This window comes from Saimiri boliviensis, chromosome 11 (genome assembly GCF_048565385.1).
Source record: "Saimiri boliviensis isolate mSaiBol1 chromosome 11, mSaiBol1.pri, whole genome shotgun sequence".
NCBI classification, from domain to species: Eukaryota; Metazoa; Chordata; class Mammalia; order Primates; family Cebidae; genus Saimiri; species Saimiri boliviensis.
This window is the reverse complement of record NC_133459.1, coordinates 120,701,044-120,773,132: the sequence shown is the minus strand read 5'-3', so window position 1 is coordinate 120,773,132 and position 72,089 is coordinate 120,701,044.

Genomic DNA, 72,089 nt, shown 5'->3' with positions numbered 1-72,089 from the left:
CCCCCAAGCTGTGTTATTTTCAAAAATACAAATAAAACCCATAGCTGCATCTTGGAAAATAATACAAACAGAACCCCAAGCTGTGTTATTTTCAAAAATACAAATACAACCCAGAGCTCTATCTCGGATAACAGTAGAAATACACCCCCAAGCTGTGTTATTTTCAAAAATACAAATACAACCAATAGCTGTATCTCGGAAAATAATACAAATACACCCCCAAGCTGGGTTATTTTCCAAAATACAAATAAAACTCTGAACTGTATCTCGAATAATAATAGAAATACACCCCCAAGCTGTGGTATTTTCAAAAATAAAAATACAACCCATAGCTGTATCTCGGAAAATAATACAAATACACCCCCAAGCTGTGTTATTTTCAAAAATACAATTACAATCCTTGGCTGTATCTCGGACAAAAATACAAATACACCCCCAAGCTGTGTTATTTTCCAAAATACAAATACATCCCTGAGTTGTAACTTGGAAAATAATACAAATACACCCCCAAGCTGTGTTATTTTCAAAAATACAAATAAAACCAAAAGCTGTATCTCGGAAAATAATACAAATACACCCCCAAGCTGTGTTATTTTCAAAAATACAAATAAAACCAAAAGCTGTATCTCGGAAAATAATACAAATATACCACCAAGCTGTGTTATTTTCAAAAATACATATACAACCGTGAGCTGTAACTCGGAAAATAATACAAATACACTCCAAAGCTGTGTTATTTTCAAAAATACAAATACCACCCTGAGCTGTATCTCGGAAAATAATACAAAAACACCCTTAAGCTGTGTTATTTTCAAAAATACAAGTACAACCCATAGCTGTATCTCGGAAAATAATACAAATACACCCCAAAGCTCTGTTATTTTCAATAATACAAACACAAACCTTAGCTGTATATCGGAAAATAATACAAATACACCCCGAAGCTGTGTTGTTTTCAAAAGTACAAATACAACCCTGAGCTGTATCTTGGAAAATAATACAAATACACACCGAAGCTGTCTTATTTTCAAAAATACAAATACAACTCATAGCAGTATATCAGAAAATAATACAAATACACCCCCAAGCTCTGTTATTTTCAAAAATACAAATACAACCCTGAGCTGTATCTCGGATAATAATACAAATACACCCCCAAGCTGTGTTATTTTCAAAAACACAAATACAACGCTTAGCTGTATATCGGTAAATAGTACAAATACACCCCCAAGCTGTGTTATTTTCCAAAATACTAATAAAACTCTGAGCTTTATCTCGGAAAATAATACAAATACACCCCAAAACTCTGTTATTTTCAGTAATACAAATACATCCCTCAGCTGTATCACAGAGAATAATACAAATACACCCCCAAGCTGTTTTATTTTCAAAAATACAAATACAACCCTTAGCTGTATCTCGGAAAAAAATAGAAATACACCACCAAGCTGTGTAATTTTCAAAAATACAAATACAACTCTTAGCTGTACCTCGGAAAATAATAAAAATACACCCCCAAGCTGTGTTATTTTCCATAATACAAATAAAACTCTGAGCTGTATCTCGGATAATAATAGAAATACACCCCCAAGCTGTGGTATTTTCAAAAATACAAATAAAACCCATAGCTGTATCTCGGAAAATAATACAAATACACACCCAAGCTGTATTATTTTCAAAAATACAAATACAACCCTTAGCTGTATATCAAAAAATAATACAAATACACCCACAAGCTGTGTTATTATCAAATATACAAATACAATCCTTAGCTGTATCTCGGAGAATAATACAAATACACCCCCAAACTGTGTTATTTTCAAAAATACAAATTTAACCCTGAGCTGTATCTCGGATAATAATAGAAATACACCCCAAAGGTGTGTTATTTTCAAAAATACAAATACAGTCCTCAGCTTTATCTCGGAAAATAATACAAATACACACCAAAGCTGTGTTATTTTCAAAAATACAAATACAACCCTGAGCTGTAACTCGAAAAATAATACAAAAACACCCCCAAGCTGTGTTATTTTCAAAAATACAAATACAACCCTTAGCTGTATCTCGGAATATAATACAAATTCACCTTCAAGCTGTGTTATTTTCAAAAATACAAATACAACCCTGAGCTGTATCTCGGAAAATAATACAAAAACACCCTTAAGCTGTGTTATTTTCAAAAGTACAAATACAACCCTGAGCTGTATCTCGGAAAATAATACAAATACACACCCAAGCTGTCTTATTTTCAAAAATACAAATACAACTCATAGCAGTATATCGGAAAATAATACAAATACACCCCCAAGCTCTGTTATTTTCAAAAATACAAATACAACCCTGAGCTGTATCTCAGAAAATAATACAAATACATGCCAAAGCTGTGTTATTTTCAAAAATACAAATACAACGCTTAGCTGTATCTCGGAAAATAATACAAATACACCCCCAAGCTGTGTTATTTTCCAAAATACTAATAAAACTCTGAGCTGTATCTTGGAAAATAATACAAATACACCCCAAAGCTCTGTTATTTTCAGTAATACAAATACAACCCTTAGCTGTATCACGGAAAATAATACAAATAAACACCCAAGCTGTGTTATTTTCAAAAATACCTATACAACCCTGTGCTGTATCGCGGAAAATAATACAAATACACCGGCAAGCTGTGTTATTTTCAAAAATACAAATAAAACCCAGAGCTGTATCTTGGAAAATCATACAAACACAACCCCAAGCTGGGTTATTTTCAAAAACACAAATACAACCCTGAGCTGTATCTCGGATAATAATAGAAATACACCCCCAAGCTGTGTTATTTTCAAAAATACAAATACAACCAATAGATGTATCTCGGAAAATAATACAAATACACCCCCAAGGTGGGTTATTTTCAAAAATACAAATACAACCCTTAGCTGTATCACGGAAAATAATACAAATACACCCCCAAGCTGTGTTATTTTCAAAAATACCTATACAACTCTTAGCTGTACCTCGGAAAATAATAAAAATACACCCCCAAGCTGTGTTATTTTCCAAAATACAAATAAAACTCTGAGCTATATCTCGGATAATAATAGAAATACACCCCCAAGCTGTGGTATTTTCAAAAATACAAATAAAACCCATAGCTGTATCTCGGAAAATAATACAAATACACCCCCAAGCTGTGTTATTTTCAAAAATACAAATACAACCCTTAGCTGTATGTCGAAAAATAATACAAATACACCCCCAAGCTGTGTTATTATCAAAAATACAAATACAATCCTTAGATGTATCTCGGAAAATAATACAAAGACACCCCCACACTGTGTTATTTTCAAAAATACAAATATAACCCTGAGCTGTATCTCGGATAATAATAGAAATACACCCCCATGGTGTGTTATTTTCAAAAATACAAATACAATCCTCAGCTGTATCTCGGAAAATAATACAAATACACACCCAAGCTGGGTTATTTTCAAAAATACAAATACAACCCTGTGCTGTAACTCGGAAAATAATACAAAAACACCCCCAAGCTGTGTTATTTTCAAAAATACAAATACAACCCTTAGCTGTATCTCGGAAAATAATACAAATTCACCCCCAAGCTGTGTTATTTTCAAAAATACAAATACAACCCTTAGCTGTATCTCGAAAAATAATACAAATACACCCCCAAGCTCTGTTATTTTCAATAATACAAATAAAACCCTTAGCTGTATCTCGAAAAATAATACAAATACACCCCCAAGCTCTGTTATTTTCAATAATACAAATAAAACCCTTAGCTGTATCTCTGAAAATAATACAAATACACCCCAAAGCTCTGTTATTTTCAATAATACAAATACAACCCTTAGCTGTATCTCGGAAAATAATACAAATACACCCCAAAGCTGTGTTATTTTCAAAAATAGAAATACAGACCTTAGCTCTATCTCGGAAAATAATACAAATACACCCCCAAGACGTGTTATTTTCAAAAATACAAATATAACCCTTGACTGTATCTTGGAAAATAATACGGATACACCCACAAGCTCTATTATTTTGAAAAATACAAATAAAACACACAGCTGTATCTCTGAAAATAATACACATACACCACAAAGCTGTGTTATTTTCAAAAATACAAATACAGCCCTTAGCTGTATCTTGGAAAATAATACGAATACACCCCCAAACTCGTTTATTTTCAAAAATTCAAATACAACCCTTAACTGTATCTCGGAAAATAATAAAAATACACCCCCAAGCTGTGTTATTTTCCAAAATACAAATACAACCCTGAGCTGTATCTCGAAAATAATACAAATACACCACCAAGGTGTGTTATTTTCAAAAATACAAATAAACCATGAGCTGTATCTCGGAAAATAATACAAATACACCCCCAAGCAGTGTTATTTTCAAAAATACAAATACAACCCATAGCAGAATCTCAGAAAATATTACAAATACACGCCCAAGCTGTGTTATTTTCAAAAATACAAATACAAACCATAGCTGTATCTCGGAAAATAATAGAAATACAACCCCAAGCTGTGTTATTTTCAAAAATACAAATACAACCCTTAGCTGTATCTCGGAAAATAATACAAATACACCCCAAAGCTCTGTTATTTTCAATAATACAAATACAACCCTTAGCTGTATCTCGGAAAATAATACAAATACACCCCAAAGCTGTGTTATTTTCAAAAATACAAATACAACCCGGAGCTGTATCTCGGAAAATAATACAAATACACCCCCAAGCTGTGTTATTTTCAAAAATACAAATACAACCCATAGCAGTATCTCGGGAAATAATACAAATACACCCCAAAGCTGTGTTATTTTCAAAAATACAAATACAACCCTTAGCTGTATCTCGGAAAATAATACAAATACACCCCCAATCTGTGTTATTTTCAAAAATAGAAATACACACCTTAGCTGTATCTCAGAAAATAATACAAAAACACCCCCAAGCTGTGTTATTTTCAAAAATACAAATACAACCCTTAACTGTATCTCGGAAAATAATACAAATACACCCCCAAGATATGTTATTTTCAAAAATACAAATACAACCCTTAACTGTATTTTGGAAAATAATACGGATACACCCACAAGCTCTGTTATTTTCAAAAATACATATAAAACCCACAGCTGTATCTCGGAAAATAATACAAATACACCACCAAGCTGTTTTATTTTCAAAAATACAAATACAGTAGTTAGCTGTATCTTGCAAAATAATACAAATACACCCCCAAACTCGTTTATTTTCAAAAATTCAAATACAACCCTTAGCTGTATCTCGGAAAATAATAAAAATAAACCCCCAAGCTGTGTTATTTTCCCAAATACAAATACAACCCTGAGCTGTATCTCGAAAATAATACAAATACACCCCCAAGGTGTGTTATTTTCAAAAACAAAAATACAACCATGAGCTGTATCTCGGAAAATAATACAAATACACCTCAAAGCTGTGTTATTTTCAATAATACAAATACAACCCTGAGCTGTATCTCGGAAAATAATACAAATTCACCCCCAAGCTGTGTTATTTTCAAAAATACAAATACAAACCTGAGCTGTATCTCGGAAAATAATACAAATACACCCCCTAGCTGTGTTATTTTCAAAAATACAAATACAACCCATAGCAGTATCTCGGAAAATAATACAAATACACCCCAAAGCTGTGTTATTTTCAAAAATACAAATACAACCCTTAGCTGTATCTCGGAAAATAATACAAATACACCCCCAATCTGTGTTATTTTCAAAAATAGAAATACACACCTTAGCTGTATCTCGGAAAATAATAGAAAAACTCCCCCAAGCTGTGTTATTTTCAAAAATACAAATACAACCCTTAGCTAAATCTCGGAAAATAATACAAATACACCCACAAGATGTGTTATTTTCAAAAATACAAATACAACCCTTAACTGTATCTTGGAAAATAATACGGATACACCCACAAGCTCTGTTAATTTCAAAAATACAATAAAAACCCACAGCAGTATCTCGGAAAATAATACAAATACACCACCAAGCTGTGTTATTTTCAAAAATACAAATACAGCCCTTAGCTGTATCTCGGAAAATAATAAAAATACACACACAAGCTGTGTTATTTTCCAAACTACAAATACAACCCTGAGCTGTATCTCGAAAATAATACAAATAAACCCCCAAGGTGTGTTATTTTCAAAAATACTAATACAACCATGAGCTGTATCTCGGAAAATAATACAAATACTCCCCCAAGCTGTGTTATTTTCCAAAATACAAATACAACCCACAGCTGTATCTCGGAAAATAATACAAATACACCAGCAATCTGTGTTATTTTCAAAAATACAAATACAGCCCTTGGCTGTATCTTGGAAAATAACACAAATACACCCCCAAGCTGTGTTATTTTCAAAAATAAAAACACAACCCTTAGCTCTATCTCGGAAAATAAAAATAATACACCCACAAGCTGTGTTATTTTCCAAAATACAAATACAACCCTTAGCTGTATCTCGGAAAATAATACAAATACACCCCCAAGGTGTGTTATTTTCAAAAATACAAATACAACCCATAGCAGTATCACGGAAAATAATACAAATACACCCAAAACTGTGTTATTTTAAAAAATACAAATACAACCGTTAGCTGTATCTCAGAAAATAATAGAAATACACACCCAAGCTGTGTTATTTTCAAAAATACAAATACAATCCTTAGCTGTATCTCAAAAAATAATACAAATACACCCCAAATCTGTGTTATTTTCAAAAATACAAATACAGCCCTTAGCTGTATCGTGGAAAATAATACAAATACACCCCCAAACTCGTTTATTTTCAAAAATTCAAATACAACCCTTAGCAGTATCTCGGAAAATAATAAAAATACACCCCCAAGCTCTGTTATTTTCAGTAATACAAATACAACCCTAAGCTGTATCTCGGAAATAATACAAATACAACCCCAAGCTGTGTTATTTTCCAAAATACAAATACAACCCTTTGCGTTATCTCGGAAAAAAATACAAATACACCCCCAAGCTTTCTTATTTACCAAAATACAAATACAACCCTGAGCTGTATCTCGGAAAATAATACAAATACACGCCCAAGCTGTTTTATTTTCAAATATACAAATACAACCCATAGCTGTATCTTAGAAAATAATACAAATACACGCCCAAGCTGTGTTATTTTCAAAAATACAAATACAACCCTTAGCAGTATCTCGGATAATAATAGAAATACACCACGAAGCTGTGTTATTTTCGAAATACAAATACAACCCATAGCTGTATCTCGGAAAATAATATAAATACACGCACAAGCTGTGTTATTTTCAAAAATACAAATACAACCCAGAGCTGTATCTCGGAAAATAATACAAAAACACCCCCAAGCTCTGTTATATTCAAAAATACAAATACAACCCTGAGATGTAACTCGGAAAATAATACAAATACACCCCAAAGCTGTGTTATTTTCAAAAATACAAATACAACCCTTAGCTGTATCTCAGAAAATAAAACAACTACACCCCCAAGCTGTGTTATTTTCAAAAATACAAATAAAACCCATAGCTGTATCTTGGAAAATAATACAAACACAACCCCAAGCTGTGTTATTTTCAAAAATACAAATACAACCCAGAGCTCTATCTCCGATAATATTAGAAATACACCACCAAGCTGTGTTATTTTCAAAAATACAAATACAACTCTTAGCTGTATCTCGGCAAATATTACAAATACATCCCCAAGCTGGGTTATTTTCCAAAATACAAATAAAACTCTGAGCTGTATCTCGAATAATAATAAAAATACACCCCCAAGCTGTGGCATTTTCAAAAATACAAATACAACCCATAGCTGTATCTCGGAATATAATACAAATACACCCCCAAGCTGTGTTATTTTCAAAAATACAAATAGAATCCTTAGCTGTATCTCGGAAAATAATACAAATATACCGCAAAGCTGTGTAATTTTCAAAAATACATATACAACCCTGAGCTGTAACTCGGAAAATAATACAAATACACCCCCTAGCTGTGTTATTTTCAAAAATACAAATACAACCCATAGCTGTATCTCGGAAAATAATACAAAAACAACACCACGCTGTGTTATTTTCAAAAATACAAATACAACCCTTAGCTGTATCTCGGAAAATAATACAAATACACCCCGAAGCTCTGTTATTTTCAAAAATACAAATACAATCCTTAGCTGTATTTCAGAAAATAATAAAAATACACCCTCAAGCTGTGTTATTTTCAAAAATACAAATACAAACCATAGCAGTATCTCGGAAAATAATACAAATACACCCCAAAGCTGTCTTATTTTCAAAAATAAAAATACAACCCTTAGCTGTTTCTCGGAAACTAATACAAATACATCCCCACGATGTTTTATTTTCAAAAACACAAATACATCTCATAGCTGTATCTCGGAAAATAATACAAATACACCCCCAAGCTGTGTTATTTTCCAAAATACAAATAAAACTCTGAGCTGTATCTCGGATAATAATAGAAATACACCCCCAAGCTGTGGTATTTTCAAAAATACAAATATATCCCATAGCTGTATCTCGGAAAATAATACAAATACACCCAGAAGCTGTATTATTTTCAAAAATACAAATAAAACCCTTAGCTGTATATCGGAAAATAATACAAATACACCACCAAGCTGTGTTATTTTCCAAAATACAAATACAACCCTGAGCTGTATCTCGGATAATAATACAAATACAAACCCACGCCGTGTTATTTTCAAAAATACAAATAAAACCCATAGCTGTATCTTGGAAAATAATACAAATACACCCCCAAGGTTGTTATTTTCAAAAATACAAATACAACCCGGAGCTGTATCTCGGATAATAATAGAAATACACCCCCAAGCTGTGTTATTTTCAAAATACAAATACAACCCATAGCTCTATCTCGGAAAATAATACAAATACACCACAAGCTGTGTTATTTTCAAAAATACAAATACAATCATTAGCTGTATCTCGGAAAATAATACAAATACACCCCCAAGCTGTGTTATTTTCAAAAATACAAATTTAACCCTGAGCTCTAGCTCAGAAAATAATACAAAAACACACCGAAGCTGTGTTATTTTCAAAAATACAAATACAACATTTAGCTCTATCTCGGAAAATTATACAAATACACCCCCAAGCTCTATTATTTTCAATAATACAAATACAACCCTTAGCTGTACTTCCGAAAATAATACAAATACACCCCCAACCTGTGTTATTTTCAAAAATAAAATACAACCCTTAGCTGTATCTCGGAAAATAATACAAATACACACCCATGCTGTGTTATTTTCAAAAATACAAATACAACACTTAGCTGTGTCTCAGAAAATAATACAAATACACCCCCAGGCTCTGTTATTTTCAAAAATACAAATACAACCGTTAGTTGTATCATGGCAAATAATAGAAGTACAAACCCAAGCTGTGTTATTATCAAAAATGCAAATACAACCCATAGCTGTATCTTCAAAAATAATACAAATACACCCCCAAGCTGTGTTATTTTCAAATATACAAATACAACACTGAGCTGTATCTCGGAAAACAATACAAATACACCCTCAAGCTGTGTTATTTTCCAAAACACAAATACAACTCTTAGCTGTATCTCAGAAAATCTTACAAATACACCCCCAAGCTGTGTTATTTTCAAAAATACAAATACAACCCTTAGCTGTATCTCGGAAAATAATACAAATACACCCCCAAGCTGTGATATTTTCTAAAATACAAATACAACCCTGAGTTGTAACTCGAAAAATAATACAAATACAACCCCAAGCTGTGTTATGTTCAAAAATACAAATACAACCCTGAGCTGTATCTCAGAAAATAATACAAAAAAAACCCCAAGCTGTGTTATTTTCAAAAATACAAATACAACCCTTAGCTGTAGCTCGGAAAATTATACAAATACACCCCCAAGCTCTATTATTTTCAATAACACAAATACAACCCTTAGCTGCACCTCTGAAAATAATACAAATACACACCAATCTGTGTTATTTTCAGAAATAAAATATAACCCTTAGCTGTATCTTGGAAAATAATTCAAATACACCCCCAAGCTGTGTTATTTTCAAAAATACAAATACAACTCTTAGGTGTATCTCGGAAAATAATACAAATACACCCACAAGCTCTGTTATTTTCCAAAATACAAATAAAACTCTGAGCTGCATCTCGGTTAATAATAGAAACACACCCGCAAGCTGTGTAATTTTCAAAAATACAAATACAACCCAAAGCTGTATCTCGGAAAATAATACAAATACACCCACAAGAGCTGTTATTTTCAAAAATAAAAATACAACCCTTAGCTGTATCTCGGAAAATAATACATATACACCACCAAGCTGAGGTATTTTCAAAAATACAAATACAACCCTTAGCTGTATCTCGGAAAATAATACAAATACACCCCCAAGTTGTGTTATTTTCAAAAATACAAATATAACCCTTAGCTTTGTCTCGGAAAATAAAACAAATACACCCCCAAGCTGTGTTATTTTCAAAAATACAAATATAACTGATAGTTGTATCTTGGAAAATAATACAAGTACACCCACAAGATATGTTATTTTCAAAAATGCAAATACAACCCTAAGCTGGAACGTCGAAAATAATACAAATGCACCCCCAAGCTCTATTATTTTCAATAATACAAATAAAACCCTTAGCTATATCTCAGAAAATAATACAAATACACGCCCAATGTGTGTTATTTTCAAAAATAGAAATAAAAACCTTAGCTTTGTCTCGGAAAGTAATTCAAAAACACCCCCAACCTCTGTTATTTTCAAAAATACAAATACAACCCTTAGCTGTATCTCGGAATTTAATACAAATACACCTCCAAGATGTGTTATTTTCAAAAATAGAAATACAACCCTTAGCTGTATCTTGGAAAATAATACAGATACACCCCCAAGCTCTGTTATTTTCCAAAATACATATACAACCCACAGCTGTATCTCGGAAAATAATACAAATACACCACCAAGCTGTGTTATTTTCAAAAATACAAATACAGCCCTTAGCTGTATCTTGGAAAATAATACAAATACACTTCCAAGCAGTGTTATTTTCAAAAATACAAATACAATGCATAGCTCTATCTTGGAAAATACTACAAATACACCCACAAGCTGTGTTATTTTCAAACATACAAATAAAAACCTGAGCTGTATCTCGGAAAATAATACAAATACACCCCTAAGCTGTGTTATTTTCAAAAATACAAATACAACCCATAGAAGAATCTCGGAAAATAATAAAATTCACCCACAAGCTGTGTTATTTTCAAAAATACAAATGCAACCCTTAGCTGTATCTCGGAAAATAATACAAATACACCCCCAAGCTGTGTTATTTTCAAAAATACAAATACAACCCTTAGCTTTATTTCAGAAAATAATACAAATACACCTTCAAGCTGTGTTATTTTCTAAAATACCAATGCAACCCTGAGCTGTATACCGGAAAATAATACAAATACACCCCCAAGCTCTGTTATTTTCAAAAATACAAATAAAACCCATAGCTGTATCTTGGAAAATAATACAAACATAACGCGAAGCTCTGTTATTTTCAAAAATACAAATACAACACTGAGCTGTATCTCGGATAATAATAGAAATACACCCCCAAGCTGTGTTATTTTCAAAAATACAAATACAACCAATAGATGTATCTCGGAAAATAATACAAATACACCCCCAATCTGTGTTATTTTCAAAAATACAAATACAATCCTTAGCTGTATCTCGGAAAATAATACAAATACACCACCAAACTGTGTTATTTTCCAAAATACAAATAAAACCCTCAGCTGTATCTCGGATAATAATAGAAATACACCCCCAAGCTGTGTTATTTTCAAAAATACAAATACAATCCTCAGCTGTATCTCGGAAAATAATACAAATACACACCCAAGCTGTGTTATTTTCAAAAATACAAATACAATCCTTAGCTGTATCTCGGAAAATAATACAAATATTCCCCAAAGCTGTGTTATTTTCAAAAATACTTATACAACCCTGAGCTGTACTCGGAAAATAATACAAATAAACCTTCAAGCTGTGCTTTTTTCAAAAATACAAATACAACCCTGAGGTGTATCTCGGAAAATAATACAAAAACAACCCCAAGCTGTGTTATTTTCAAAAATACAAATACAACCCTTAGCTGTATCTCGGAAAATAATACAAATTCACACCCAAGCTGTGTTATTTTCAAAAACACAAATACATCTCATAGCTGTATCTCGGAAAATAATACAAATACACCCCCAAGCTGTGTTATTTTCCAAAATACAAATAAAACTCTGAGCTGTATCTCGGATAATAATAGAAATACACCCCCAAGCTGTGGTATTTTCAAAAATACAAATATATCCCATAGCTGTATCTCGGAAAATAATACAAATACACCCACAAGCTGTATTATTTTCAAAAATACAAATAAAACCCTTAGCTGTATATCGGAAAATAATACAAATACACCACCAAGCTGTGTTATTTTCCAAAATACAAATACAACCCTGAGCTGTATCTCGGAAAATAATACAAATACAACCCCACGCCGTGTTATTTTCAAAAATACAAATAAAACCCATAGCTGTATCTTGGAAAATAATACAAATACACCCCCAAGGTTGTTATTTTCAAAAATACAAATACAACCCGGAGCTGTATCTCGGATAATAATAGAAATACACCCCCAAGCTGTGTTATTTTCAAAATACAAATACAACCCATAGCTCTATCTCGGAAAATAATACAAATACACCCCAAGCTGTGTTATTTTCAAAAATACAAATACAATCATTAGCTGTATCTCGAAAAATAATACAAATACACCCCCAAGCTGTGTTATTTTCAAAAATACAAATTTAACCCTGAGCTCTAGCTCAGAAAATAATACAAAAACACACCGAAGCTGTGTTATTTTCAAAAATACAAATACAACATTTAGCTCTATCTCGGAAAATTATACAAATACACCCCCAAGCTCTATTATTTTCAATAATACAAATACAACCCTTAGCTGTACTTCCGAAAATAATACAAATACACCCCCAACCTGTGTTATTTTCAAAAATAAAATACAACCCTTAGCTGTATCTCGGAAAATAATACAAATACACACCCATGCTGTGTTATTTTCAAAAATACAAATACAACACTTAGCTGTGTCTCAGAAAATAATACAAATACACCCCCAGGCTCTGTTATTTTCAAAAATACAAATACAACCGTTAGTTGTATCATGGCAAATAATAGAAGTACAAACCCAAGCTGTGTTATTATCAAAAATGCAAATACAACCCATAGCTGTATCTTCGAAAATAATACAAATACACCCCCAAGCTGTGTTATTTTCAAATATACAAATACAACACTGAGCTGTATCTCGGAAAACAATACAAATACACCCCCAAGCTGTGTTATTTTCCAAAACACAAATACAACTCTTAGCTGTATCTCAGAAAATCTTACAAAAACACCCCCAAGCTGTGTTATTTTCAAAAATACAAATACAACCCTTAGCTGTATCTCGGAAAATAATACAAATACACCCCCAAGCTGTGATATTTTCTAAAATACAAATACAACCCTGAGTTGTAACTCGAAAAATAATACAAATACAACCCCAAGCTGTGTTATGTTCAAAAATACAAATACAACCCTGAGCTGTATCTCAGAAAATAATACAAAAAAAACCCCAAGCTGTGTTATTTTCAAAAATACAAATACAACCCTTAGCTGTAGCTCGGAAAATTATACAAATACACCCCCAAGCTCTATTATTTTCAATAACACAAAAACAACCCTTAGCTGCACCTCTGAAAATAATACAAATACACACCAATCTGTGTTATTTTCAGAAATAAAATATAACCCTTAGCTGTATCTTGGAAAATAATTCAAATACACCCCCAAGCTGTGTTATTTTCAAAAATACAAATACAACTCTTAGGTGTATCTCGGAAAATAATACAAATACACCCACAAGCTCTGTTATTTTCCAAAATACAAATAAAACTCTGAGCTGCATCTCGGTTAATAATAGAAACACACCCGCAAGCTGTGTAATTTTCAAAAATACAAATACAACCCATAGCTGTATCTCGGAAAATAATACAAATACACCCACAAGAGCTGTTATTTTCTTTTTTTTTTTTTTTTTTTTTTTTGAGACGGAGTTTCGCTCTTGTTACCCAGGCTGGAGTGCAATGGCGCGATCTCGGCTCACCGCAACCTCCGCCTCCTGGGTTCAGGCAATTCTCCTGCCTCAGCCTCCTGAGTAGCTGGGATTACAGGCACGCGCCACCACGCCCAGCTAGTTTTTTGTATTTTTAGTAGAGACGGGGTTTCACCATGTTGACCAGGATGGTCTTGATCTCTCGACCTCGTGATCCACCCACCTCGGCCTCCCAAAGTGCTGGGATTACAGGCGTGAGCCACCGCGCCAGGCCAAGAGCTGTTATTTTCAAAAATAAAAATACAACCCTTAGCTGTATCTCGGAAAATAATACATATACACCACCAAGCTGAGGTATTTTCAAAAATACAAATACAACCCTTAGCTGTATCTCGGAATTTAATACAAATACACCTCCAAGATGTGTTATTTTCAAAAATAGAAATACAACTCTTAGCTGTATCTTGGAAAATAATACAGATACACCCCCAAGCTCTGTTATTTTCCAAAATACATATACAACCCACAGCTGTATCTCGGAAAATAATACAAATACACCACCAAGCTGTGTTATTTTCAAAAATACAAATACAGCCCTTAGCTGTATCTTGGAAAATAATACAAATACACTTCCAAGCTGTGTTATTTTCAAAAATACAAATACAATGCATAGCTCTATCTTGGAAAATACTACAAATACACCCACAAGCTGTGTTATTTTCAAACATACAAATAAAAACCTGAGCTGTATCTCGGAAAATAATACAAATACACCCCTAAGCTGTGTTATTTTCAAAAATACAAATACAACCCATAGAAGAATCTCGGAAAATAATAAAATTCACCCACAAGCTGTGTTATTTTCAAAAATACAAATGCAACCCTTAGCTGTATCTCGGAAAATAATACAAATACACCCCCAAGCTGTGTTATTTTCAAAAATACAAATACAACCCTTAGCTTTATTTCAGAAAATAATACAAATACACCCTCAACCTGTGTTATTTTCCAAAATACCAATACAACCCTGAGCTGTATCGCGGAAAATAATACAAATACACCCCCAAGCTGTGTTATTTTCAAAAATACAAATACAACCCTTAGCTTTATTTCAGAAAATAATACAAATACACCTTCAAGCTGTGTTATTTTCTAAAATACCAATGCAACCCTGAGCTGTATACCGGAAAATAATACAAATACACCCCCAAGCTCTGTTATTTTCAAAAATACAAATAAAACCCATAGCTGTATCTTGGAAAATAATACAAACACAACGCGAAGCTCTGTTATTTTCAAAAATACAAATACAACCCTGAGCTGTATCTCGGATAATAATAGAAATAAACCCCCAAGCTGTGTTATTTTCAAAAATACAAATACAACCAATAGATGTATCTCGGAAAATAATACAAATACACCCCCAATCTGTGTTATTTTCAAAAATACAAATACAATCCTTAGCTGTATCTCGGAAAATAATACAAATACACCACCAAACTGTGTTATTTTCCAAAATACAAATAAAACCCTCAGCTGTATCTCGGATAATAATAGAAATACACCCCCAAGCTGTGTTATTTTCAAAAATACAAATACAATCCTCAGCTGTATCTCGGAAAATAATACAAATACACACCCAAGCTGTGTTATTTTCAAAAATACAAATACAATCCTTAGCTGTATCTCGGAAAATAATACAAATATTCCCCAAAGCTGTGTTATTTTCAAAAATACTTATACAACCCTGAGCTGTACTCGGAAAATAATACAAATAAACCTTCAAGCTGTGCTTTTTTCAAAAATACAAATACAACCCTGAGGTGTATCTCGGAAAATAATACAAAAACAACCCCAAGCTGTGTTATTTTCAAAAATACAAATACAACCCTTAGCTGTATCTCGGAAAATAATACAAATTCACACCCAAGCTGTGTTATTTTCAAAAATACAAATACAACCCTTAGCTGTATCACGGAAAATAATACAAATACACCCGCAAGCTGTGTTATTTTTAATAATACAAATACAACCCTGAGCTTTATCTAGGAAAATAATACAAATACACCACAAAGCTGTGTTCTTTTCAAAAATACAAATACAACCCTTAGCTGTATCTCGGAAAATAATACAAATACACCCCAAAGCTCTGTTATTTTCAATAATACAAATACAACCCTTAGCTGTATCTCGGAGAATAATGCGAATACACCCCCAGGCTGTGTAATTCAAAAATTCAAATAAAACCCTTAGCTGTATCTCGGAAAATAAAACAAATACACACCCAAGCTGTGTTATTTTCAAAAATACAAATATAACCGATAGCTGTATCTTGAAAAATAATACAAATGCACCCACAAGATATGTTATTTTCAAAAATGCAAATAAAACCCTTGGCTGTAACTTGGAAAATAATACAAATACACCCCCGAGCTGTGTTATTTTCCAAAATACAAATACATCCAGTAGCTGTATCTAGGAAAATAATACAAATGCACCTCCGAGCTGTGTTATTTTCAAAAATACAAATACAACACTTAGCTGTATATCAGAAAATAATACAAATACACCCCCAAGCTCTGTTATTTTCAATAATACAAATACAACCCTTAGGTGTATCTCGTAAAATAATACAAATACACCCCCAATCTGTGTTATTTTCAAAAATAGAAATACAAACCTTAGCTGTATCTCGGGAAATAATACAAAAACACCCCCAAGACGTGTTATTTTCAAAAATACAAATAGAACCCTTGGCTGTATCCTGGAAAATACACAAATACACCCTCAAGATGTGGTATTTTCAAAAATACAATTACAACCCTTAGCTGTATCTTTGAAAATAATACAGATACACACCCAAGCTCTGTTACTTTAAAAAATACAAATAAAACCCACAGCTGTTCCTCGGAAAATAATACAAATACACCACCAAGCTGTGTTATTTTCAAAAATACAAATAGAGCCCTTAGCTCTATCTTGGAAAATAATACAAATACACCCCCAAGCTCGTTTATTTTCAAAAATACAAATACAACCCTTAGCTGTATCTCGGAAAATAATACAAGTACACCCACAAGATATGTTATTTTCAAAAATGCAAATACAACCCTAAGCTGGAACGTCGAAAATAATACAAATGCACCCCCAAGCTCTATTATTTTCAATAATACAAATAAAACCCTTAGCTATATCTCAGAAAATAATACAAATACACGCCCAATGTGTGTTATTTTCAAAAATAGAAATAAAAACCTTAGCTTTGTCTCGGAAAGTAATACAAAAACACCCCCAACCTCTGTTATTTTCAAAAATACAAATACAACCCTTAGGTGTATCTCGGAATTTAATACAAATACACCTCCAAGATGTGTTATTTTCAAAAATAGAAATACAACTCTTAGCTGTATCTTGGAAAATAATACAGATACACCCCCAAGCTCTGTTATTTTCCAAAATACATATACAACCCACAGCTGTATCTCGGAAAATAATACAAATACACCACCAAGCTGTGTTATTTTCACAAATACAAATACAGCCCTTAGCTGTATCTTGGAAAATAATACAAATACACTTCCAAGCTGTGTTATTTTCAAAAATACAAATACAATGCATAGCTCTATCTTGGAAAATACTACAAATACACCCACAAGCTGTGTTATTTTCAAACATACAAATAAAAACCTGAGCTGTATCTCGGAAAATAATACAAATACACCCCTAAGCTGTGTTATTTTCAAAAATACAAATACAACCCATAGAAGAATCTCGGAAAATAATAAAATTCACCCACAAGCTGTGTTATTTTCAAAAATACAAATGCAACCCTTAGCTGTATCTCGGAAAATAATACAAATACACCCCCAAGCTGTGTTATTTTCAAAAATACAAATACAACCCTTAGCTTTATTTCAGAAAATAATACAAATACACCCTCAACCTGTGTTATTTTCCAAAATACCAATACAACCCTGAGCTGTATCGCGGAAAATAATACAAATACACCCCCAAGCTGTGTTATTTTCAAAAATACAAATACAACCCTTAGCTTTATTTCAGAAAATAATACAAATACACCTTCAAGCTGTGTTATTTTCTAAAATACCAATGCAACCCTGAGCTGTATACCGGAAAATAATACAAATACACCCCCAAGCTCTGTTATTTTCAAAAATACAAATAAAACCCATAGCTGTATCTTGGAAAATAATACAAACACAACGCGAAGCTCTGTTATTTTCAAAAATACAAATACAACCCTGAGCTGTATCTCGGATAATAATAGAAATAAACCCCCAAGCTGTGTTATTTTCAAAAATACAAATACAACCAATAGATGTATCTCGGAAAATAATACAAATACACCCCCAATCTGTGTTATTTTCAAAAATACAAATACAATCCTTAGCTGTATCTCGGAAAATAATACAAATACACCACCAAACTGTGTTATTTTCCAAAATACAAATAAAACCCTCAGCTGTATCTCGGATAATAATAGAAATACACCCCCAAGCTGTGTTATTTTCAAAAATACAAATACAATCCTCAGCTGTATCTCGGAAAATAATACAAATACACACCCAAGCTGTGTTATTTTCAAAAATACAAATACAATCCTTAGCTGTATCTCGGAAAATAATACAAATATTCCCCAAAGCTGTGTTATTTTCAAAAATACTTATACAACCCTGAGCTGTACTCGGAAAATAATACAAATAAACCTTCAAGCTGTGCTTTTTTCAAAAATACAAATACAACCCTGAGGTGTATCTCGGAAAATAATACAAAAACAACCCCAAGCTGTGTTATTTTCAAAAATACAAATACAACCCTTAGCTGTATCTCGGAAAATAATACAAATTCACACCCAAGCTGTGTTATTTTCAAAAATACAAATACAACCCTTAGCTGTATCACGGAAAATAATACAAATACACCCGCAAGCTGTGTTATTTTTAATAATACAAATACAACCCTGAGCTTTATCTAGGAAAATAATACAAATACACCACAAAGCTGTGTTCTTTTCAAAAATACAAATACAACCCTTAGCTGTATCTCGGAAAATAATACAAATACACCCCAAAGCTCTGTTATTTTCAATAATACAAATACAACCCTTAGCTGTATCTCGGAGAATAATGCGAATACACCCCCAGGCTGTGTAATTCAAAAATTCAAATAAAACCCTTAGCTGTATCTCGGAAAATAAAACAAATACACACCCAAGCTGTGTTATTTTCAAAAATACAAATATAACCGATAGCTGTATCTTGAAAAATAATACAAATGCACCCACAAGATATGTTATTTTCAAAAATGCAAATAAAACCCTTGGCTGTAACTTGGAAAATAATACAAATACACCCCCGAGCTGTGTTATTTTCCAAAATACAAATACATCCAGTAGCTGTATCTAGGAAAATAATACAAATGCACCTCCGAGCTGTGTTATTTTCAAAAATACAAATACAACACTTAGCTGTATATCAGAAAATAATACAAATACACCCCCAAGCTCTGTTATTTTCAATAATACAAATACAACCCTTAGGTGTATCTCGTAAAATAATACAAATACACCCCCAATCTGTGTTATTTTCAAAAATAGAAATACAAACCTTAGCTGTATCTCGGGAAATAATACAAAAACACCCCCAAGACGTGTTATTTTCAAAAATACAAATAGAACCCTTGGCTGTATCCTGGAAAATACACAAATACACCCTCAAGATGTGGTATTTTCAAAAATACAATTACAACCCTTAGCTGTATCTTTGAAAATAATACAGATACACACCCAAGCTCTGTTACTTTAAAAAATACAAATAAAACCCACAGCTGTTCCTCGGAAAATAATACAAATACACCACCAAGCTGTGTTATTTTCAAAAATACAAATAGAGCCCTTAGCTCTATCTTGGAAAATAATACAAATACACCCCCAAGCTCGTTTATTTTCAAAAATACAAATACAACCCTTAGCTGTATCTCGGAAAATAATACAAGTACACCCACAAGATATGTTATTTTCAAAAATGCAAATACAACCCTAAGCTGGAACGTCGAAAATAATACAAATGCACCCCCAAGCTCTATTATTTTCAATAATACAAATAAAACCCTTAGCTATATCTCAGAAAATAATACAAATACACGCCCAATGTGTGTTATTTTCAAAAATAGAAATAAAAACCTTAGCTTTGTCTCGGAAAGTAATACAAAAACACCCCCAACCTCTGTTATTTTCAAAAATACAAATACAACCCTTAGCTGTATCTCGGAATTTAATACAAATACACCTCCAAGATGTGTTATTTTCAAAAATAGAAATACAACCCTTAGCTGTATCTTGGAAAATAATACAGATACACCCCCAAGCTCTGTTATTTTCCAAAATACATATACAACCCACAGCTGTATCTCGGAAAATAATACAAATACACCACCAAGCTGTGTTATTTTCAAAAATACAAATACAGCCCTTAGCTGTATCTTGGAAAATAATACAAATACACTTCCAAGCTGTGTTATTTTCAAAAATACAAATACAATGCATAGCTCTATCTTGGAAAATACTACAAATACACCCACAAGCTGTGTTATTTTCAAACATACAAATAAAAACCTGAGCTGTATCTCGGAAAATAATACAAATACACCCCTAAGCTGTGTTATTTTCAAAAATACAAATACAACCCATAGAAGAATCTCGGAAAATAATAAAATTCACCCACAAGCTGTGTTATTTTCAAAAATACAAATGCAACCCTTAGCTGTATCTCGGAAAATAATACAAATACACCCCCAAGCTGTGTTATTTTCAAAAATACAAATACAACCCTTAGCTTTATTTCAGAAAATAATACAAATACACCCTCAACCTGTGTTATTTTCCAAAATACCAATACAACCCTGAGCTGTATCGCGGAAAATAATACAAATACACCCCCAAGCTGTGTTATTTTCAAAAATACAAATACAACCCTTAGCTTTATTTCAGAAAATAATACAAATACACCTTCAAGCTGTGTTATTTTCTAAAATACCAATGCAACCCTGAGCTGTATACCGGAAAATAATACAAATACACCCCCAAGCTCTGTTATTTTCAAAAATACAAATAAAACCCATAGCTGTATCTTGGAAAATAATACAAACACAACGCGAAGCTCTGTTATTTTCAAAAATACAAATACAACCCTGAGCTATATCTCGGATAATAATAGAAATAAACCCCCAAGCTGTGTTATTTTCAAAAATACAAATACAACCAATAGATGTATCTCGGAAAATAATACAAATACACCCCCAATCTGTGTTATTTTCAAAAATACAAATACAATCCTTAGCTGTATCTCGGAAAATAATACAAATACACCACCAAACTGTGTTATTTTCCAAAATACAAATAAAACCCTCAGCTGTATCTCGGATAATAATAGAAATACACCCCCAAGCTGTGTTATTTTCAAAAATACAAATACAATCCTCAGTTGTATCTCGGAAAATAATACAAATACACACCCAAGCTGTGTTATTTTCAAAAATACAAATACAATCCTTAGCTGTATCTCGGAAAATAATACAAATATTCCCCAAAGCTGTGTTATTTTCAAAAATACTTATACAACCCTGAGCTGTACTCGGAAAATAATACAAATAAACCTTCAAGCTGTGCTTTTTTCAAAAATACAAATAGAACCCTGAGGTGTATCTCGGAAAATAATACAAAAACAACCCCAAGCTGTGTTATTTTCAAAAATACAAATACAACCCTTAGCTGTATCTCGGAAAATAATACAAATTCACACCCAAGCTGTGTTATTTTCAAAAATACAAATAAAACCCTTAGCTGTATCACGGAAAATAATACAAATACACCCGCAAGCTGTGTTATTTTTAATAATACAAATACAACCCTGAGCTTTATCTAGGAAAATAATACAAATACACCACAAAGCTGTGTTCTTTTCAAAAATACAAATACAACCCTTAGCTGTATCTCGGAAAATAATACAAATACACCCCAAAGCTCTGTTATTTTCAATAATACAAATACAACCCTTAGCTGTATCTCGGAGAATAATGCGAATACACCCCCAGGCTGTGTAATTCAAAAATTCAAATAAAACCCTTAGCTGTATCTCGGAAAATAAAACAAATACACACCCAAGCTGTGTTATTTTCAAAAATACAAATATAACCGATAGCTGTATCTTGAAAAATAATACAAATGCACCCACAAGATATGTTATTTTCAAAAATGCAAATAAAACCCTTGGCTGTAACTTGGAAAATAATACAAATACACCCCCGAGCTGTGTTATTTTCCAAAATACAAATACATCCAGTAGCTGTATCTAGGAAAATAATACAAATGCACCTCCGAGCTGTGTTATTTTCAAAAATACAAATACAACACTTAGCTGTATATCAGAAAATAATACAAATACACCCCCAAGCTCTGTTATTTTCAATAATACAAATACAACCCTTAGGTGTATCTCGTAAAATAATACAAATACACCCCCAATCTGTGTTATTTTCAAAAATAGAAATACAAACCTTAGCTGTATCTCGGGAAATAATACAAAAACACCCCCAAGACGTGTTATTTTCAAAAATACAAATAGAACCCTTGGCTGTATCCTGGAAAATACACAAATACACCCTCAAGATGTGGTATTTTCAAAAATACAATTACAACCCTTAGCTGTATCTTTGAAAATAATACAGATACACACCCAAGCTCTGTTACTTTAAAAAATACAAATAAAACCCACAGCTGTTCCTCGGAAAATAATACAAATACACCACCAAGCTGTGTTATTTTCAAAAATACAAATAGAGCCCTTAGCTCTATCTTGGAAAATAATACAAATACACCCCCAAGCTCGTTTATTTTCAAAAATACAAATACAACCCTTAGCTGTATCTCGGAAAATAATACAAGTACACCCACAAGATATGTTATTTTCAAAAATGCAAATACAACCCTTAGCTGTGTCTTTGAAAATAATACAAATACACCCCAAAGCTGTGTTATTTTCAAAAATACAAATACAACCCTGAGCTGTATCTCAGAAAATAATTCAAAAACACCCCCAAGCGGTGTTATTTTCAAAAATACAAATACAACCCTTAGCTTTATCTCGGGAAATTATACAAATACACAGCCAAGCTCTATTATTTTCAATAATACAAATACAACACTTAGCTGTACCTCCGAAAATAATACAAATACACCACCAACCTGTGTTATTTTCAAAAATAAAATGCAACCTTTAGCTGTATCTCGGAAAATAATACAAATACACCCACATGCTGTGTTATTTTCAAAAATACAAATACAACACATAGCTGTGTCTCGGAAAATAATACAAATACACCCCCAAGCTGTGTTATTTTCCAAAATACAAATACAAAGCTTAGCTGTATCTGGAAAAATAATACAGGTACAGCCCAAGCTGTGTTATTTTCAAAAATACAAATACAACCCTAGCTGTATCTTGGACAATAATATAAATACAACCCCAAGCTGTGTTTTTTTCAAAAATACAAATAAAACCGTTAACTGTATCTTGGAAAATAATACAAATACACCCCAAGCTGTGTTATTTTCAAAAATACAAATACAACCCTGAGCTGTATCTCAGATAATATAGAAATACACCCCCAAGCTGGGTTATTTTTAAAAATACAAATACAACCAATAGCTGTATCTTGGAAAATAATACAAATACACCACCAAGCTGTGTTATTTTCAAAAATACAAATACAATCCTTAGCTGTATTTCGGAAAATAATACAAATACACTCCCAAGCTCTGTTATTTTATAAAATACAAATACAACCCTGAGCTGTATCTCGGATAATAATACAAATACACCCACAAGCTGTGTTATTTTCAAAAATACAAATACAACCCTCAGCTGTATCTCGGAAAATAATACAAATACACCCCAAAGCTGTGTTATTTTCAAAAATAAAAAAACAACCGATAGCTGTATCTTGGAAAATAATACAAGTACACCCACCAGATATGTTATTTTCAAAAATTCAAATACAACCCTTAGCTGTGTCTTTGAAAATAATACAAATACACCCACAAGCAGTGTTATTTTCAAAAATACAAATACAACCCTTAGCTGTATCTCGGAAATTAATACAAATACACCAAAAAGCTGTGTCATTTTCAAAAATACAAATACAACCCTTAGCTGTGTCTCGGAAAATAATACAAATACACACCCAAGCTGTGTTGTTTTCAAAAATAGAATTAAACCGTTAGCTGTATCTCGGAAAATAATACAAATACACCACCAGGTTGTGTAAATTTCAAAAATACAAATACAACCCTTAGCTTTATCTCGGAAAATAATAAAAATACACCCCCAAGCTCTGTTATTTTCAAAAATACAAATACAACCCATAGCTGTATCTCGAAAAATAATACATATACACCCCCAAGCTGTGTTATTTTCAAAAATACAAATAGAGCCCTTAGCTGTATCTCGGAAAATAATACAAATACACCACCAATCTCGGTTATTTAAAAAAATACAAATAAAACCCATAGCTGTATGTCGAAAAATAATACAAATACACCCCCAAGCTGTGTTATTTTCAAAAATACAAATACAACCCTGACCTGTATCTCTGAAAATAATACAAATACACCCCCAAGATGTGTTATTTTCAAAAATACAAATACAACCCTTAGCTGTATCTTGGAAAATAATACAGATACACCCCCAAGGTCTGTTATTTTCAAATATACTAATAAAATCCTTAGCTGTATCTCGTAAAATAATACAAATATACACCCCAGCTGTGTTATTTTCAAAAATACATAAACAACCCCGAGCTTTAACTCGGAAAATAATACAAATACACCCCCAAGCTGTGTTATTTTCAAAAATACAAATACAACTCTTAGCTGTATCTCAGAAAATAATACAAATACACCCCCAAGCTCTGTTATTTTCAAAAATACAAATACAACCCATAGCTCTATCTTGGAAAATGATACAAATACACCCACAAGCTGTGTTATTTTCAAACATACAAATACAAACCTGAGCTGTATCTCGGAAAATAATACAAATACACCCCCAAGCTGTGTTATTTTCAAAAATACAAATACAACCAATAGCAGAATCTCGGAAAATAATAAAATTCACCCACAATCTGTGTTATTTTCAAAAACACAAATACAACCCTTAGCTGTATCTCGGAAAATAATACAAATACACCCCCAAGCTGTGTTATTTTCAAAAATACAAATACAACCCTTAGCTTTATTTCAGAAAATAATACAAATACACCCTCAAGCTGTGTTATTTTCCAAAATACCAATACAAACCTGAGCTGTATCGCGGAAAATATTACAAATACACCCCCAAGCTGTGTTATTTTCAAAAATACAAATACAACCCTAGCTTTATTTCAGAAAATAATACAAATACACCTTCAAGCTGTGTTATTTTCTAAAATACCAATTCAACACTGAGCTGTATCCCGGAAAATAATACAAATACACCCGCAAGCTGTGTTATTTTCAAAAGTAGAAATAAAACCCATAGCTGTATCTTGGAAAATAATACAAACACAACCCGAAGCTCTGTTATTTTCAAAAATACAAATACAACCCTGAGCTGTATATCGGATAATAATAGAATTACACCCCCAAGCTTTGTTATTTTCAAAAATACAAATAAAACCAATAGATGTATCTCGGAGAATAATACAAATACACCCCCAAGCTGTGTTATTTTCAAAAATAGACATACAATCCTTAGCTGTATCTCGGAAAATAATACAAATACACCCCCAAACTGTGTTATTTTTACAAATCCAAATACAATACTTAGATGTATCTCGGAAAATAATACAAACATACCCGAAAGCTGTGTTATTTTCAAAAATACTTATACAACCCTGAGCTGTACTCGGAAAATAATACAAATACACCCACAAGCTGTGTTATTTTCAAAAATACAAATACAACCCTGAGGTGTATCTCGGAAAATAATACAAAAACAACCCCAAGCTGTGTTATTTTCAAAAATACAAATACAACCCTTAGCTGTATCTTGGAAAATAATACAAATACACCCCGAAGTTCTGTTATTTTCAATAATACAAATAAAACCCATAGCAGTATCTCGGAAAATAATACAAATACACCCCAAAGCTGTGTTATTTTCAAAAATACAAATAAAACCCATAGCTGTATCTTGGAAAATAATACAAATACACCACCAAGGTTGTTATTTTCAAAAATACAAATACAACCCGGAGCTTTATCTCGGACAATAATAGAAATACACCCCCAAGCTGTGTTATTTTCAAAATCCAAATACAACCCATAGCTGTATCTCGGACAATAATACAAATACACCCACAAGCTGTGTTATTTTCAAAAATAAAAATACAATCCTTAGCTGTATCTCGGAAAATAATATGAAAACACCCCCAAGCTGTGTTATTTTCAAAAATACAAATACAACCCTTAGCTGTATCTCGGAAAATAATACAAATACACCCCCAATCTGTGTTATTTTCAAAAATACAATTACAACCCTTAGCTGTATCGCGGAAAATAATACAAATACACCCCCAAGCTGTGTTATTTTCAAAAATACAAATACAACCCTTAGCTTTATTTCAGAAAATAATACAAATGCACCCTCTAGCTGTGTTATTTTCTAAAATACCAAAACAACCATGAGCTGTATCGCGGAAAGTAATACAAATACACACCCAATCTGTGTTATTTTCAAAAATACAAATACAATCCTCAGCTGTATCTCGGAAAATAATACAAATACACCCCCAAGCTGTGTTATTTTCAAAAATACAAATACAATCCTCAGCTGTATCTCGGAAAATAATACAAATACACCCCCAAGCTGTGTTATTTTCAAAAATACAAATACAATCCTGAGCTGTATCTCGGAAAACAATACAAATACACCCCAAATCTGTGTTATTTTCAAAAATACAAATACAATCCAGAGCTGTAACTCGGAAAATAATGCAAATACATCCCCAAGCTGTGTTATTTTCAAAAATACAAATACAACCCTGAGCTGTATCTCAGAAAATAATACAAAATACCCCCAAGCTGTGTTATTTTTAAAAATACAAATACAACCCTTAGCTGTATCTCTGAAAATAATACAAATTCACCCCCAAGCTGTGTTATTTTCAAAAATACAAATACAACCCTTAGCTGTATCTCGGAAAATAATACAAATACACCCCAAAGCTGTGTTATTTTCAATAATACAAATACAACCCTTAGCTTTATCTCGGAAAATAATACAAATACACCCCCAATATGTGTTATTTTCAAAAATAGAAATACAAACCTTAGCTGTATCTCGGAAAATAATACAAAAACACCCCCAAGCTGTGTTATTTTCAAAAATACAAATACAACCCTTAGCTGTATCTCGGAAAATAATACAAATACAGCCCAAAGCTCTGTTATTTTCAATAATACAAATACAACCCTTAGCTGTATCTCGGAAAATAATACAAATAAACCCCCAAGCTGTGTTATTTTCAAAAATACAAACACAACACTGAGCTGTATCTCGGAAAATAATACAAATACACCTTCAAGCTGTGTTATTTTCAAAAATACAAATACAACCCATAGCAGTATCTCGGAAAATAATACAAATACACACCAAAGCTGTGTTATTTTCAAAAATACAAATACAACCCTGAGCTGTATCTTGGAAAAGAATACAAATACACCCCCAAGCTGTGTTATTTTCAAAAATACAAATAAAACGCATAGCTGCATCTTGGAAAATAATACAAATACACGCCCAAGCTGTGTTATTTTCAAAAATACAAATACAACCCTGAGCTGTATCTCGGATAATAATAGAAATTCACCCCCAAGATTTGTTATTTTCAAAATACAAATACAACTATTAGCTGTATCTCGGAAAATAATACAAAAACACCCCCAAGTTCTGCTATTTTCAAAAATACAAAAACAACCCTTAGCTGTATCTCGGAGAATAATACGAATACACCCCCAGGCTGTGTAATTCAAAAATTCAAATATAACCCTTAGCTGTATCTCGGAAAATAAAACAAATACACCCACAAGCTGTGTTATTTTCAAAAATACAAATATAACCGATAGCTGTATCTTGGAAAATAATACAAGTGCACCCACAAGATATGTTATTTTCAAAAATGCAAGTACAAACCTTGGCTGTAACTTGGAAAATAATACAAATACACCCCCGAGCTGTGTTATTTTCCAAAATACAAATACAACCTGTAGCTCTATCTCGGAAAATAATACAAATGCACCTCCGAGCTGTGTTATTTTCAAAAATACAAATACAACCCTTAGCTGTATATCGGAAAATAATACAAATACACCCCCAAGCTCTGTTATTTTCAATAATACAAATAAAACCCTTAGGTGTATCTCGGAAAATAATACAAATACACCCCCAATCTGTGTTATTTTCAAATATAGAAATACAAACCTTAGCTGTATCTCGGAAAATAATACAAAAACACCCAAAAGCTGTGTTATTTTCAAAAATACAAATACAACCCTTGGCTTGATCCTGGCAAATACACAAATACAACCTCAAGATGTGTTATTTTCAAAAATACAAATACAACCATTAGCTGTGTCTCTGAAAATAATACAAATACACCCCAAAGCTGCGTTATTTTCAAAAATACAAATAAAACCCTGAGCTGTAACTCAGAAAATAATACAAATACAACACCAAGCTGTGTTATTTTCAAAAATACAAATACAACCCTGAGCTGTATATCGGAAAATAATACATATACACCCCAAAGCTGTGTTATTTTCAAAAATACAAATACAACCCATAGCAGAATCTCGGAAAATAATACAAATACACGCCCAAGCTGTGTTATTTTCAAAAATACAAATACAACCCATAGCTGTATCTCGGAAAATAATACAAGTACACCCCCAAGTTGCGTAATTTTCAAATACAACCCTTAGCTGTACCTCCGAAAATAATACAAGTAAACCCACAACCTGTGTTATTTTCAAAAATAAAATACAACCCATAGCAGTATCTGGGAAAATAATACAAATACACCCCAAAGTTGTGTTATTTTCAAAAATACAAATACAACCGTTAGCTGTATCTCGGAAAATAATACAAATACACCCCCAAGCTGTATTATTTTCAAAAATACAAATACAATCCTTTGCTGTATCTCAGAAAATAATATAAATACACGCCCAAGCTGTGTTATTTTCAAAAGTACAAATACAACCCTTAGCTGTATCTCGGATAATAATAGAAATACACCACGAACCTGTGTTATTTTCAAAATACAAATACAACCAATAGCTATATCTCAGAAAATAATATAAATACACGCCCAAGCTGTGTTATTTTCAAAAATACAAATACAACCCTTAGCTGTATCTCGGAAAATAATACAAATTCACCCTCAAGCTGTGTTATTTTCAAAAATACAAATACAACCCTTAGCTGTATCTCGGAAAATAATACAAATACACCCACAAGCTCTGTTATTTTCAAAAATAAAATACAACCCATAGCAGAATCTTGGAAAATAATACAAATACACGCCCAAGCTGTGTTATTTTCAAAAATAAAAATACAAACCATAGCTGTATCTCGGAAAATAATATAAATACACCCCCAAGCTGTGTTATTTTCAAAAATACAAATACAACCCTTTTCTGTATCTAGGAAAATAATACGTATACACCCCCAAGCTTTGTTATTTTCAAAAATACAAATACAACCCTTAGCTGTATCTCTGTTATTCTGAAAAACATGTCTAGCATTCAAAGCACGGACAGTTTTAGCTGTGTATTTTCAAAAAGTTGTCTCTACCTGCCATAGCTCATGAAGTCAAAACGAGTGAGCTGTGTCCCCTTGATTTGAGCATTCTTTTAGTAAGAAAGGATTAAGTTCAATTTGAATTTTGGAAAACTGCTTCTCATCTTGTCAGTCAGCTGTCAGTTTTGTGTGTTAAATTCTAGGAGAGGTAATAGAGTCAATCCAAAACCAAAGGTGTATTCAAGTCCAGATTGACAAGTCAAACCAAGAAAGCAGGCACTGAGCTGGCAGAGGGATATTTTCCCAGTGGGCGTTAAGGCCCACATAAATCCCTGTGACCGAATCGGGAATCAGAGACAGAAAGGGACTCGCCTAAGGCTTGTCACATGAAAGTGCCTGGCAGACTGACTGGCAGAGGGCTGGAAATCAAATCCAAATCTTCGGACGTGTAATTTCACAGGGTGCACCGCCTCCCCCAGGCCCAATGTGACACTTCAATGGCTCAACGAGGGCTTGACGGGATGGATGTCAACATGAAAAGACATTCCATTCCATCGGACCTGTCTTTGGCCCATTGTCTCTAAGGAGAATGTGCCTGGTTCAAATCCTCACTTTGCTTCTCACCTGAGAGATGTGACCTCAGTGGTCAATGGGAAATGAGCTGGTTTCAGTCACCAACCTCTCACTCATCACCAAGAAAATTTCCTTCAACCATACATGGATTGTGTTTTCAGGAGTGCTGGGCTGCATCCACAGTTGTGAGTAACATGCTAAAAGAGGAAAAATGATTTGCTGCTCAGGAATGGAGACATAAATACAGACACACACACACAGACACACACACACACACACACACACACACACACACGACACAAAAATCACCCAAACACAGGCCGCACACACAACTGCTCGTGTTCAGCAAAATACTTAGTGGTATGATTTGGGCTTTGAACCCGTCCATGCTTCAAAGGAAGACACACCTTTTGCTATTTCACCCGTCTATTCTCGTAGGGAATGTGAATAATTCTTTCAGACATGGCTCATGTTGACAGGGACCACTCTCATTTCACCCTCAGAGGCAGACAAGAGGACTGCAAAGGACTCAGGTGTCGTCCCTGCTGACTGAAGAGGACTCCCATTTCCCCTCGAACCCAAAGACACAGCAAAAGTAGCTTTCTCTTTGAAGAGCACACAACTTTTTCAAAATACACAGCTAAAACGGTCCCCGCTTTAAGTGCGAAAGCACTTAATGCGGGGACCGTTTTAGCTGTGTATTCTGAAAAACATGTCTAGCATTCAAAGCACGGACAGTTTTAGCTGTGTATTTTCAAAAAGTTGTCTCTACCTGCCATAGCTCATGAAGTCAAAACGAGTCAGCTGTGTCCCCTTGATTTGAGCATTCTTTTAGGAAGAAAGGATTAAGTTCAATTTGAATTTTGGAAAACTGCTTCTCATCTTGTCAATCAGCTGTCAGTTTTGTGTGTTAATTTCTAGGAGAGGTAATAGAGTCAATCCAAAACCAAAGGTGTATTCAAGTCCAGATTGACAAGTCAAACCAAGAAAGCAGGCACTGAGCTGGCAGAGGGATCTTTTCCCAGTGGGCGTTAAGGCCCACATAAATCTCTGTGAAGGAATCAAGATTCAGAGACAGAAAGGGACTCGCCTAAGGCTTGTCACATGAAAGTGCCTGGCAGACTGACTGGCAGAGGGCTGGAAATCAAATCCAAATCTTCGGACGTGTAATTTCACAGGGTGCACCGCCTCCCCCAGGCCCAATGTGACACTTCAATGGCTTAACGAGGGCTTGACGGGATGGATGTCAACATGAAAAGACATTCGATTCCATCGGACCTGTCTTTGGCCCATTGTCTCTAAGGAGAATGTGCCTGGTTCAAATTCACACTTTGCTTCTCACGTGAGAGATGTGACCTCAGTGGTCAGTGGGAAATGAGCTGGTTTCAGTCACCAACCTCTCACTCATCACCAAGAAAATTTCTTTCAACCATACATGGATTGTGTTTTCAGGAGTGCTGGGCTTCATCCAGAATTGTGAGTAACATGCTAAAAGAGGAAAAAAGATTTGCTGCTCAGGAATGGAGACAGAAATACAGACACACACACACAGACACACACACACACACACACACACACACACGACACAAAAATCACAAAAACACAGGCCGCACACACAACTGCTCGTGTTCATCAAAATACTTAGTGGTATGATTTGGGCTTTGAACCCGTCCATGCTTCAAAGGAAGAAACACCTTTTGCTATTTCACCCGTCTATTCTCGTAGGGAATGTGAATAATTCTTTCAGACATGGCTCATGATGACAGGGACCACTCTCATTTCACCCTCAGAGGCAGACAAGAGGACTGCAAAGGACTCAGGTGTCGTCCCTGCTGACTGAAGAGGACTCCCATTTCCCCTCGAACCCAAAGACACAGCAAAATTAGCTTTCTCTTTGAAGAGCACACAACTTTTTCAAAATACACAGCTAAAACGGTCCCCGCTTTAAGTGTTTTAGCACTTAAAGCGGGGACCGTTTTAGCTGTGTATTCTGAAAAACATGTCTAGCATTCAAAGCACGGACAGTTTTAGCTGTGTATTTTCAAAAAGTTGTCTCTACCTGCCATAGCTCATGAAGTCAAAACGAGTGAGCTGTGTCCCCTTGATTTGAGCATTCTTTTAGTAAGAAAGGATTAAGTTCAATTTGAATTTTGGAAAACTGCTTCTCATCTTGTCAATCAGCTGTCAGTTTTGTGTGTTAAATTCTAGGAGAGGTAATAGAGTCAATCCAAAACCAAAGGTGTATTCAAGTCCAGATTGACAAGTCAAACCAAGAAAGCAGGCACTGAGCTGGCAGAGGTATCTTTTCCCAGTGGGCGTTAAGGCCCACATAAATCCCTGTGACCGAATCGGGAATCAGAGACAGAAAGGGACTCGCCTAAGGCTTGTCACATGAAAGTGCCTGGCAGACTGACTGGCAGAGGGCTGGAAATCAAATCCAAATCCTCGGACGTGTAATTTCACAGGGTGCACCGCCTCCCCCAGGCCCAATGTGACACTTCAATGGCTTAACGAGGGCTTGACGGGATGGATGTCAACATGAAAAGACATTCCATTCCATCGGACCTGTCTTTGGCCCATTGTCTCTAAGGAGAATGTGCCTGGTTCAAATCCTCACTTTGCTTATCACCTGAGAGATGTGACCTCAGTGGTCAATGGGAAATGAGCTGGTTTCAGTCACCAACCTCTCACTCATCACCAAGAAAATTTCCTTCAACCATACATGGATTGTGTTTTCAGGAGTGCTGGGCTTCATCCACAGTTGTGAGTAACATGCTAAAAGAGGAAAAATGATTTGCTGCTCAGGAATGGAGACATAAATACAGACACACACACACAGACACACACAAACACACACACACACACACACACACACGACACAAAAATCACCCAAACACAGGCCGCACACACAGCTGCTCGTGTTCATCAAAATACTTAGTGGTATGATTTGGGCTTTGAACCCGTCCATGCTTCAAAGGAAGACACACCTTTTGCTATTTCACCCTTCTATTCTCGTAGGGAATGTGAATAATTCTTTCAGACATGGCTCATGATGACAGGGACCACTCTCATTTCACCCTCAGAGGCAGACAAGAGGACTGCAAAGGACTCAGGTGTCGTCCCTGCTGACTGAAGAGGACTCCCATTTCCCCTCGAACCCAAAGACACAGCAAAAGTAGCTTTCTCTTTGAAGAGCACACAACTTTTTCAAAATACACAGCTAAAACGGTCCCCGCTTTAAGTGCTTTAGCACTTAAAGCGGGGACCGTTTTAGCTGTGTATTCTGAAAAACATGTCTAGCATTCAAAGCACGGACAGTTTTAGCTGTGTATTTTCAAAAAGTTGTCTCTACCTGCCATAGCTCATGAAGTCAAAACGAGTCAGCTGTGTCCCCTTGATTTGAGCATTCTTTTAGTAAGAAAGGATTAAGTTCAATTTGAATTTTGGAAAACTGCTTCTCATCTTGTCAATCAGCTGTCAGTTTTGTGTGTTAAATTCTAGGAGAGGTAATAGAGTCAATCCAAAACCAAAGGTGTATTCAAGTCCAGATTGACAAGTCAAACCAAGAAAGCAGGCACTGAGCTGGCAGAGGGATATTTTCCCAGTGGGCGTTAAGGCCCACATAAATCCCTGTGACCGAATCGGGAATCAGAGACAGAAAGGGACTCGCCTAAGGCTTGTCACATGAAAGTGCCTGGCAGACTGACTGGCAGAGGGCTGGAAATCAAATCCAAATCTTCGGACGTGTAATTTCACAGGGTGCACCGCCTCCCCCAGGCCCAATGTGACACTTCAATGGCTTAACGAGGGCTTGACGGGATGGATGTCAACATGAAAAGACATTCCATTCCATCGGACCTGTCTTTGGCGCATTGTCTCTAAGGAGAATGTGCCTGGTTCAAATTCTCACTTTGCTTCTCAAGTGAGAGATGTGACCTCAGTGGTCAGTGGGAAATGAGCTGGTTTCAGTCACCAACCTCTCACTCATCACCAAGAAAATTTCCTTCAACCATACATGGATTGTGTTTTCAGGAGTGCTGGGCTTCATCCACAGTTGTGAGTAACATGCTAAAAGAGGAAAAAAGATTTGCTGCTCAGGAATGGAGACAGAAATACAGACACACACACACAGACACACACACACACACACACACACACACACACACACGACACAAAAATCACCCAAACACAGGCCGCACACACAACTGCTCGTGTTCATCAAAATACTTAGTGGTATGATTTGGGCTTTGAACCCGTCCATCCTTCAAAGGAAGACACACCTTTTGCTATTTCACCCGTCTATTCTCGTAGGGAATGTGAATAATTCTTTCAGACATGGCTCATGATGACAGGGACCACTCTCATTTCACCCTCAGAGGCAGACAAGAGGACTGCAAAGGACTCAGGTGTCGTCCCTGCTGACTGAAGAGGACTCCCATTTCCCCTCGAACCCAAAGACACAGCAAAAGTAGCTTTCTCTTTGAAGAGCACACAACTTTTTCAAAATACACAGCTAAAACGGTCCCCGCTTTAAGTGCTTTAGCACTTAAAGCGGGGACCGTTTTAGCTGTGTATTCTGAAAAACATGTCTAGCATTCAAAGCACGGACAGTTTTAGCTGTGTATTTTCAAAAAGTTGTCTCTACCTGCCATAGCTCATGAAGTCAAAACGAGTCAGCTGTGTCCCCTTGATTTGAGCATTCTGTTAGGAAGAAAGGATTAAGTTCAATTTGAATTTTGGAAAACTGCTTCTCATCTTGTCAATCAGCTGTCAGTTTTGTGTGTTAAATTCTAGGAGAGGTAATAGAGTCAATCCAAAATCAAAGGTGTATTCAAGTCCAGATTGACAAGTCAAACCAAGAAAGCAGGCACTGAGCTGGCAGAGGGATCTTTTCCCAGTGGGCGTTAAGGCCCACATAAATCCCTGTGACCGAATCGGGAATCAGAGACAGAAAGGGACTCGCCTAAGGCTTGTCACATGAAAGTGCCTGGCAGACTGACTGGCAGAGGGCTGGAAATCAAATCCAAATCTTCGGACGTGTAATTTCACAGGGTGCACCGCCTCCCCCAGGCCCAATGTGACACTTCAATGGCTTAACGAGGGCTTGACGGGATGGATGTCAACATGAAAAGACATTCCATTCCATCGGACCTGTCTTTGGCCCATTGTCTCTAAGGAGAATGTGCCTGGTTCAAATTCTCACTTTGCTTCTCACGTGAGAGATGTGACCTCAGTGGTCAGTGGGAAATGAGCTGGTTTCAGTCACCAACCTCTCACTCATCACCAAGAAAATTTCCTTCAACCATACATGGATTGTGTTTTCAGGAGTGCTGGGCTTCATCCACAGTTGTGAGTAACATGCTAAAAGAGGAAAAAAGATTTGCTGCTCAGGAATGGAGACAGAAATACAGACACACACACACAGACACACACACACACACACACACACACACACACACGACACAAAAATCACCCAAACACAGGCCGCACACACAACTGCTCGTGTTCAGCAAAATACTTAGTGGTATGATTTGGGCTTTGAACCCGTCCATGCTTCAAAGGAAGACACACCTTTTGCTATTTCACCCGTCTATTCTCGTAGGGAATGTGAATAATTCTTTCAGACATGGCTCATGATGACAGGGACCACTCTCATTTCACCCTCAGAGGCAGACAAGAGGACTGCAAAGGACTCAGGTGTCGTCCCTGCTGACTGAAGAGGACTCCCATTTCCCCTCGAACCCAAAGACACAGCAAAAGTAGCTTTCTCTTTGAAGAGCACACAACTTTTTCAAAATACACAGCTAAAACGGTCCCCGCTTTAAGTGCTTTAGCACTTAAAGCGGGGACCGTTTTAGCTGTGTATTCTGAAAAACATGTCTAGCATTCAAAGCACGGACAGTTTTAGCTGTGTATTTTCAAAAAGTTGTCTCTACCTGCCATAGCTCATGAAGTCAAAACGAGTGAGCTGTGTCCCCTTGATTTGAGCATTCTTTTAGTAAGAAAGGATTAAGTTCAATTTGAATTTTGGAAAACTGCTTCTCATATTGTCAGTCAGCTGTCAGTTTTGTGTGTTAAATTCTAGGAGAGGTAATAGAGTCAATCCAAAACCAAAGGTGTATTCAAGTCCAGATTGACAAGTCAAACCAAGAAAGCAGGCACTGAGCTGGCAGAGGGATATTTTCCCAGTGGGCGTTAAGGCCCACATAAATCCCTGTGACCGAATCGGGAATCAGAGACAGAAAGGGACTCGCCTAAGGCTTGTCACATGAAAGTGCCTGGCAGACTGACTGGCAGAGGGCTGGAAATCAAATCCAAATCTTCGGACGTGTAATTTCACAGGGTGCACCGCCTCCCCCAGGCCCAATGTGACACTTCAATGGCTCAACGAGGGCTTGACGGGATGGATGTCAACATGAAAAGACATTCCATTCCATCGGACCTGTCTTTGGCCCATTGTCTCTAAGGAGAATGTGCCTGGTTCAAATCCTCACTTTGCTTCTCACCTGAGAGATGTGACCTCAGTGGTCAATGGGAAATGAGCTGGTTTCAGTCACCAACCTCTCACTCATCACCAAGAAAATTTCCTTCAACCATACATGGATTGTGTTTTCAGGAGTGCTGGGCTGCATCCACAGTTGTGAGTAACATGCTAAAAGAGGAAAAATGATTTGCTGCTCAGGAATGGAGACATAAATACAGACACACACACACAGACACACACACACACACACACACACACACACACACGACACAAAAATCACCCAAACACAGGCCGCACACACAACTGCTCGTGTTCAGCAAAATACTTAGTGGTATGATTTGGGCTTTGAACCCGTCCATGCTTCAAAGGAAGACACACCTTTTGCTATTTCACCCGTCTATTCTCGTAGGGAATGTGAATAATTCTTTCAGACATGGCTCATGTTGACAGGGACCACTCTCATTTCACCCTCAGAGGCAGACAAGAGGACTGCAAAGGACTCAGGTGTCGTCCCTGCTGACTGAAGAGGACTCCCATTTCCCCTCGAACCCAAAGACACAGCAAAAGTAGCTTTCTCTTTGAAGAGCACACAACTTTTTCAAAATACACAGCTAAAACGGTCCCCGCTTTAAGTGCGAAAGCACTTAATGCGGGGACCGTTTTAGCTGTGTATTCTGAAAAACATGTCTAGCATTCAAAGCACGGACAGTTTTAGCTGTGTATTTTCAAAAAGTTGTCTCTACCTGCCATAGCTCATGAAGTCAAAACGAGTCAGCTGTGTCCCCTTGATTTGAGCATTCTTTTAGGAAGAAAGGATTAAGTTCAATTTGAATTTTGGAAAACTGCTTCTCATCTTGTCAATCAGCTGTCAGTTTTGTGTGTTAATTTCTAGGAGAGGTAATAGAGTCAATCCAAAACCAAAGGTGTATTCAAGTCCAGATTGACAAGTCAAACCAAGAAAGCAGGCACTGAGCTGGCAGAGGGATCTTTTCCCAGTGGGCGTTAAGGCCCACATAAATCCCTGTGAAGGAATCAAGATTCAGAGACAGAAAGGGACTCGCCTAAGGCTTGTCACATGAAAGTGCCTGGCAGACTGACTGGCAGAGGGCTGGAAATCAAATCCAAATCTTCGGACGTGTAATTTCACAGGGTGCACCGCCTCCCCCAGGCCCAATGTGACACTTCAATGGCTTAACGAGGGCTTGACGGGATGGATGTCAACATGAAAAGACATTCGATTCCATCGGACCTGTCTTTGGCCCATTGTCTCTAAGGAGAATGTGCCTGGTTCAAATTCACACTTTGCTTCTCACGTGAGAGATGTGACCTCAGTGGTCAGTGGGAAATGAGCTGGTTTCAGTCACCAACCTCTCACTCATCACCAAGAAAATTTCTTTCAACCATACATGGATTGTGTTTTCAGGAGTGCTGGGCTTCATCCAGAATTGTGAGTAACATGCTAAAAGAGGAAAAAAGATTTGCTGCTCAGGAATGGAGACAGAAATACAGACACACACACACAGACACACACACACACACACACACACACACACACACACGACACAAAAATCACAAAAACACAGGCCGCACACACAACTGCTCGTGTTCATCAAAATACTTAGTGGTATGATTTGGGCTTTGAACCCGTCCATGCTTCAAAGGAAGAAACACCTTTTGCTATTTCACCCGTCTATTCTCGTAGGGAATGTGAATAATTCTTTCAGACATGGCTCATGATGACAGGGACCACTCTCATTTCACCCTCAGAGGCAGACAAGAGGACTGCAAAGGACTCAGGTGTCGTCCCTGCTGACTGAAGAGGACTCCCATTTCCCCTCGAACCCAAAGACACAGCAAAAGTAGCTTTCTCTTTGAAGAGCACACAACTTTTTCAAAATACACAGCTAAAACGGTCCCCGCTTTAAGTGCTTTAGCACTTAAAGCGGGGACCGTTTTAGCTGTGTATTCTGAAAAACATGTCTAGCATTCAAAGCACGGACAGTTTTAGCTGTGTATTTTCAAAAAGTTGTCTCTACCTGCCATAGCTCATGAAGTCAAAACGAGTGAGCTGTGTCCCCTTGATTTGAGCATTCTTTTAGTAAGAAAGGATTAAGTTCAATTTGAATTTTGGAAAACTGCTTCTCATCTTGTCAATCAGCTGTCAGTTTTGTGTGTTAAATTCTAGGAGAGGTAATAGAGTCAATCCAAAACCAAAGGTGTATTCAAGTCCAGATTGACAAGTCAAACCAAGAAAGCAGGCACTGAGCTGGCAGAGGGATATTTTCCCAGTGGGCGTTAAGGCCCACATAAATCCCTGTGACCGAATCGGGAATCAGAGACAGAAAGGGACTCGCCTAAGGCTTGTCACATGAAAGTGCCTGGCAGACTGACTGGCAGAGGGCTGGAAATCAAATCCAAATCTTCGGACGTGTAATTTCACAGGGTGCACCGCCTCCCCCAGGCCCAATGTGACACTTCAATGGCTTAACGAGGGCTTGACGGGATGGATGTCAACATGAAAAGACATTCCATTCCATCGGACCTGTCTTTGGCGCATTGTCTCTAAGGAGAATGTGCCTGGTTCAAATTCTCACTTTGCTTCTCAAGTGAGAGATGTGACCTCAGTGGTCAGTGGGAAATGAGCTGGTTTCAGTCACCAACCTCTCACTCATCACCAAGAAAATTTCCTTCAACCATACATGGATTGTGTTTTCAGGAGTGCTGGGCTTCATCCAGAGTTGTGAGTAACATGCTAAAAGAGGAAAAAAGATTTGCTGCTCAGGAATGGAGACAGAAATACAGACACACACACACAGACACACACACACACACACGACACAAAAATCACCCAAACACAGGCCGCACACACAACTGCTCGTGTTCATCAAAATACTTAGTGGTATGATTTGGGCTTTGAACCCGTCCATCCTTCAAAGGAAGACACACCTTTTGCTATTTCACCCGTCTATTCTCGTAGGGAATGTGAATAATTCTTTCAGACATGGCTCATGATGACAGGGACCACTCTCATTTCACCCTCAGAGGCAGACAAGAGGACTGCAAAGGACTCAGGTGTCGTCCCTGCTGACTGAAGAGGACTCCCATTTCCCCTCGAACCCAAAGACACAGCAAAAGTAGCTTTCTCTTTGAAGAGCACACAACTTTTTCAAAATACACAGCTAAAACGGTCCCCGCTTTAAGTGCTTTAGCACTTAAAGCGGGGACCGTTTTAGCTGTGTATTCTGAAAAACATGTCTAGCATTCAAAGCACGGACAGTTTTAGCTGTGTATTTTCAAAAAGTTGTCTCTACCTGCCATAGCTCATGAAGTCAAAACGAGTCAGCTGTGTCCCCTTGATTTGAGCATTCTGTTAGGAAGAAAGGATTAAGTTCAATTTGAATTTTGGAAAACTGCTTCTCATCTTGTCAATCAGCTGTCAGTTTTGTGTGTTAAATTCTAGGAGAGGTAATAGAGTCAATCCAAAATCAAAGGTGTATTCAAGTCCAGATTGACAAGTCAAACCAAGAAAGCAGGCACTGAGCTGGCAGAGGGATCTTTTCCCAGTGGGCGTTAAGGCCCACATAAATCCCTGTGACCGAATCGGGAATCAGAGACAGAAAGGGACTCGCCTAAGGCTTGTCACATGAAAGTGCCTGGCAGACTGACTGGCAGAGGGCTGGAAATCAAATCCAAATCTTCGGACGTGTAATTTCACAGGGTGCACCGCCTCCCCCAGGCCCAATGTGACACTTCAATGGCTTAACGAGGGCTTGACGGGATGGATGTCAACATGAAAAGACATTCCATTCCATCGGACCTGTCTTTGGCCCATTGTCTCTAAGGAGAATGTGCCTGGTTCAAATTCTCACTTTGCTTCTCACGTGAGAGATGTGACCTCAGTGGTCAGTGGGAAATGAGCTGGTTTCAGTCACCAACCTCTCACTCATCACCAAGAAAATTTCCTTCAACCATACATGGATTGTGTTTTCAGGAGTGCTGGGCTTCATCCACAGTTGTGAGTAACATGCTAAAAGAGGAAAAAAGATTTGCTGCTCAGGAATGGAGACAGAAATACAGACACACACACACAGACACACACACACACACACACACACACACACACACGACACAAAAATCACCCAAACACAGGCCGCACACACAACTGCTCGTGTTCAGCAAAATACTTAGTGGTATGATTTGGGCTTTGAACCCGTCCATGCTTCAAAGGAAGACACACCTTTTGCTATTTCACCCGTCTATTCTCGTAGGGAATGTGAATAATTCTTTCAGACATGGCTCATGATGACAGGGACCACTCTCATTTCACCCTCAGAGGCAGACAAGAGGACTGCAAAGGACTCAGGTGTCGTCCCTGCTGACTGAAGAGGACTCCCATTTCCCCTCGAACCCAAAGACACAGCAAAAGTAGCTTTCTCTTTGAAGAGCACACAACTTTTTCAAAATACACAGCTAAAACGGTCCCCGCTTTAAGTGCTTTAGCACTTAAAGCGGGGACCGTTTTAGCTGTGTATTCTGAAAAACATGTCTAGCATTCAAAGCACGGACAGTTTTAGCTGTGTATTTTCAAAAAGTTGTCTCTACCTGCCATAGCTCATGAAGTCAAAACGAGTGAGCTGTGTCCCCTTGATTTGAGCATTCTGTTAGGAAGAAAGGATTAAGTTCAATTTGAATTTTGGAAAACTGCTTCTCATCTTGTCAATCAGCTGTCAGTTTTGTGTGTTAAATTCTAGGAGAGGTAATAGAGTCAATCCAAAACCAAAGGTGTATTCAAGTCCAGATTGACAAGTCAAACCAAGAAAGCAGGCACTGAGCTGGCAGAGGGATCTTTTCCCAGTGGGCGTTAAGGCCCACATAAATCCCTGTGACCGAATCGGGAATCAGAGACAGAAAGGGACTCGCCTAAGGCTTGTCACATGAAAGTGCCTGGCAGACTGACTGGCAGAGGGCTGGAAATCAAATCCAAATCTTCGGACGTGTAATTTCACAGGGTGCACCGCCTCCCCCAGGCCCAATGTGACACTTCAATGGCTTAACGAGGGCTTGACGGGATGGATGTCAACATGAAAAGACATTCCATTCCATCGGACCTGTCTTTGGCCCATTGTCTCTAAGGAGAATGTGCCTGGTTCAAATTCTCACTTTGCTTCTCACGTGAGAGATGTGACCTCAGTGGTCAGTGGGAAATGAGCTGGTTTCAGTCACCAACCTCTCACTCATCACCAAGAAAATTTCCTTCAACCATACATGGATTGTGTTTTCAGGAGTGCTGGGCTTCATCCACAGTTGTGAGTAACATGCTAAAAGAGGAAAAAAGATTTGCTGCTCAGGAATGGAGACAGAAATACAGACACACACACACAGACACACACACACACACACACACACACACACACACACGACACAAAAATCACCCAAACACAGGCCGCACACACAACTGCTCGTGTTCAGCAAAATACTTAGTGGTATGATTTGGGCTTTGAACCCGTCCATGCTTCAAAGGAAGACACACCTTTTGCTATTTCACCCGTCTATTCTCGTAGGGAATGTGAATAATTCTTTCAGACATGGCTCATGTTGACAGGGACCACTCTCATTTCACCCTCAGAGGCAGACAAGAGGACTGCAAAGGACTCAGGTGTCGTCCCTGCTGACTGAAGAGGACTCCCATTTCCCCTCGAACCCAAAGACACAGCAAACGTAGCTTTCTCTTTGAAGAGCACACAACTTTTTCAAAATACACAGCTAAAACGGTCCCCGCTTTAAGTGCGAAAGCACTTAAAGCGGGGACCGTTTTAGCTGTGTATTCTGAAAAACATGTCTAGCATTCAAAGCACGGACAGTTTTAGCTGTGTATTTTCAAAAAGTTGTCTCTACCTGCCATAGCTCATGAAGTCAAAACGAGTCAGCTGTGTCCCCTTGATTTGAGCATTCTTTTAGGAAGAAAGGATTAAGTTCAATTTGAATTTTGGAAAACTGCTTCTCATCTTGTCAATCAGCTGTCAGTTTTGTGTGTTAATTTCTAGGAGAGGTAATAGAGTCAATCCAAAACCAAAGGTGTATTCAAGTCCAGATTGACAAGTCAAACCAAGAAAGCAGGCACTGAGCTGGCAGAGGGATCTTTTCCCAGTGGGCGTTAAGGCCCACATAAATCCCTGTGACCGAATCGGGAATCAGAGACAGAAAGGGACTCACCTAAGGCTTGTCACATGAAAGGGCCTGGCAGACTGACTGGCAGAGGGCTGGAAATCAAATCCAAATCTTCGGACGTGTAATTTCACAGGGTGCACCGCCTCCCCCAGGCCCAATGTGACACTTCAATGGCTTAACGAGGGCTTGACGGGATGGATATCAACATGAAAAGACATTCCATTCCATCGGACCTGTCTTTGGCCCATTGTCTCTAAGGAGAATGTGCCTGGTTCAAATCCTCACTTTGCTTCTCACCTGAGAGATGTGACCTCAGTGGTCAATGGGAAATGAGCTGGTTTCAGTCACCAACCTCTCACTCATCACCAAGAAAATTTCCTTCAACCATACATGGATTGTGTTTTCAGGAGTGCTGGGCTTCATCCACAGTTGTGAGTAACATGCTAAAAGAGGAAAAATGATTTGCTGCTCAGGAATGGAGACATAAATACAGACACACACACACAGACACACACACACACACACACACACACACACACACACGACACAAAAATCACCCAAACACAGGCCGCACACACAACTGCTCGTGTTCAGCAAAATACTTAGTGGTATGATTTGGGCTTTGAACCCGTCCATGCTTCAAAGGAAGACACACCTTTTGCTATTTCACCCGTCTATTCTCGTAGGGAATGTGAATAATTCTTTCAGACATGGCTCATGATGACAGGGACCACTCTCATTTCACCCTCAGAGGCAGACAAGAGGACTGCAAAGGACTCAGGTGTCGTCCCTGCTGACTGAAGAGGACTCCCATTTCCCCTCGAACCCAAAGACACAGCAAAAGTAGCTTTCTCTTTGAAGAGCACACAACTTTTTCAAAATACACAGCTAAAACGGTCCCCGCTTTAAGTGCTTTAGCACTTAAAGCGGGGACCGTTTTAGCTGTGTATTCTGAAAAACATGTCTAGCATTCAAAGCACGGACAGTTTTAGCTGTGTATTTTCAAAAAGTTGTCTCTACCTGCCATATCTCATGAAGTCAAAACGAGTCAGCTGTGTCCCCTTGATTTGAGCATTCTTTTAGTAAGAAAGGATTAAGTTCAATTTGAATTTTGGAAAACTGCTTCTCATCTTGTCAATCAGCTGTCAGTTTTGTGTGTTAAATTCTAGGAGAGGTAATAGAGTCAATCCAAAACCAAAGGTGTATTCAAGTCCAGATTGACAAGTCAAACCAAGAAAGCAGGCACTGAGCTGGCAGAGGGATATTTTCCCAGTGGGCGTTAAGGCCCACATAAATCCCTGTGACCGAATCGGGAATCAGAGACAGAAAGGGACTCGCCTAAGGCTTGTCACATGAAAGTGCCTGGCAGACTGACTGGCAGAGGGCTGAAAATCAAATCCAAACCTTCGGACGTGTAATTTCACAGGGTGCACCGCCTCCCCCAGGCCCAATGTGACACTTCAATGGCTTAACGAGGGCTTGACGGGATGGATGTCAACATGAAAAGACATTCGATTCCATCGGACCTGTCTTTGGCCCATTGTCTCTAAGGAGAATGTGCCTGGTTCAAATTCTCACTTTGCTTCTCACGTGAGAGATGTGACCTCAGTGGTCAGTGGGAAATGAGCTGGTTTCAGTCACCAACCTCTCACTCATCACCAAGAAAATTTCCTTCAACCATACATGGATTGTGTTTTCAGGAGTGCTGGGCTTCATCCACAGTTGTGAGTAACATGCTAAAAGAGGAAAAAAGATTTGCTGCTCAGGAATGGAGACAGAAATACAGACACACACACACAGACACACACACACACACACACACACACACACACGACACAAAAATCACCCAAACACAGGCCGCACACACAACTGCTCGTGTTCATCAAAATACTTAGTGGTATGATTTGGGCTTTGAACCCGTCCATGCTTCAAAGGAAGACACACCTTTTGCTATTTCACCCGTCTATTCTCGTAGGGAATGTGAATAATTCTTTCAGACATGGCTCATGATGACAGGGACCACTCTCATTTCACCCTCAGAGGCAGACAAGAGGACTGCAAAGGACTCAGGTGTCGTCCCTGCTGACTGAAGAGGACTCCCATTTCCCCTCGAACCCAAAGACACAGCAAAAGTAGCTTTCTCTTTGAAGAGCACACAACTTTTTCAAAATACACAGCTAAAACGGTCCCCGCTTTAAGTGCTTTAGCACTTAAAGCGGGGACCGTTTTAGCTGTGTGTTCTGAAAAACATGTCTAGCATTCAAAGCACGGACAGTTTTAGCTGTGTATTTTCAAAAAGTTGTCTCTACCTGCCATAGCTCATGAAGTCAAAACGAGTGAGCTGTGTCCCCTTGATTTGAGCATTCTTTTAGTAAGAAAGGATTAAGTTCAATTTGAATTTTGGAAAACTGCTTCTCATCTTGTCAGTCAGCTGTCAGTTTTGTGTGTTAAATTCTAGGAGAGGTAATAGAGTCAATCCAAAACCAAAGGTGTATTCAAGTCCAGATTGACAAGTCAAACCAAGAAAGCAGGCACTGAGCTGGCAGAGGGATCTTTTCCCAGTGGGCGTTAAGGCCCACATAAATCCCTGTGACCGAATCGGGAATCAGAGACAGAAAGGGACTCGCCTAAGGCTTGTCACATGAAAGTGCCTGGCAGACTGACTGGCAGAGGGCTGGAAATCAAATCCAAATCTTCGGACGTGTAATTTCACAGGGTGCACCGCCTCCCCCAGGCCCAATGTGACACTTCAATGGCTCAACGAGGGCTTGACGGGATGGATGTCAACATGAAAAGACATTCCATTCCATCGGACCTGTCTTTGGCCCATTGTCTCTAAGGAGAATGTGCCTGGTTCAAATCCTCACTTTGCTTCTCACCTGAGAGATGTGACCTCAGTGGTCAATGGGAAATGAGCTGGTTTCAGTCACCAACCTCTCACTCATCACCAAGAAAATTTCCTTCAACCATACATGGATTGTGTTTTCAGGAGTGCTGGGCTTCATCCACAGTTGTGAGTAACATGCTAAAAGAGGAAAAATGATTTGCTGCTCAGGAATGGAGACATAAATACAGACACACACACACAGACACACACACACACACACACACACACACACACACGACACAAAAATCACCCAAACACAGGCCGCACACACAACTGCTCGTGTTCAGCAAAATACTTAGTGGTATGATTTGGGCTTTGAACCCGTCCATGCTTCAAAGGAAGACACACCTTTTGCTATTTCACCCGTCTATTCTCGTAGGGAATGTGAATAATTCTTTCAGACATGGCTCATGTTGACAGGGACCACTCTCATTTCACCCTCAGAGGCAGACAAGAGGACTGCAAAGGACTCAGGTGTCGTCCCTGCTGACTGAAGAGGACTCCCATTTCCCCTCGAACCCAAAGACACAGCAAAAGTAGCTTTCTCTTTGAAGAGCACACAACTTTTTCAAAATACACAGCTAAAACGGTCCCCGCTTTAAGTGCGAAAGCACTTAATGCGGGGACCGTTTTAGCTGTGTATTCTGAAAAACATGTCTAGCATTCAAAGCACGGACAGTTTTAGCTGTGTATTTTCAAAAAGTTGTCTCTACCTGCCATAGCTCATGAAGTCAAAACGAGTCAGCTGTGTCCCCTTGATTTGAGCATTCTTTTAGGAAGAAAGGATTAAGTTCAATTTGAATTTTGGAAAACTGCTTCTCATCTTGTCAATCAGCTGTCAGTTTTGTGTGTTAATTTCTAGGAGAGGTAATAGAGTCAATCCAAAACCAAAGGTGTATTCAAGTCCAGATTGACAAGTCAAACCAAGAAAGCAGGCACTGAGCTGGCAGAGGGATCTTTTCCCAGTGGGCGTTAAGGCCCACATAAATCCCTGTGAAGGAATCAAGATTCAGAGACAGAAAGGGACTCGCCTAAGGCTTGTCACATGAAAGTGCCTGGCAGAATGACTGGCAGAGGGCTGGAAATCAAATCCAAATCTTCGGACGTGTAATTTCACAGGGTGCACCGCCTCCCCCAGGCCCAATGTGACACTTCAATGGCTTAACGAGGGCTTGACGGGATGGATGTCAACATGAAAAGACATTCGATTCCATCGGACTTGTCTTTGGCCCATTGTCTCTAAGGAGAATGTGCCTGGTTCAAATCCTCACTTTGCTTCTCACCTGAGAGATGTGATCTCAGTGGTCAATGGGAAATGAGCTGGTTTCAGTCACCAACCTCTCACTCATCACCAAGAAAATTTCCTTCAACCATACATGGATTGTGTTTTCAGGAGTGCTGGGCTTCATCCACAGTTGTGAGTAACATGCTAAAAGAGGAAAAATGATTTGCTGCTCAGGAATGGAGACATAAATACAGACACACACACACAGACACACACACACACACACACACACACGACACAAAAATCACCCAAACACAGGCCGCACACACAACTGCTCGTGTTCAGCAAAATACTTAGTGGTATGATTTGGGCTTTGAACCCGTCCATGCTTCAAAGGAAGACACACCTTTTGCTATTTCACCCGTCTATTCTCGTAGGGAATGTGAATAATTCTTTCAGACATGGCTCATGATGACAGGGACCACTCTCATTTCACCCTCAGAGGCAGACAAGAGGACTGCAAAGGACTCAGGTGTCGTCCCTGCTGACTGAAGAGGACTCCCATTTCCCCTCGAACCCAAAGACACAGCAAAAGTAGCTTTCTCTTTGAAGAGCACACAACTTTTTCAAAATACACAGCTAAAACGGTCCCCTCTTTAAGTGCTAAAGCACTTAAAGAGGGGACCGTTTTAGCTGTGTATTCTGAAAAACATGTCTAGCATTCAAAGCACGGACAGTTTTAGCTGTGTATTTTCAAAAAGTTGTCTCTACCTGCCATAGCTCATGAAGTCAAAACGAGTCAGCTGTGTCCCCTTGATTTGAGCATTCTTTTAGGAAGAAAGGATTAAGTTCAATTTGAATTTTGGAAAACTGCTTCTCATCTTGTCAATCAGCTGTCAGTTTTGTGTGTTAAATTCTAGGAGAGGTAATAGAGTCAATCCAAAACCAAAGGTGTATTCAAGTCCAGATTGACAAGTCAAACCAAGAAAGCAGGCACTGAGCTGGCAGAGGGATCTTTTCCCAGTGGGCGTTAAGGCCCACATAAATCCCTGTGACCGAATCGGGAATCAGAGACAGAAAGGGACTCGCCTAAGGCTTGTCACATGAAAGTGCCTGGCAGACTGACTGGCAGAGGGCTGGAAATCAAATCCAAATCTTCGGACGTGTAATTTCACAGGGTGCACCGCCTCCCCCAGGCCCAATGTGACACTTCAATGGCTTAACGAGGGCTTGACGGGATGGATGTCAACATGAAAAGACATTCCATTCCATCGGACCTGTCTTTGGCCCATTGTCTCTAAGGAGAATGTGCCTGGTTCAAATTCTCACTTTGCTTCTCACGTGAGAGATGTGACCTCAGTGGTCAGTGGGAAATGAGCTGGTTTCAGTCACCAACCTCTCACTCATCACCAAGAAAATTTCCTTCAACCATACATGGATTGTGTTTTCAGGAGTGCTGGGCTTCATCCAGAGTTGTGAGTAACATGCTAAAAGAGGAAAAAAGATTTGCTGCTCAGGAATGGAGACAGAAATACAGACACACACACACAGACACACACACACACACACACACACACACACGACACAAAAATCACCCAAACACAGGCCGCACACACAACTGCTCGTGTTCATCAAAATACTTAGTGGTATGATTTGGGCTTTGAACCCGTCCATGCTTCAAAGGAAGACACACCTTTTGCTATTTCACCCGTCTATTCTCGTAGGGAATGTGAATAATTCTTTCAGACATGGCTCATGATGACAGGGACCACTCTCATTTCACCCTCAGTGGCAGACAAGAGGACTGCAAAGGACTCAGGTGTCGTCCCTGCTGACTGAAGAGGACTCCCATTTCCCCTCGAACCCAAAGACACAGCAAAAGTAGCTTTCTCTTTGAAGAGCACACAACTTTTTCAAAATACACAGCTAAAACGGTCCCCGCTTTAAGTGCTTTAGCACTTAAAGCGGGGACCGTTTTAGCTGTGTATTCTGAAAAACATGTCTAGCATTCAAAGCACGGACAGTTTTAGCTGTGTATTTTCAAAAAGTTGTCTCTACCTGCCATAGCTCATGAAGTCAAAACGAGTGAGCTGTGTCCCCTTGATTTGAGCATTCTTTTAGTAAGAAAGGATTAAGTTCAATTTGAATTTTGGAAAACTGCTTCTCATCTTGTCAATCAGCTGTCAGTTTTGTGTGTTAAATTCTAGGAGAGGTAATAGAGTCAATCCAAAACCAAAGGTGTATTCAAGTCCAGATTGACAAGTCAAACCAAGAAAGCAGGCACTGAGCTGGCAGAGGGATCTTTTCCCAGTGGGCGTTAAGGCCCACATAAATCCCTGTGACCGAATCGGGAATCAGAGACAGAAAGGGACTCGCCTAAGGCTTGTCACATGAAAGTGCCTGGCAGACTGACTGGCAGAGGGCTGGAAATCAAATCCAAATCTTCGGATGTGTAATTTCACAGGGTGCACCGCCTCCCCCAGGCCCAATGTGACACTTCAATGGCTTAACGAGGGCTTGACGGGATGGATGTCAACATGAAAAGACATTCGATTCCATCGGACTTGTCTTTGGCCCATTGTCTCTAAGGAGAATGTGCCTGGTTCAAATCCTCACTTTGCTTCTCACCTGAGAGATGTGACCTCAGTGGTCAATGGGAAATGAGCTGGTTTCAGTCACCAACCTCTCACTCATCACCAAGAAAATTTCCTTCAACCATACATGGATTGTGTTTTCAGGAGTGCTGGGCTTCATCCACAGTTGTGAGTAACATGCTAAAAGAGGAAAAATGATTTGCTGCTCAGGAATGGAGACATAAATACAGACACACACACACAGACACACACACACACACACACACGACACAAAAATCACCCAAACACAGGCCGCACACACAACTGCTCGTGTTCAGCAAAATACTTAGTGGTATGATTTGGGCTTTGAACCCGTCCATGCTTCAAAGGAAGACACACCTTTTGCTATTTCACCCATCTATTCTCGTAGGGAATGTGAATAATTCTTTCAGACATGGCTCATGATGACAGGGACCACTCTCATTTCACCCTCAGAGGCAGACAAGAGGACTGCAAAGGACTCAGGTGTCGTCCCTGCTGACTGAAGAGGACTCCCATTTCCCCTCGAACCCAAAGACACAGCAAAAGTAGCTTTCTCTTTGAAGAGCACACAACTTTTTCAAAATACACAGCTAAAACGGTCCCCGCTTTAAGTGCTAAAGCACTTAAAGTGGGGACCGTTTTAGCTGTGTATTCTGAAAAACATGTCTAGCATTCAAAGCACGGACAGTTTTAGCTGTGTATTTTCAAAAAGTTGTCTCTACCTGCCATAGCTCATGAAGTCAAAATGAGTCAGCTGTGTCCCCTTGATTTGAGCATTCTTTTAGGAAGAAAGGATTAAGTTCAATTTGAATTTTGGAAAACTGCTTCTCATCTTGTCAATCAGCTGTCAGTTTTGTGTGTTAATTTCTAGGAGAGGTAATAGAGTCAATCCAAAACCAAAGGTGTATTCAAGTCCAGATTGACAAGTCAAACCAAGAAAGCAGGCACTGAGCTGTCAGAGGGATCTTTTCCCAGTGGGCGTTAAGGCCCACATAAATCCCTGTGAAGGAATCAAGATTCAGAGACAGAAAGGGACTCCCCTAAGGCTTGTCACATGAAAGTGCCTGGCAGACTGACTGGCAGAGGGCTGGAAATCAAATCCAAATCTTCGGACGTGTAATTTCACAGGGTGCACCGCCTCCCCCAGGCCCAATGTGACACTTCAATGGCTTAACGAGGGCTTGACGGGATGGATGTCAACATGAAAAGACATTCCATTCCATCGGACCTGTCTTTGGCCCATTGTCTCTAAGGAGAATGTGCCTGGTTCAAATTCTCACTTTGCTTCTCACGTGAGAGATGTGACCTCAGTGGTCAGTGGGAAATGAGCTGGTTTCAGTCACCAACCTCTCACTCATCACCAAGAAAATTTCCTTCAACCATACATGGATTGTGTTTTCAGGAGTGCTGGGCTTCATCCAGAGTTGTGAGTAACATGCTAAAAGAGGAAAAAAGATTTGCTGCTCAGGAATGGAGACAGAAATACAGACACACACACACAGACACACACACACACACACACACACACACACGACACAAAAATCACCCAAACACAGGCCGCACACACAACTGCTCGTGTTCAGCAAAATACTTAGTGGTATGATTTGGGCTTTGAACCCGTCCATGCTTCAAAGGAAGACACACCTTTTGCTATTTCACCCGTCTATTCTCGTAGGGAATGTGAATAATTCTTTCAGACATGGCTCATGATGACAGGGACCACTCTCATTTCACCCTCAGAGGCAGACAAGAGGACTGCAAAGGACTCAGGTGTCGTCCCTGCTGACTGAAGAGGACTCCCATTTCCCCTCGAACCCAAAGACAAAGCAAAAGTAGCTTTCTCTTTGAAGAGCACACAACTTTTTCAAAATACACAGCTAAAACGGTCCCCGCTTTAAGTGCTTTAGCACTTAAAGCGGGGACCGTTTTAGCTGTGTATTCTGAAAAACATGTCTAGCATTCAAAGCACGGACAGTTTTAGCTGTGTATTTTCAAAAAGTTGTCTCTACCTGCCATAGCTCATGAAGTCAAAACGAGTGAGCTGTGTCCCCTTGATTTGAGCATTCTTTTAGTAAGAAAGGATTAAGTTCAATTTGAATTTTGGAAAACTGCTTCTCATCTTGTCAATCAGCTGTCAGTTTTGTGTGTTAAATTCTAGGAGAGGTAATAGAGTCAATCCAAAACCAAAGGTGTATTCAAGTCCAGATTGACAAGTCAAACCAAGAAAGCAGGCACTGAGCTGGCAGAGGGATATTTTCCCAGTGGGCGTTAAGGCCCACATAAATCCCTGTGACCGAATCGGGAATCAGAGACAGAAAGGGACTCGCCTAAGGCTTGTCACATGAAAGTGCCTGGCAGACTGACTGGCAGAGGGCTGGAAATCAAATCCAAATCTTCGGACGTGTAATTTCACAGGGTGCACCGCCTCCCCCAGGCCCAATGTGACACTTCAATGGCTTAACGAGGGCTTGACGGGATGGATGTCAACATGAAAAGACATTCCATTCCATCGGACCTGTCTTTGGCCCATTGTCTCTAAGGAGAATGTGCCTGTTTCAAATTCTCACTTTGCTTCTCACGTGAGAGATGTGACCTCAGTGGTCAGTGGGAAATGAGCTGGTTTCAGTCACCAACCTCTCACTCATCACCAGGAAAATTTCCTTCAACCATACATGGATTGTGTTTTCAGGAGTGCTGGGCTTCATCCACAGTTGTGAGTAACATGCTAAAAGAGGAAAAAAGATTTGCTGCTCAGGAATGGAGACAGAAATACAGACACACACACACAGACACACACAAACACACACACACACACACACACGACACAAAAATCACCCAAACACAGGCCGCACACACAACTGCTCGTGTTCAGCAAAATACTTAGTGGTATGATTTGGGCTTTGAACCCGTCCATGCTTCAAAGGAAGACACACCTTTTGCTATTTCACTCGTCTATTCTCGTAGGGAATGTGAATAATTCTTTCAGACATGGCTCATGATGACAGGGACCACTCTCATTTCACCCTCAGAGGCAGACAAGAGGACTGCAAAGGACTCAGGTGTCGTCCCTGCTGACTGAAGAGGACTCCCATTTCCCCTCAAACCCAAAGACACAGCAAAAGTAGCTTTCTCTTTGAAGAGCACACAACTTTTTCAAAATACACAGCTAAAACGGTCCCCGCTTTAAGTGCTTTAGCACTTAAAGCGGGGACCGTTTTAGCTGTGTATTCTGAAAAACATGTCTAGCATTCAAAGCACGGACAGTTTTAGCTGTGTATTTTCAAAAAGTTGTCTCTACCTGCCATAGCTCATGAAGTCAAAACGAGTGAGCTGTGTCCCCTTGATTTGAGCATTCTTTTAGTAAGAAAGGATTAAGTTCAATTTGAATTTTGGAAAACTGCTTCTCATCTTGTCAATCAGCTGTCAGTTTTGTGTGTTAAATTCTAGGAGAGGTAATAGAGTCAATCCAAAACCAAAGGTGTATTCAAGTCCAGATTGACAAGTCAAACCAAGAAAGCAGGCACTGAGCTGGCAGAGGGATATTTTCCCAGTGGGCGTTAAGGCCCACATAAATCCCTGTGACCGAATCGGGAATCAGAGACAGAAAGGGACTCGCCTAAGGCTTGTCACATGAAAGTGCCTGGCAGACTGACTGGCAGAGGGCTGGAAATCAAATCCAAATCTTCGGACGTGTAATTTCACAGGGTGCACCGCCTCCCCCAGGCCCAATGTGACACTTCAATGGCTTAACGAGGGCTTGACGGGATGGATGTCAACATGAAAAGACATTCCATTCCATCGGACCTGTCTTTGGCCCATTGTCTCTAAGGAGAATGTGCCTGGTTCAAATTCTCACTTTGCTTCTCACGTGAGAGATGTGACCTCAGTGGTCAGTGGGAAATGAGCTGGTTTCAGTCACCAACCTCTCACTCATCACCAAGAAAATTTCCTTCAACCATACATGGATTGTGTTTTCAGGAGTGCTGGGCTTCATCCAGAGTTGTGAGTAACATGCTAAAAGAGGAAAAAAGATTTGCTGCTCAGGAATGGAGACAGAAATACAGACACACACACACAGACACACACAAACACACACACACACACACACACGACACAAAAATCACCCAAACACAGGCCGCACACACAACTGCTCGTGTTCAGCAAAATACTTAGTGGTATGATTTGGGCTTTGAACCCGTCCATGCTTCAAAGGAAGACACACCTTTTGCTATTTCACCCGTCTATTCTCGTAGGGAATGTGAATAATTCTTTCAGACATGGCTCATGATGACAGGGACCACTCTCATTTCACCCTCAGAGGCAGACAAGAGGACTGCAAAGGACTCAGGTGTCGTCCCTGCTGACTGAAGAGGACTCCCATTTCCCCTCGAACCCAAAGACACAGCAAAAGTAGCTTTCTCTTTGAAGAGCACACAACTTTTTCAAAATACACAGCTAAAACGGTCCCCTCTTTAGGTGCTAAAGCACTTAAAGCGGGGACCGTTTTAGCTGTGTATTCTGAAAAACATGTCTAGCATTCAAAGCACGGACAGTTTTAGCTGTGTATTTTCAAAAAGTTGTCTCTACCTGCCATAGCTCATGAAGTCAAAACGAGTCAGCTGTGTCCCCTTGATTTGAGCATTCTTTTAGGAAGAAAGGATTAAGTTCAATTTGAATTTTGGAAAACTGCTTCTCATCTTGTCAATCAGCTGTCAGTTTTGTGTGTTAATTTCTAGGAGAGGTAATAGAGTCAATCCAAAACCAAAGGTGTATTCAAGTCCAGATTGACAAGTCAAACCAAGAAAGCAGGCACTGAGCTGTCAGAGGGATCTTTTCCCAGTGGGCGTTAAGGCCCACATAAATCCCTGTGAAGGAATCAAGATTCAGAGACAGAAAGGGACTCCCCTAAGGCTTGTCACATGAAAGTGCCTGGCAGACTGACTGGCAGAGGGCTGGAAATCAAATCCAAATCTTCGGACGTGTAATTTCACAGGGTGCACCGCCTCCCCCAGGCCCAATGTGACACTTCAATGGCTTAACGAGGGCTTGACGGGATGGATGTCAACATGAAAAGACATTCCATTCCATCGGACCTGTCTTTGGCCCATTGTCTCTAAGGAGAATGTGCCTGGTTCAAATTCTCACTTTGCTTCTCACGTGAGAGATGTGACCTCAGTGGTCAGTGGGAAATGAGCTGGTTTCAGTCACCAACCTCTCACTCATCACCAAGAAAATTTCCTTCAACCATACATGGATTGTGTTTTCAGGAGTGCTGGGCTTCATCCAGAGTTGTGAGTAACATGCTAAAAGAGGAAAAAAGATTTGCTGCTCAGGAATGGAGACAGAAATACAGACACACACACACAGACACACACACACACACACACACACACACACACACACGACACAAAAATCACCCAAACACAGGCCGCACACACAACTGCTCGTGTTCAGCAAAATACTTAGTGGTATGATTTGGGCTTTGAACCCGTCCATGCTTCAAAGGAAGACACACCTTTTGCTATTTCACTCGTCTATTCTCGTAGGGAATGTGAATAATTCTTTCAGACATGGCTCATGATGACAGGGACCACTCTCATTTCACCCTCAGAGGCAGACAAGAGGACTGCAAAGGACTCAGGTGTCGTCCCTGCTGACTGAAGAGGACTCCCATTTCCCCTCGAACCCAAAGACACAGCAAAAGTAGCTTTCTCTTTGAAGAGCACACAACTTTTTCAAAATACACAGCTAAAACGGTCCCCGCTTTAAGTGCTTTAGCACTTAAAGCGGGGACCGTTTTAGCTGTGTATTCTGAAAAACATGTCTAGCATTCAAAGCACGGACAGTTTTAGCTGTGTATTTTCAAAAAGTTGTCTCTACCTGCCATAGCTCATGAAGTCAAAACGAGTGAGCTGTGTCCCCTTGATTTGAGCATTCTTTTAGTAAGAAAGGATTAAGTTCAATTTGAATTTTGGAAAACTGCTTCTCATCTTGTCAATCAGCTGTCAGTTTTGTGTGTTAAATTCTAGGAGAGGTAATAGAGTCAATCCAAAACCAAAGGTGTATTCAAGTCCAGATTGACAAGTCAAACCAAGAAAGCAGGCACTGAGCTGGCAGAGGGATATTTTCCCAGTGGGCGTTAAGGCCCACATAAATCCCTGTGACCGAATCGGGAATCAGAGACAGAAAGGGACTCGCCTAAGGCTTGTCACATGAAAGTGCCTGGCAGACTGACTGGCAGAGTGCTGGAAATCAAATCCAAATCTTCGGACGTGTAATTTCACAGGGTGCACCGCCTCCCCCAGGCCCAATGTGACACTTCAATGGCTTAACGAGGGCTTGACGGGATGGATGTCAACATGAAAAGACATTCCATTCCATCGGACCTGTCTTTGGCCCATTGTCTCTAAGGAGAATGTGCCTGGTTCAAATTCTCACTTTGCTTCTCACCTGAGAGATGTGACCTCAGTGGTCAGTGGGAAATGAGCTGGTTTCAGTCACCAACCTCTCACTCATCACCAAGAAAATTTCCTTCAACCATACATGGATTGTGTTTTCAGGAGTGCTGGGCTTCATCCACAGTTGTGAGTAACATGCTAAAAGAGGAAAAAAGATTTGCTGCTCAGGAGTGGAGACAGAAATACAGACACACACACACAGACACACACACACACACACACACACGACACAAAAATCACCCAAACACAGGCCGCACACACAACTGCTCGTGTTCAGCAAAATACTTAGTGGTATGATTTGGGCTTTGAACCCGTCCATGCTTCAAAGGAAGACACACCTTTTGCTATTTCACTCGTCTATTCTCGTAGGGAATGTGAATAATTCTTTCAGACATGGCTCATGATGACAGGGACCACTCTCATTTCACCCTCAGAGGCAGACAAGAGGACTGCAAAGGACTCAGGTGTCGTCCCTGCTGACTGAAGAGGACTCCCATTTCCCCTCAAACCCAAAGACACAGCAAAAGTAGCTTTCTCTTTGAAGAGCACACAACTTTTTCAAAATACACAGCTAAAACGGTCCCCGCTTTAAGTGCTTTAGCACTTAAAGCGGGGACCGTTTTAGCTGTGTATTCTGAAAAACATGTCTAGCATTCAAAGCACGGACAGTTTTAGCTGTGTATTTTCAAAAAGTTGTCTCTACCTGCCATAGCTCATGAAGTCAAAACGAGTGAGCTGTGTCCCCTTGATTTGAGCATTCTTTTAGTAAGAAAGGATTAAGTTCAATTTGAATTTTGGAAAACTGCTTCTCATCTTGTCAATCAGCTGTCAGTTTTGTGTGTTAAATTCTAGGAGAGGTAATAGAGTCAATCCAAAACCAAAGGTGTATTCAAGTCCAGATTGACAAGTCAAACCAAGAAAGCAGGCACTGAGCTGGCAGAGGGATATTTTCCCAGTGGGCGTTAAGGCCCACATAAATCCCTGTGACCGAATCGGGAATCAGAGACAGAAAGGGACTCGCCTAAGGCTTGTCACATGAAAGTGCCTGGCAGACTGACTGGCAGAGGGCTGGAAATCAAATCCAAATCTTCGGACGTGTAATTTCACAGGGTGCACCGCCTCCCCCAGGCCCAATGTGACACTTCAATGGCTTAACGAGGGCTTGACGGGATGGATGTCAACATGAAAAGACATTCCATTCCATCGGACCTGTCTTTGGCCCATTGTCTCTAAGGAGAATGTGCCTGGTTCAAATTCTCACTTTGCTTCTCACGTGAGAGATGTGACCTCAGTGGTCAGTGGGAAATGAGCTGGTTTCAGTCACCAACCTCTCACTCATCACCAAGAAAATTTCCTTCAACCATACATGGATTGTGTTTTCAGGAGTGCTGGGCTTCATCCACAGTTGTGAGTAACATGCTAAAAGAGGAAAAAAGATTTGCTGCTCAGGAATGGAGACAGAAATACAGACACACACACACAGACACACACACACACACACACACACACACACGACACAAAAATCACCCAAACACAGGCCGCACACACAACTGCTCGTGTTCATCAAAATACTTAGTGGTATGATTTGGGCTTTGAACCCGTCCATGCTTCAAAGGAAGACACACCTTTTGCTATTTCACCCGTCTATTCTCGTAGGGAATGTGAATAATTCTTTCAGACATGGCTCATGATGACAGGGACCACTCTCATTTCACCCTCAGAGGCAGACAAGAGGACTGCAAAGGACTCAGGTGTCGTCCCTGCTGACTGAAGAGGACTCCCATTTCCCCTCGAACCCAAAGACACAGCAAAAGTAGCTTTCTCTTTGAAGAGCACACAACTTTTTCAAAATACACAGCTAAAACGGTCCCCGCTTTAAGTGCTTTAGCACTTAAAGCGGGGACCGTTTTAGCTGTGTATTCTGAAAAACATGTCTAGCATTCAAAGCACGGACAGTTTTAGCTGTGTATTTTCAAAAAGTTGTCTCTACCTGCCATAGCTCATGAAGTCAAAACGAGTGAGCTGTGTCCCCTTGATTTGAGCATTCTTTTAGTAAGAAAGGATTAAGTTCAATTTGAATTTTGGAAAACTGCTTCTCATCTTGTCAATCAGCTGTCAGTTTTGTGTGTTAAATTCTAGGAGAGGTAATAGAGTCAATCCAAAACCAAAGGTGTATTCAAGTCCAGATTGACAAGTCAAACCAAGAAAGCAGGCACTGAGCTGGCAGAGGGATCTTTTCCCAGTGGGCGTTAAGGCCCACATAAATCCCTGTGACCGAATCGGGAATCAGAGACAGAAAGGGACTCGCCTAAGGCTTGTCACATGAAAGTGCCTGGCAGACTGACTGGCAGAGGGCTGGAAATCAAATCCAAATCTTCGGATGTGTAATTTCACAGGGTGCACCGCCTCCCCCAGGCCCAATGTGACACTTCAATGGCTTAACGAGGGCTTGACGGGATGGATGTCAACATGAAAAGACATTCCATTCCATCGGACCTGTCTTTGGCCCATTGTCTCTAAGGAGAATGTGCCTGGTTCAAATCCTCACTTTGCTTCTCACCTGAGAGATGTGACCTCAGTGGTCAATGGGAAATGAGCTGGTTTCAGTCACCAACCTCTCACTCATCACCAAGAAAATTTCCTTCAACCATACATGGATTGTGTTTTCAGGAGTGCTGGGCTTCATCCACAGTTGTGAGTAACATGCTAAAAGAGGAAAAATGATTTGCTGCTCAGGAATGGAGACATAAATACAGACACACACACACAGACACACACACACACACACACACGACACAAAAATCACCCAAACACAGGCCGCACACACAACTGCTCGTGTTCAGCAAAATACTTAGTGGTATGATTTGGGCTTTGAACCCGTCCATGCTTCAAAGGAAGACACACCTTTTGCTATTTCACCCATCTATTCTCGTAGGGAATGTGAATAATTCTTTCAGACATGGCTCATGATGACAGGGACCACTCTCATTTCACCCTCAGAGGCAGACAAGAGGACTGCAAAGGACTCAGGTGTCGTCCCTGCTGACTGAAGAGGACTCCCATTTCCCCTCGAACCCAAAGACACAGCAAAAGTAGCTTTCTCTTTGAAGAGCACACAACTTTTTCAAAATACACAGCTAAAACGGTCCCCGCTTTAAGTGCTAAAGCACTTAAAGCGGGGACCGTTTTAGCTGTGTATTCTGAAAAACATGTCTAGCATTCAAAGCACGGACAGTTTTAGCTGTGTATTTTCAAAAAGTTGTCTCTACCTGCCATAGCTCATGAAGTCAAAATGAGTCAGCTGTGTCCCCTTGATTTGAGCATTCTTTTAGGAAGAAAGGATTAAGTTCAATTTGAATTTTGGAAAACTGCTTCTCATCTTGTCAATCAGCTGTCAGTTTTGTGTGTTAATTTCTAGGAGAGGTAATAGAGTCAATCCAAAACCAAAGGTGTATTCAAGTCCAGATTGACAAGTCAAACCAAGAAAGCAGGCACTGAGCTGTCAGAGGGATCTTTTCCCAGTGGGCGTTAAGGCCCACATAAATCCCTGTGAAGGAATCAAGATTCAGAGACAGAAAGGGACTCCCCTAAGGCTTGTCACATGAAAGTGCCTGGCAGACTGACTGGCAGAGGGCTGGAAATCAAATCCAAATCTTCGGACGTGTAATTTCACAGGGTGCACCGCCTCCCCCAGGCCCAATGTGACACTTCAATGGCTTAACGAGGGCTTGACGGGATGGATGTCAACATGAAAAGACATTCCATTCCATCGGACCTGTCTTTGGCCCATTGTCTCTAAGGAGAATGTGCCTGGTTCAAATTCTCACTTTGCTTCTCACGTGAGAGATGTGACCTCAGTGGTCAGTGGGAAATGAGCTGGTTTCAGTCACCAACCTCTCACTCATCACCAAGAAAATTTCCTTCAACCATACATGGATTGTGTTTTCAGGAGTGCTGGGCTTCATCCAGAGTTGTGAGTAACATGCTAAAAGAGGAAAAAAGATTTGCTGCTCAGGAATGGAGACAGAAATACAGACACACACACACAGACACACACACACACACACACACACACACACGACACAAAAATCACCCAAACACAGGCCGCACACACAACTGCTCGTGTTCAGCAAAATACTTAGTGGTATGATTTGGGCTTTGAACCCGTCCATGCTTCAAAGGAAGACACACCTTTTGCTATTTCACCCGTCTATTCTCGTAGGGAATGTGAATAATTCTTTCAGACATGGCTCATGATGACAGGGACCACTCTCATTTCACCCTCAGAGGCAGACAAGAGGACTGCAAAGGACTCAGGTGTCGTCCCTGCTGACTGAAGAGGACTCCCATTTCCCCTCGAACCCAAAGACAAAGCAAAAGTATCTTTCTCTTTGAAGAGCACACAACTTTTTCAAAATACACAGCTAAAACGGTCCCCGCTTTAAGTGCTTTAGCACTTAAAGCGGGGACCGTTTTAGCTGTGTATTCTGAAAAACATGTCTAGCATTCAAAGCACGGACAGTTTTAGCTGTGTATTTTCAAAAAGTTGTCTCTACCTGCCATAGCTCATGAAGTCAAAACGAGTGAGCTGTGTCCCCTTGATTTGAGCATTCTTTTAGTAAGAAAGGATTAAGTTCAATTTGAATTTTGGAAAACTGCTTCTCATCTTGTCAATCAGCTGTCAGTTTTGTGTGTTAAATTCTAGGAGAGGTAATAGAGTCAATCCAAAACCAAAGGTGTATTCAAGTCCAGATTGACAAGTCAAACCAAGAAAGCAGGCACTGAGCTGGCAGAGGGATATTTTCCCAGTGGGCGTTAAGGCCCACATAAATCCCTGTGACCGAATCGGGAATCAGAGACAGAAAGGGACTCGCCTAAGGCTTGTCACATGAAAGTGCCTGGCAGACTGACTGGCAGAGGGCTGGAAATCAAATCCAAATCTTCGGACGTGTAATTTCACAGGGTGCACCGCCTCCCCCAGGCCCAATGTGACACTTCAATGGCTTAACGAGGGCTTGACGGGATGGATGTCAACATGAAAAGACATTCCATTCCATCGGACCTGTCTTTGGCCCATTGTCTCTAAGGAGAATGTGCCTGGTTCAAATTCTCACTTTGCTTCTCACGTGAGAGATGTGACCTCAGTGGTCAGTGGGAAATGAGCTGGTTTCAGTCACCAACCTCTCACTCATCACCAAGAAAATTTCCTTCAACCATACATGGATTGTGTTTTCAGGAGTGCTGGGCTTCATCCACAGTTGTGAGTAACATGCTAAAAGAGGAAAAAAGATTTGCTGCTCAGGAATGGAGACAGAAATACAGACACACACACACAGACACACACACACACACACACACACACACACGACACAAAAATCACCCAAACACAGGCCGCACACACAACTGCTCGTGTTCATCAAAATACTTAGTGGTATGATTTGGGCTTTGAACCCGTCCATGCTTCAAAGGAAGACACACCTTTTGCTATTTCACCCGTCTATTCTCGTAGGGAATGTGAATAATTCTTTCAGACATGGCTCATGATGACAGGGACCACTCTCATTTCACCCTCAGAGGCAGACAAGAGGACTGCAAAGGACTCAGGTGTCGTCCCTGCTGACTGAAGAGGACTCCCATTTCCCCTCGAACCCAAAGACACAGCAAAAGTAGCTTTCTCTTTGAAGAGCACACAACTTTTTCAAAATACACAGCTAAAACGGTCCCCGCTTTAAGTGCTTTAGCACTTAAAGCGGGGACCGTTTTAGCTGTGTATTCTGAAAAACATGTCTAGCATTCAAAGCACGGACAGTTTTAGCTGTGTATTTTCAAAAAGTTGTCTCTACCTGCCATAGCTCATGAAGTCAAAACGAGTGAGCTGTGTCCCCTTGATTTGAGCATTCTTTTAGTAAGAAAGGATTAAGTTCAATTTGAATTTTGGAAAACTGCTTCTCATCTTGTCAATCAGCTGTCAGTTTTGTGTGTTAAATTCTAGGAGAGGTAATAGAGTCAATCCAAAACCAAAGGTGTATTCAAGTCCAGATTGACAAGTCAAACCAAGAAAGCAGGCACTGAGCTGGCAGAGGGATCTTTTCCCAGTGGGCGTTAAGGCCCACATAAATCCCTGTGACCGAATCGGGAATCAGAGACAGAAAGGGACTCGCCTAAGGCTTGTCACATGAAAGTGCCTGGCAGACTGACTGGCAGAGGGCTGGAAATCAAATCCAAATCTTCGGATGTGTAATTTCACAGGGTGCACCGCCTCCCCCAGGCCCAATGTGACACTTCAATGGCTTAACGAGGGCTTGACGGGATGGATGTCAACATGAAAAGACATTCCATTCCATCGGACCTGTCTTTGGCCCATTGTCTCTAAGGAGAATGTGCCTGGTTCAAATCCTCACTTTGCTTCTCACCTGAGAGATGTGACCTCAGTGGTCAATGGGAAATGAGCTGGTTTCAGTCACCAACCTCTCACTCATCACCAAGAAAATTTCCTTCAACCATACATGGATTGTGTTTTCAGGAGTGCTGGGCTTCATCCACAGTTGTGAGTAACATGCTAAAAGAGGAAAAATGATTTGCTGCTCAGGAATGGAGACATAAATACAGACACACACACACAGACACACACACACACACACACACGACACAAAAATCACCCAAACACAGGCCGCACACACAACTGCTCGTGTTCAGCAAAATACTTAGTGGTATGATTTGGGCTTTGAACCCGTCCATGCTTCAAAGGAAGACACACCTTTTGCTATTTCACCCATCTATTCTCGTAGGGAATGTGAATAATTCTTTCAGACATGGCTCATGATGACAGGGACCACTCTCATTTCACCCTCAGAGGCAGACAAGAGGACTGCAAAGGACTCAGGTGTCGTCCCTGCTGACTGAAGAGGACTCCCATTTCCCCTCGAACCCAAAGACACAGCAAAAGTAGCTTTCTCTTTGAAGAGCACACAACTTTTTCAAAATACACAGCTAAAACGGTCCCCGCTTTAAGTGCTAAAGCACTTAAAGCGGGGACCGTTTTAGCTGTGTATTCTGAAAAACATGTCTAGCATTCAAAGCACGGACAGTTTTAGCTGTGTATTTTCAAAAAGTTGTCTCTACCTGCCATAGCTCATGAAGTCAAAATGAGTCAGCTGTGTCCCCTTGATTTGAGCATTCTTTTAGGAAGAAAGGATTAAGTTCAATTTGAATTTTGGAAAACTGCTTCTCATCTTGTCAATCAGCTGTCAGTTTTGTGTGTTAATTTCTAGGAGAGGTAATAGAGTCAATCCAAAACCAAAGGTGTATTCAAGTCCAGATTGACAAGTCAAACCAAGAAAGCAGGCACTGAGCTGTCAGAGGGATCTTTTCCCAGTGGGCGTTAAGGCCCACATAAATCCCTGTGAAGGAATCAAGATTCAGAGACAGAAAGGGACTCCCCTAAGGCTTGTCACATGAAAGTGCCTGGCAGACTGACTGGCAGAGGGCTGGAAATCAAATCCAAATCTTCGGACGTGTAATTTCACAGGGTGCACCGCCTCCCCCAGGCCCAATGTGACACTTCAATGGCTTAACGAGGGCTTGACGGGATGGATGTCAACATGAAAAGACATTCCATTCCATCGGACCTGTCTTTGGCCCATTGTCTCTAAGGAGAATGTGCCTGGTTCAAATTCTCACTTTGCTTCTCACGTGAGAGATGTGACCTCAGTGGTCAGTGGGAAATGAGCTGGTTTCAGTCACCAACCTCTCACTCATCACCAAGAAAATTTCCTTCAACCATACATGGATTGTGTTTTCAGGAGTGCTGGGCTTCATCCAGAGTTGTGAGTAACATGCTAAAAGAGGAAAAAAGATTTGCTGCTCAGGAATGGAGACAGAAATACAGACACACACACACAGACACACACACACACACACACACACACACACGACACAAAAATCACCCAAACACAGGCCGCACACACAACTGCTCGTGTTCAGCAAAATACTTAGTGGTATGATTTGGGCTTTGAACCCGTCCATGCTTCAAAGGAAGACACACCTTTTGCTATTTCACCCGTCTATTCTCGTAGGGAATGTGAATAATTCTTTCAGACATGGCTCATGATGACAGGGACCACTCTCATTTCACCCTCAGAGGCAGACAAGAGGACTGCAAAGGACTCAGGTGTCGTCCCTGCTGACTGAAGAGGACTCCCATTTCCCCTCGAACCCAAAGACAAAGCAAAAGTATCTTTCTCTTTGAAGAGCACACAACTTTTTCAAAATACACAGCTAAAACGGTCCCCGCTTTAAGTGCTTTAGCACTTAAAGCGGGGACCGTTTTAGCTGTGTATTCTGAAAAACATGTCTAGCATTCAAAGCACGGACAGTTTTAGCTGTGTATTTTCAAAAAGTTGTCTCTACCTGCCATAGCTCATGAAGTCAAAACGAGTGAGCTGTGTCCCCTTGATTTGAGCATTCTTTTAGTAAGAAAGGATTAAGTTCAATTTGAATTTTGGAAAACTGCTTCTCATCTTGTCAATCAGCTGTCAGTTTTGTGTGTTAAATTCTAGGAGAGGTAATAGAGTCAATCCAAAACCAAAGGTGTATTCAAGTCCAGATTGACAAGTCAAACCAAGAAAGCAGGCACTGAGCTGGCAGAGGGATATTTTCCCAGTGGGCGTTAAGGCCCACATAAATCCCTGTGACCGAATCGGGAATCAGAGACAGAAAGGGACTCGCCTAAGGCTTGTCACATGAAAGTGCCTGGCAGACTGACTGGCAGAGGGCTGGAAATCAAATCCAAATCTTCGGACGTGTAATTTCACAGGGTGCACCGCCTCCCCCAGGCCCAATGTGACACTTCAATGGCTTAACGAGGGCTTGACGGGATGGATGTCAACATGAAAAGACATTCCATTCCATCGGACCTGTCTTTGGCCCATTGTCTCTAAGGAGAATGTGCCTGGTTCAAATTCTCACTTTGCTTCTCACGTGAGAGATGTGACCTCAGTGGTCAGTGGGAAATGAGCTGGTTTCAGTCACCAACCTCTCACTCATCACCAAGAAAATTTCCTTCAACCATACATGGATTGTGTTTTCAGGAGTGCTGGGCTTCATCCAGAGTTGTGAGTAACATGCTAAAAGAGGAAAAAAGATTTGCTGCTCAGGAATGGAGACAGAAATACAGACACACACACACAGACACACACAAACACACACACACACACACACACGACACAAAAATCACCCAAACACAGGCCGCACACACAACTGCTCGTGTTCAGCAAAATACTTAGTGGTATGATTTGGGCTTTGAACCCGTCCATGCTTCAAAGGAAGACACACCTTTTGCTATTTCACCCGTCTATTCTCGTAGGGAATGTGAATAATTCTTTCAGACATGGCTCATGATGACAGGGACCACTCTCATTTCACCCTCAGAGGCAGACAAGAGGACTGCAAAGGACTCAGGTGTCGTCCCTGCTGACTGAAGAGGACTCCCATTTCCCCTCGAACCCAAAGACACAGCAAAAGTAGCTTTCTCTTTGAAGAGCACACAACTTTTTCAAAATACACAGCTAAAACGGTCCCCTCTTTAGGTGCTAAAGCACTTAAAGCGGGGACCGTTTTAGCTGTGTATTCTGAAAAACATGTCTAGCATTCAAAGCACGGACAGTTTTAGCTGTGTATTTTCAAAAAGTTGTCTCTACCTGCCATAGCTCATGAAGTCAAAACGAGTCAGCTGTGTCCCCTTGATTTGAGCATTCTTTTAGGAAGAAAGGATTAAGTTCAATTTGAATTTTGGAAAACTGCTTCTCATCTTGTCAATCAGCTGTCAGTTTTGTGTGTTAATTTCTAGGAGAGGTAATAGAGTCAATCCAAAACCAAAGGTGTATTCAAGTCCAGATTGACAAGTCAAACCAAGAAAGCAGGCACTGAGCTGGCAGAGGGATCTTTTCCCAGTGGGCGTTAAGGCCCACATAAATCCCTGTGAAGGAATCAAGATTCAGAGACAGAAAGGGACTCCCCTAAGGCTTGTCACATGAAAGTGCCTGGCAGACTGACTGGCAGAGGGCTGGAAATCAAATCCAAATCTTCGGACGTGTAATTTCACAGGGTGCACCGCCTCCCCCAGGCCCAATGTGACACTTCAATGGCTTAACGAGGGCTTGACGGGATGGATGTCAACATGAAAAGACATTCCATTCCATCGGACCTGTCTTTGGCCCATTGTCTCTAAGGAGAATGTGCCTGGTTCAAATTCTCACTTTGCTTCTCACGTGAGAGATGTGACCTCAGTGGTCAGTGGGAAATGAGCTGGTTTCAGTCACCAACCTCTCACTCATCACCAAGAAAATTTCCTTCAACCATACATGGATTGTGTTTTCAGGAGTGCTGGGCTTCATCCAGAGTTGTGAGTAACATGCTAAAAGAGGAAAAAAGATTTGCTGCTCAGGAATGGAGACAGAAATACAGACACACACACACAGACACACACACACACACACACACACACACACACACGACACAAAAATCACCCAAACACAGGCCGCACACACAACTGCTCGTGTTCAGCAAAATACTTAGTGGTATGATTTGGGCTTTGAACCCGTCCATGCTTCAAAGGAAGACACACCTTTTGCTATTTCACTCGTCTATTCTCGTAGGGAATGTGAATAATTCTTTCAGACATGGCTCATGATGACAGGGACCACTCTCATTTCACCCTCAGAGGCAGACAAGAGGACTGCAAAGGACTCAGGTGTCGTCCCTGCTGACTGAAGAGGACTCCCATTTCCCCTCGAACCCAAAGACACAGCAAAAGTAGCTTTCTCTTTGAAGAGCACACAACTTTTTCAAAATACACAGCTAAAACGGTCCCCGCTTTAAGTGCTTTAGCACTTAAAGCGGGGACCGTTTTAGCTGTGTATTCTGAAAAACATGTCTAGCATTCAAAGCACGGACAGTTTTAGCTGTGTATTTTCAAAAAGTTGTCTCTACCTGCCATAGCTCATGAAGTCAAAACGAGTGAGCTGTGTCCCCTTGATTTGAGCATTCTTTTAGTAAGAAAGGATTAAGTTCAATTTGAATTTTGGAAAACTGCTTCTCATCTTGTCAATCAGCTGTCAGTTTTGTGTGTTAAATTCTAGGAGAGGTAATAGAGTCAATCCAAAACCAAAGGTGTATTCAAGTCCAGATTGACAAGTCAAACCAAGAAAGCAGGCACTGAGCTGGCAGAGGGATATTTTCCCAGTGGGCGTTAAGGCCCACATAAATCCCTGTGACCGAATCGGGAATCAGAGACAGAAAGGGACTCGCCTAAGGCTTGTCACATGAAAGTGCCTGGCAGACTGACTGGCAGAGGGCTGGAAATCAAATCCAAATCTTCGGACGTGTAATTTCACAGGGTGCACCGCCTCCCCCAGGCCCAATGTGACACTTCAATGGCTTAACGAGGGCTTGACGGGATGGATGTCAACATGAAAAGACATTCCATTCCATCGGACCTGTCTTTGGCCCATTGTCTCTAAGGAGAATGTGCCTGGTTCAAATTCTCACTTTGCTTCTCACCTGAGAGATGTGACCTCAGTGGTCAGTGGGAAATGAGCTGGTTTCAGTCACCAACCTCTCACTCATCACCAAGAAAATTTCCTTCAACCATACATGGATTGTGTTTTCAGGAGTGCTGGGCTTCATCCACAGTTGTGAGTAACATGCTAAAAGAGGAAAAAAGATTTGCTGCTCAGGAGTGGAGACAGAAATACAGACACACACACACAGACACACACACACACACACACACACGACACAAAAATCACCCAAACACAGGCCGCACACACAACTGCTCGTGTTCATCAAAATACTTAGTGGTATGATTTGGGCTTTGAACCCGTCCATGCTTCAAAGGAAGACACACCTTTTGCTATTTCACCCGTCTATTCTCGTAGGGAATGTGAATAATTCTTTCAGACATGGCTCATGATGACAGGGACCACTCTCATTTCACCCTCAGAGGCAGACAAGAGGACTGCAAAGGACTCAGGTGTTGTCCCTGCTGACTGAAGAGGACTCCCATTTCCCCTCGAACCCAAAGACACAGCAAAAGTAGCTTTCTCTTTGAAGAGCACACAACTTTTTCAAAATACACAGCTAAATCGGTCCCCGCTTTAAGTGCTTTAGCACTTAAAGCGGGGACCGTTTTAGCTGTGTATTCTGAAAAACATGTCTAGCATTCAAAGCACGGACAGTTTTAGCTGTGTATTTTCAAAAAGTTGTCTCTACCTGCCATAGCTCATGAAGTCAAAACGAGTCAGCTGTGTCCCCGTGATTTGAGCATTCTTTTAGGAAGAAAGGATTAAGTTCAATTTGAATTTTGGAAAACTGCTTTTCATCTTGTCAATCAGCTGTCAGTTTTGTGTGTTAATTTCTAGGAGAGGTAATAGAGTCAATTCAAAACCAAAGGTGTATTCAAGTCCAGATTGACAAGTCAAACCAAGAAAGCAGGCACTGAGCTGTCAGAGGGATCTTTTCCCAGTGGGCGTTAAGGCCCACATAAATCCCTGTGAAGGAATCAAGATTCAGAGACAGAAAGGGACTCCCCTAAGGCTTGTCACATGAAAGTGCCTGGCAGACTGACTGGCAGAGGGCTGGAAATCAAATCCAAATCTTCGGACGTGTAATTTCACAGGGTGCACCGCCTCCCCCAGGCCCAATGTGACACTTCAATGGCTTAACGAGGGCTTGACGGGATGGATGTCAACATGAAAAGACATTCCATTCCATCGGACCTGTCTTTGGCCCATTGTCTCTAAGGAGAATGTGCCTGGTTCAAATTCTCACTTTGCTTCTCACGTGAGAGATGTGACCTCAGTGGTCAGTGGGAAATGAGCTGGTTTCAGTCACCAACCTCTCACTCATCACCAAGAAAATTTCCTTCAACCATACATGGATTGTGTTTTCAGGAGTGCTGGGCTTCATCCACAGTTGTGAGTAACATGCTAAAAGAGGAAAAAAGATTTGCTGCTCAGGAATGGAGACAGAAATACAGACACACACACACAGACACACACACACACACACACACACACACACACACACGACACAAAAATCACCCAAACACAGGCCGCACACACAACTGCTCGTGTTCAGCAAAATACTTAGTGGTATGATTTGGGCTTTGAACCCGTCCATGCTTCAAAGGAAGACACACCTTTTGCTATTTCACCCGTCTATTCTCGTAGGGAATGTGAATAATTCTTTCAGACATGGCTCATGATGACAGGGACCACTCTCATTTCACCCTCAGAGGCAGACAAGAGGACTGCAAAGGACTCAGGTGTCGTCCCTGCTGACTGAAGAGGACTCCCATTTCCCCTCGAACCCAAAGACACAGCAAAAGTAGCTTTCTCTTTGAAGAGCACACAACTTTTTCAAAATACACAGCTAAAACGGTCCCCTCTTTAAGTGCTAAAGCACTTAAAGCGGGGACCGTTTTAGCTGTGTATTCTGAAAAACATGTCTAGCATTCAAAGCACGGAGAGTTTTAGCTGTGTATTTTCAAAAAGTTGTCTCTACCTGCCATAGCTCATGAAGTCAAAACGAGTCAGCTGTGTCCCCTTGATTTGAGCATTCTTTTAGGAAGAAAGGATTAAGTTCAATTTGAATTTTGGAAAACTGCTTCTCATCTTGTCAATCAGCTGTCAGTTTTGTGTGTTAATTTCTAGGAGAGGTAATAGAGTCAATTCAAAACCAAAGGTGTATTCAAGTCCAGATTGACAAGTCAAACCAAGAAAGCAGGCACTGAGCTGGCTGAGGGATCTTTTCCCAGTGGGCGTTAAGGCCCACATAAATCCCTGTGAAGGAATCAAGATTCAGAGACAGAAAGGGACTCCCCTAAGGCTTGTCACATGAAAGTGCCTGGCAGACTGACTGGCAGAGGGCTGGAAATCAAATCCAAATCTTCGGACGTGTAATTTCACAGGGTGCACCGCCTCCCCCAGGCCCAATGTGACACTTCAATGGCTTAACGAGGGCTTGACGGGATGGATGTCAACATGAAAAGACATTCCATTCCATCGGACCTGTCTTTGGCCCATTGTCTCTAAGGAGAATGTGCCTGGTTCAAATTCTCACTTTGCTTCTCACGTGAGAGATGTGACCTCAGTGGTCAGTGGGAAATGAGCTGGTTTCAGTCACCAACCTCTCACTCATCACCAAGAAAATTTCCTTCAACCATACATGGATTGTGTTTTCAGGAGTGCTGGGCTTCATCCACAGTTGTGAGTAACATGCTAAAAGAGGAAAAAAGATTTGCTGCTCAGGAGTGGAGACAGAAATACAGACACACACACACAGACACACACACACACACACACACACACACACACGACACAAAAATCACCCAAACACAGGCCGCACACACAACTGCTCGTGTTCATCAAAATACTTAGTGGTATGATTTGGGCTTTGAACCCGTCCATGCTTCAAAGGAAGACACACCTTTTGCTATTTCACCCGTCTATTCTCGTAGGGAATGTGAATAATTCTTTCAGACATGGCTCATGATGACAGGGACCACTCTCATTTCACCCTCAGAGGCAGACAAGAGGACTGCAAAGGACTCAGGTGTTGTCCCTGCTGACTGAAGAGGACTCCCATTTCCCCTCGAACCCAAAGACACAGCAAAAGTAGCTTTCTCTTTGAAGAGCACACAACTTTTTCAAAATACACAGCTAAATCGGTCCCCGCTTTAAGTGCTTTAGCACTTAAAGCGGGGACCGTTTTAGCTGTGTATTCTGAAAAACATGTCTAGCATTCAAAGCACGGACAGTTTTAGCTGTGTATTTTCAAAAAGTTGTCTCTACCTGCCATAGCTCATGAAGTCAAAACGAGTCAGCTGTGTCCCCTTGATTTGAGCATTCTTTTAGGAAGAAAGGATTAAGTTCAATTTGAATTTTGGAAAACTGCTTTTCATCTTGTCAATCAGCTGTCAGTTTTGTGTGTTAATTTCTAGGAGAGGTAATAGAGTCAATTCAAAACCAAAGGTGTATTCAAGTCCAGATTGACAAGTCAAACCAAGAAAGCAGGCACTGAGCTGTCAGAGGGATCTTTTCCCAGTGGGCGTTAAGGCCCACATAAATCCCTGTGAAGGAATCAAGATTCAGAGACAGAAAGGGACTCCCCTAAGGCTTGTCACATGAAAGTGCCTGGCAGACTGACTGGCAGAGGGCTGGAAATCAAATCCAAATCTTCGGACGTGTAATTTCACAGGGTGCACCGCCTCCCCCAGGCCCAATGTGACACTTCAATGGCTTAACGAGGGCTTGACGGGATGGATGTCAACATGAAAAGACATTCCATTCCATCGGACCTGTCTTTGGCCCATTGTCTCTAAGGAGAATGTGCCTGGTTCAAATTCTCACTTTGCTTCTCACGTGAGAGATGTGACCTCAGTGGTCAGTGGGAAATGAGCTGGTTTCAGTCACCAACCTCTCACTCATCACCAAGAAAATTTCCTTCAACCATACATGGATTGTGTTTTCAGGAGTG